This window comes from Delphinapterus leucas, chromosome X (genome assembly GCF_059928025.1).
Source record: "Delphinapterus leucas isolate spDelLeu-1000000601 "Yukka" chromosome X, BTC_Dleu_Yukka2, whole genome shotgun sequence".
Taxonomy (NCBI): domain Eukaryota; kingdom Metazoa; phylum Chordata; class Mammalia; order Artiodactyla; family Monodontidae; genus Delphinapterus; species Delphinapterus leucas.
Genome location: NC_143150.1, coordinates 64,378,350 through 64,450,438, shown reverse-complemented (window position 1 = coordinate 64,450,438; position 72,089 = coordinate 64,378,350). Strand labels below are relative to the sequence as shown.

The 72,089-nt window shown below is 36.2% G+C and overlaps 1 protein-coding gene across 1 annotated transcript; it reads right to left on the bottom strand.

The window, feature by feature from the left end:
- Window positions 1-24,380: 24,380 nt before the first annotated feature.
- Window positions 24,381-55,055, bottom strand: LOC111178266 (charged multivesicular body protein 1B2-like). The gene is given in 9 exon segments (XM_089904329.1): window positions 24,381-24,818; window positions 25,230-25,244; window positions 25,246-25,303; window positions 28,222-28,265; window positions 31,507-31,614; window positions 31,701-31,769; window positions 32,153-32,299; window positions 38,750-39,051; window positions 54,902-55,055. Coding segments are annotated over 9 exon segments (804 nt in total). The 5' UTR covers window positions 54,918-55,055; the 3' UTR covers window positions 24,381-24,773.
- Window positions 55,056-72,089: the final 17,034 nt, after the last annotated feature.

Sequence of the window (72,089 nt, the reverse complement as noted above, 5' to 3'; positions counted from 1 at the left end):
ACAAAACAGACCATGCATTTCACTGTCTTTGTACCTTCTATCAGTCTGTGATTTGCCTTCCTGTTCCACATTTTGCAACCTTTACCTTCTCTTCAAGTTGCCTCTTGTAAATTACTATCTCTTTTAAACCTTCTTTGATTATCAGTGGCATATATGTTGCCACCCTAGAAGTGCCCTCTCTTGCTTCTGAATTCTCACATCAATTTATCTTAATGTTTCTTGTCACTTTGAACTTTCTATTTTGTATTCTAATTATCTGTGTACATGTTGTATTCCTTCTACTAGATTGTGAGCCCCATAATCATAATAGAAAATATTAATACTTATCAATGCTTATTGAATACTTATAGGTCAGGATTACTGAGAGGTAATATAGGACCTAGTATGTAGTAAAGGCTGAATAAGTGTTAGCTATCGTTAATTTTATTGTTGTTGCTCATTTTTAAACAAATTCTCCCAAATTTTTCCACTGCTCTTTCAAAAATATTCACCTTCAGAAGTCATAAACAATCCAGCTGTGCTTTCATCATTCAAAACTTTTGTTTCTTTTCTTTTATGGAATTGTCTTCTTTTGAAAATTCTGACAGGCAGGCAACAATCAGAGAGCCACTCTGTTTGAATCCTGGATTTGCCACTTTATAGTTATATGACCTGAGGCAAGTCAACCCCTTTTTGCTTCAGTTTCTTCATCTATAAAATGAAGATAATAATAGTACCTATTTCAGAGGGTCATTATGAGTACATAAGTTAATATAAATAAGTGCTTATAACAATATTTGCAACATAGTAAATACTATATAACTATTTAATTGTTGTTATTATTTTTATTTTTGGAGAAATACTATGAAGCAGGCACTTTGACTTACATTGTCTCATTTAATTCTCAGAAAAACACTATGAGGTAATAATTATTTTTTCTGTTTTGCAGAAGGGGAGGTCTAAGCTCAAGAAAGTTAAATATTTTTCAAAGGCTTCACAGGTAGTGAAAGAGCAGGATTCAAACCCTGGTGTGGTTGCTGCACCCTAGAAAGTTAAGGAAGCATTGTTATCGATGTTCTGAAGAATTAAGAACATTTGTAAATGTAGAAAAAGGAGGCAATTATCAAAAGGTATGATTTGAAGGAAGCCCTGCCACGAAATTCCTCCACTTTAATACTACAAGGTCTTTAAAACAACTGTTATTACTTTATTCTATGGGTTAGGCATTGCCCTCTCTAGACTCTTGGAAGGAATAGCACCTCAGTTTATCACATTCATTAATACTGATAGAAATGCTTAAAATCAGGAATCCCCAAAGGGGAACCATTTTCTTCAGGCCAGTTTTGATATAGTGCACCCCACTCAGAGAACCTGATTTAACCTGGTTCTCCATCTCACTTTGGAAGCAGCAAGTTTGGGGCAGCAGGCCCTAGATTCAAATCCCAGCTTTTTCACGTCTTAGCTGTATGACCTTGGGCAAATCACTGAGCCTGTTTCCTTATCTGTCAAATGGGGATAACTATTTCTACTTTAGAAAGTTATGGGCATTAAGTGACTTGATGCACATAAAGGCTTAGTGCAGGTCTTGGCACATGGCAAGTGCTTAAATAACGTTAGCTATTTTAGTCTAGCTTCTGTTGGCTCCAGTGCAGGGCAAGCCCCTAGCATCCTGCCCCTACAAAAGGAGTTTTATCAGCTATTTAAGTATGGTTAAAAAATAATAATAGTCATAAGCATAACCCTAACATTTATATGCCTTTAAGTTTTCAACAAAGTGTAAATATCTTGGGGGCCTACACAATTGAGATAGACAAATATATTATCATCCTCACTTTACATATAAAGAAAGTGAGGCCCTTCGCAAAAGGTTTGGTGACTTACCCAAGGTCACATATTTAGTGAGCAACAGAGAAGATGAGACCAAAGTCTCCTGGCTAGTGCTTCTTCCTCTCACTCAAATTAGCTCTAGAGGACCTGGACTTTAGAATGAAACTCAAAGTTTAGTTCCTTTGCTTGCTGGTTTTGCCTCTCATGTACTTTTCGATCTTGTGCCAGTGGCTTTTCCTTTTCTTAACAAAATCATTTTGTCTTTTGTATTTCAAGGAAAAATGTGAGACCTAATTTTGCCAGTAACTTTCTTTTTTATGTTCAATATAATGTGCAATCACAAATATGGTTTAACTGATTGTTATCCATTTCTTGATCAGTTTCAAGTCCTTGTGAGATAGCAAGCACACCATGCATACAAAAGTATCTCTCGGCAGTGTGGAAACAGGAAGACTATCCAGGAAGAAAATGGCCCATGACTTTCAGTAGATAAAATTGAGTAGCAGAAAATGACTAAGAAATAAAGGTTTTCCTTTGTCTTGGTGATTTTCTTTTTCTCTTTCAACAGTTTTCATTTTCTTTCCTTTGTTCTTTTTACTCTCCAAACATCAGAGGAAGAAGAAAATCAGCCCAAACCTTGAGTTTCCTGACTTTTGTCATTTAAAGCGCAATTTAAAATTCCTTAAATATTATCTAGACTTTATAAAGGGTGTTCAATTTTCCTACTAATAGCATCTGGGTCTTGTAACATGGCTTTCTTTTTTGGCATGTGGAATCATATTGCAATGAGACAGAGGTCATAGCACAATGTTTTTCTTCCTTTCTTTTAAAAGAAAATTTTTGGAGGTGAGGTCAAGTGGTGGTGATAAGTAATTCACATAGGAAATAACCAGCCAAAGAGATAATTTTCAAATGATCGATTATCCAAAGGGAGGGGTAGAGAGAACAAATGCTATACTAAGGTCATTTTCTTTCCCTCACTAGTAATGCATCAATGGAATTCAAGCAAGCAGATGTTGACCTTCACAAGTCCCTGCTAGAGGGGCTTCATGACTGTCTGTCTACTTCACTATGCCTCACTTTAACCTACTACTCAACATTAATCAAACATTTGGAAGCATCTGATAGCAGTGCTGCATAATCCAGGTCTGTGATTTACTGTCTGATTCTTTCAGCCCCTGTTTGCCTATTGTTTGGCTTTCATGTGAAGTAGCAGAGGTCAATCACCCTAGGCTCTCTGAGTAGTCCTTCCAGCTCCCATTTGTTGTTGTCAGTCCATCCTGATGACTCTCTTCACAGACCTGCAAGAAGTGTTCCCACACACCAACACTGAAATGATAATTGATTTGCAGGAGCCCATTCTTCAGTTCCATTTAGGAGGTAACCTACCAAGTTTGCTGCTCACTGTCAAAAGGAATTCAATTAACACACCATAAGTGTGACAGTCTTCAAAGTTCAATATTGTTACTAGCTGTCTTGAAGTTTCTGGACCATCCAGTTCTTGGCTACCCAGGGAGGCCCAAGAATAATGGAAGAACTCTTCCAAGTTGTTTCTTTTTCTCCTTCTTTCTCTTTTTCTGTTTCCTTTTTTTACCAGCCTAATGGAAAATGGTTCAATTTATGCAACTGAGAGCTATACATTAATATGATCAAAGGGGGGAAAGGGTAAATTCCTATTTAAAGCAAAAGCAAACTCTGAAAACAGTTTAATGAACACCACATTATTACTGAATTGTGGACTAAACAGTGTGTGTCTGAACATTGATCAACATATTTCATGCTTTCTGTTTGCTGCCAAAAACATTTCATAAATCTGTAGCTTTTCCTGATTCCCATGGTGCTCTACAAAGAACTAAGGTGATATACATTTGTAATGTGTCCAATTGGATTTTCAAATAATATCGTATTTGGAAAATATTCCCAAGTTAAATATTATACTCTATCTATCCCTGTCTGAGATTTTTAATGCTTCCTTATTGGATGTTGTTCAAACAATAGTCTGTGCCTTCTACGTAAGGGTGAATGTAATAATGACTCTTAAAAGGAAAAAAAAAAGATTAAACAAATAAGTTGTGACTCACTGAGTTTCCTGAAGCAGACACACCATAGCTTGATAGTTTGTGTCTGACAGCATCTGGTATCACACTTACACTAGAGAGTAGTAAGATGTATTGTGAATTAGCTTCAGGAGAAAACTATATTTGCTTCATTTTCTTGAGATATTTAGCAAAGCCTTCATCTGAATTACTTTGTCAACAAAATTTGAGTTTAAAGAAAAAGATACCAACATCATTTTATATCAGTTTTAGGATTTGTTTTTCGTAGGTCACAAGTCAAAAGAAATTTCTTAAAATTACATGCCATTACACCCACTTTTAAACAATAGAATTAGAAGCAGAAGCCATAGGTTTTTCTCCCAGCCCTGTCAGTTTCCAGCTGTATGGCCCTGAGGTAAGGAAATGTGAGCTGTTGCTACAGCCAGCTGGTTCACTTGAGAAAAGAAGATGGACTATTTTTTTCTTTCAGGTAAAAAATATTTTTAATTTACTTCTCTCCTTTTTCTTTTCTTACTGTACAATTTGAGAGTAAGTTGCAAAAATCATGACTCTTCGCCCCTATTTCAGTGTGTATTTCCAAAGAACAAATACAATATCTTATAGAAAATAGTACAATTATCAAATTCAGGACAGTTAACATAGATGTACCCTATGTACAATCCATATTCAAATGTTGCTAATTATAGGAAGAGTGATTTTTAAAATGAACTTAATAGAAGGAAGGAGTAACATGATTAGATTGGGGGAGGAGGTAATATTGTTGTAAGGATTGTGTGAATCTAAGAAGTCTCAGTTTGTCTCAATTTACCCTCATTTAAAATGCTCCTCATAGTATCATGTCTTGGACATCTGTTTCTCTTTCCCTTTTCCTTTTTCTTCCTTTCCCTTCCCCATAAGCTCAAGTGAGATTCTGTAGCACAGAAATGAGCAACTGCTGGTGAAGTGAAGATATCAGATAAAGCTGAAACCGTGCACCTCAGATTGGGACTTGAACCCATGTGGCCAGGACTCAAACCTGGTTGAAATCCACAGTCCACCAACTGATATCACACACTTGGTTTCAGGACTTAATGAAGCTCAGATTCTTGATGTCTCATCACAGAAAGAATTCAGTGAGAGACAAAGTAATAGGTAAGAAGTGGATTTATTTAGAGAGAAACACATTCCACAGACAGAGTGTGGGCCATCTCAGAAGGTGAGAAAAGGCACAAGGGTATGGGGTTGTCAGTTTTTATAGGAGTGGGCAATTTCATAGGCTAATGAGTGGGAGGAGTATTCCAGCTATTTTAGGAAAGGGTGGGGATTTCCAGGAATTGGGTCACTGCCCACTTTTTGATCCTTATGGTTGGTCTTGGAACTGTCATGGTGCCTGTGGGTGTGTCATTTAGCTTGCTGATGTGAGCATATACTGAGGCTCAAGGTCTAGTGGAAAAAGTTGATCTGTCCACCATCTTGGATCCATTTGGTTCTAATCAGTTTATGTCATGTCCTGGGGCTATGTCATTCTTTCAAAGGTTGTGCCCTGACTCCTTCCCTCCTGTTTCAAAGCCATTATTGCTGAAACCTTAATTTTATTTATTATTCGCTTTTATTTTTAAAATGTTTATTTTTAATTGTAGATACAATCACATATCACTAAATTTACCATCTTGTGGTTAGCACTCTGGACTTTGAAAAATAATTTTAAAGTTAACCACATTGGTATTAAGACTTCACTGAAACAGAACAATTTAAGACAATATGGAAAAAATGAAGAATGAAGATTCTTTCTTGGATCAGCTACAAAGACTGAATGCTTCAACTCCAAAGTACACCATTGCCTTTTAAACCACTTTCATGTTTTTATCCATTGTTTGAGGAGATGCACAATTGAAATCCTATCCTTAGATAGGGTAGGTAGGAGCCCAAATAATGCCAGCAGATTCCCCTGTGTTTGCACAATGCATTAACTAGAGCCAAAAGAGGATGCCTCAGACATACTATAAATGTAACCGACAAGAGGGGAAAATGGGTAGGAAAAATATCTAAGCATTAATTATACCTCCTAAAATCCTCAAAGTCTTCAAGAGTCAATAATATCTGGATTCTACCCCAAAGGCTAGGAGAGATGGGATTATGGTGGGGAGGGACTGCCAATCAGACACATCTTCAGGGCCTAGTCATCTTGGGAGGGTCTCAGAAAGATCTCTAGGAATGACTACAAGACAAAAAGGAGACATAAAATCATAGCCTGGATGCATGTGTCTTTATGAGAGTAGTCATCTCTATTACCTCCTGCAATGTAGTGGTTAAATATGTGGATGGTGGAGCCAAGATGGTACAAATCCCAGCTCCACACTTTAGCTGTTTATTGTTGAGCAAATTACTTAATATCTCTGTGCTTCAGTTTCCTTGCCTACAAAATGGGAATAATAGCATATCTTTATCTCATAAGGTCATTATGAAAATTAAATAAGCTAATATTTGGAAAATGATCAGTGCCTATTATAGAAAGGACTATGAGAGTGTCTCTTAGTTAAATAACTTGGTGTTCTTAGAAACAGATTCTTTAAAGTAAATGTTGATGTGACAGTTATTAGAAATATGATAAAAATATATTGAAGGATGCCAAATAAAAGCAAGCGTATGAGGCATGTAAAGAAGTTAGTAAAAGGTGGCATCTGTTTTGTGTGTTAGCTCATTCACCAATCAATGGTGTGGGCCCTACCTCATGCTCAGGCTTGCCTTTGCCTCTGACTGGATGACAATCAAAACAAAACCAGGATAAAATGATCACAAAACAAAGATCCTGGGGAGCGACTAGGATGGAAAGAATAGATGAACAGAAAATTCAACAGCCAAGGAGCGTCAGGATTAGATGCCATCAGGAAGTTCAAGAGCACCAGGCAGGTTTCTTGATCATTTCCTACTTCTGCCCCAGAGAGCCAGCCATTCTCAAACCTGTTCAGTCCCTTTGCCCTTGCTCTCTTGCTACTTGAAACACCCTCCCTTTCCTCCAGCACCCATTCTGCGAGGTCCATTTTCTTCACAAAGCCCTCTCAGCTTCTCAGGTTCTTCAAAGCCACAACTGCAATATAATGAAGTGTCAAAAATACTGAAGGGAGACAGAAAGTTTACACCTTTGCCTCTGCCATTTTCAAGCTGCCTGATCTCTGGAGAGTTACCTAATGTCTCTGAGATTCGGTTTCTTCAGTTAAATAGGAATAAATAAATACCTACTTGATCAGGATCTTATGGGAATTAAATGAGATAACGTATATACAACACAGTATAATTACACAGTAAATGACAGTTCTATATTTTTATTGTAATTTATCCCTTCTCTGAAATCATGCTATTTGTACTCTTAAGGATGAACATTTTGTACTTTGTATTTTAATTATTTGTTAAATCACTTATCTCCCTATGAGCCCCTGCTGACAATGATCACTTATGTATGAGTCAAAATTTTCTATTTGCAATTGATAGAAATTCAACTAAAACTGGTTTTAGCAATGAAAGAAATTTATTTGTAACTGAAAACTCTAGGAATACTCAGGGACTCAAAAATGTCACAAGGAGTTGGTCTCTATTTTTCTTTCTCTGTATGTATATCTGGGTAGCAGAGGGGTATGGGGTGGGTAGCCCTTAGCAGATCTATTCCTACATCTAACCAGCTACAAGTCCAGTGGAAAGAAATGGTCTCTTTCCAATAGTTCCAGCAAATGTTCTGGAGTTAAGTCTTAGACAAACCTACCCTTCCTAAACCAAATATCTATAGTTTAGAGAGCAGTGATTTTGATTTCCCAGATCTGGGTCATGTGGCAACCTTACTTGCTACAGAGTGATGAGTGATGTCAGCGATACTGGGCTCACACAGACTGAGAGTGAGAAAGTGATGTTTCTCCAGAGGAAAATCAATATGTGTGACTATAAAAAGAAGGAATGCATGATTATAAAGAAAAATAATACTGACACATTGTAAACCATGCCCTCTCTCATAAATGTGGAAGGCATCATAGCCAATATCCTTGGTCTCCTGCAATCAGTCTCATCCTAAGTGGCCTTCAAGTCCATATACACACTGAAGACTACATACTGCATAACTATAAAGGGAAATATCTTAAAGCATCTATCTTGGATATCAGATCACATTCGATTCCCTCAACTTCCACTTCTAGTCCAAATAGAGTAACAGGGGCCAGATTTACTCTCCTGCCTGAAACAACCAAGAAAGATAGACAAACTATATAAAATAACAGTTTTTAAGATACTGGATATCAGGCAAAAAAAGGGCAGTGATATCTGAGAGATGAAAAACAAATGAGATAAGCCCTATGATTGCCCCAGGTTATTATTTTGAGAGACTTTCCAGGCCACAGAACAAGGAGAGGGAACAGAAGCAGAGAAAATTCCCTGTGTTAAGGAAATGGAGCTGAAAGTCCAGGGAGATCAAGTTGGCTAGAGTTCACAAAACAAAGTACCAGAGAGGAAAGAGCTACAGAGAAAGAACCCTGAAGAGTTGCAAAGGATATTTAGCAGAGTACTCATCAGTGAATGCATGTAAGTAAACTACTGGAGAAATAATTATCTGGTAGGATTACAAAGAAGAGTGCTCACACAGGGCTAGAATTAGTGCATATTACTACCAGTGATATTGGAAAACCTATAATTTATAGGCAAATAGGCACTCAGAAGGCATTTGCCTCAGTGGTGAGGAATAATGTCTTGAGTCTATATTCCAAACTAAATGCTATTCTTGTCCTGCCTAAAAAATCTTACAATGAAGACCTGGAATGACCAAAACTCTTCTTAATGGTAGCCCAGAGTAGAGTTTAAGAATATTTATAAGAATACAAAAATATCCAGCATTGAAAAAGGTAATATTCACATTTGATATCCAATCAAAAACAACCAGGCATGAGAAGAAGCAAGAAAATGCGTGCCATAAATGAGAAACATTAATCAAACAAAAGTGATTCAGAACTGACATACATGTTAGAATTAGCAGAAAAGGATGTTAAAATAGTTATTGTAACTATATTTCATATGTTTAAAAAGCTGAGTAGAGACATGAATGATATAAAAAAAGATCCAAGTTAAACTTCTAAAGAAGAAAACTACAATGCTTGAGATTTAAAATTCACTGGCTGTGATTAGCAGCAAATTGCAAAATTTCACATCTCAGAAGAAAAAGTTAGTGGACTTGAAGACAATGCAATACAAACTCTTCAAAATGAAACAAACAGAAATTAGAATTTGAAAACGTGAAAAGAACATCAGTAAGCTCTGGAACAACTTCAAGAGAGTCCCAATATATGTGTATTTGAAGTACCCAAAACAGTGGAGGCAGAAAAATATTTGAAGAAATAATGGCTGAAAAGTTTCTAACTGTTGTTAATATCATACAAGCTTTGTTGTGAGGGAAAACAGAAAAATTGCTGTTTTCACAATGTTTGCTTGTACGTGTCAGTAAGAAAAGTGGCCATTTTGATCCCATGCAGTAGTAGAAGCAAATCAATTTTAACAACCAACTCTCTGAAGACAAATAAAATGAAAAAGTCCTGATTTGTCTTGGTGTATGTTTCCCATCATGGTCAATTTCAAGCTACTTGCTCACAAATTTCCTAAAAACGTGACAATAAGCTCTCATGAGCCTGTCCCAGCCAGCTTCAGCATACCACTGATTCTGTGCTATCAAAATGCGGGTATATAGTTATCTTATTCCTACCAAGTGGTTCTCTTTTGCAAAAAACATATTTAGAACTGTTGTTTGGAATTTAAACTCTGAAAAATTATAGGGCACACATATGATCTAGGGGCTATAAATGAAATTGCTCTAACTTTGAAATGGGATTTTTAGTGGCTCTCCACACCCCCTTCTTCCTTATTGAATAATTTAGCCTTTCTTTTGGCCTTAATAAACTAAGCACCTGCTGCCTGAATCAATAGAAATCTGATAGGACATTAAAATTTCACCATGGATATTGAGTATGCCTGCAGAAGATGAGAGGCCAGACCTTTTCGGATGTCCAGAGTGACTCTATTTGTTAAATTCTTGAAAGAAAGTTAGTGTAACTCTCATAGATTTTATCAACTTCCAGGTCATAGCAATTCGCCTCAGCCTTTTCTAACAGACTGGAACTAATGTGTAACACTGTTGGAGGGCAAATTAAGGTTTCTCATGATGATTTTTAAAGGAAATATTTATATAGACTGACTTTTTAATTAATTAATTGTTTACTTATATCTTTTAGTGTGTGTGGCAGGGAAGGAGAGTGGAGATGCTGCTGGATTAGATGTTTTGCTATTTTCAAATTATTGTTGGATAGGTTCTAGGTGCTTTCACACATGCAATCTCATGTATGAAATGGGATAGTGATAATAAATAGAAAATTGTGGGATTTCAGGCACCATACCTTAAAATTCAGGGAGATAAATTCTCATAACTGTTACTATTTTTTTTGGGGGGGGCACACTTTTATTTCTTCAGAACAAATGATTACATTCAAAACATACACATATAACACTTTAAAGAACTTATAAACCCTTCCGTGTCCTTCAGATCTGGAGTTCTCCCTCATAAGAATGTCACATTTCACAGAATTATATTTAAAAACACAGCCTGTACTCTCTGAAGGATGGCCAGGTACAAGGGCGCATTTGATCCTTACATCAACTGTTACCTTTAAGTGACCACACATAATCCTGCATTTTCAGCCAATTCCTCTGGCCTATCTGGCATAAGACCAGCCTTAACCTTAGGACTTGACACACCACCCTCCCTTCAAACCACCTGTAACTTCCAAACAGTGAAATTTTTAAACTATAATCTAACCTGACAAGAAACAAAAACGATCATGTCTCATCTGTAAGCTAGGTAAGAGAAGGGAGATAAGTCCTGATCTGAGTATGCAAGTTTTCTTTTTAGTGTGTTAGGGAGTTGAGACCATATCACGCCATACATATTTTTAATAGATCTTTATCGGAGTATAATTGCTTCACAATACTGTGTTAGTTTCTGTTGTACACCAAAGTGAATCAGCTATATGCATACATATGTCCCCATATCCCCTCCCTCTTGAGCCTCCCTCCCACCATCCCTATCCCACCCTCTAGATGGTCACAAAGCACCGAGCTGATCTCCCTGTGCTATGCAGATGCTTCCCACTAGCTATCTATTTTACATTTAGTAGTGTATATATGTCAATGCCACTCTCTCACTTCGTCCCAGCTTACCCTTCCCCTCCCTGTGTCCACAAGTCCATTCTCTATGTCTACAACTTTATTCCTGCCTTGCAACTTGGTTCATCAGTACCATGTTTTGTTTTGTTTAGATTCCATGTATATGCATTAGAATACAGTATTTGTTTTTCTCTTTCTGACTTACTTCACTTTGTATGACAGACTCTTTGTCCATCCACCTCACTACAAATAACCCAATTTCGTTTCTTTCTATGGCTGAGTAATATTCCATTGTATATGTGTGCCACATCTTCTTTATCCATTCATCTGTTGATGGACACTTAGGTTGCTTCCATGTCTTGGCTGTTGTAAATAGTGCTGCAATGAACATTTTGGTACATATCTCTTTTTGAACTATGGTTTTCTCAGGGTATATTCCTAGTAGTAGGATTGCTGGGTCATATGGTAGTTCTATTTGTAGTTTTGTAAGGAACCTCCATAGTGTTTTCCATGGTGGTTGTATCAATTTACATTCCCACCAACAGCAGAGGAGGGTTCCCTTTTCACCACACCCTTTCCAGCATTTATTGTTTCTAGATTTTTTTGATGATGGCCATTCTGACCGGTGTGAGGGTGTGAGGTGATACCTCATTGTAGTTTTGATATGCATTTCTCTAATAATTAGTGATGTTGAGCATATTTTCATGTGCCTCTTGGCCATCTGTGTGTCTTCCTTGGTGAAATGTCTATTTAGGTCTTCTGCCCGTTTTTTAATTGGATTGATTTTTTGACATTGAGCTCCATGAGCTGTTTGTATATTTTGGAGATTAATCCTTTGTCTTCTGTTTCCTTTGTAAATATTTTCTCCCATTCTGAGGGTTGTATTTTTGTCTTGTTTATGGTTTCCTTTGCTGTGCAAAATCTTTTAAGTTTAATTAAGTCCCATTTGTTTATTTTTGTTTTTATGGGTATGTTCACCTTCAGTTGACACATGAAGAAACTGAGGCACAGAGGTTAGATAACACTTTGTCAATGTGTTAAGCATGTTACATGGATCACCTCCCTTAGTCTTCTCAATGACCTTTTGTAGACCTTTATGGTAGGTAATACAATTATTCACATTTTACAGTACAGATAAAGACATTGAAGCACAAAGAGCTTCAGTGATTTGCCCATGGTCACCTTGTAGCAAGTGCCAGTCTGGTTTCAGAGCCTTGTGCTTAAAAATTATGTCATATATTGATTGTCTCTCTCATAAGAGTACAAATGGAGTCTTCCCTTTGGGAATAGGAGATAAGGATTGAAGAAGAAACACCCAGTATTAGGGAAGGGGTGGGTGGGTTATAAACCTACTTTGGGCAAGCCAACTCTTGGTAAAATTGTGAATACAGTTTTTCTTTGTTGCTTCCTGACATCTCCCTCCACAATAGGCCCCCAGCACCAATCAAGACTCATTTTCATAGGCCCTACTCTCTAAAGCTCAAGGAGGTGGTAAAACAGTTTCTACAACATGGGGGTCTCAATCCTCATTGGCTAGGTGGGACTCTTTATTTATTTTTAAATTCATTTATTATTTATTTATTTATTGGCTGCATTGGGTCTTTGTTGCTACATGTGGGCTTTCTCTAGTTGAGGAGAGAGGGGGCTACTTTTCGTTGCAGTGCACAGGCTTCTCATTGTGGTGGCTTCTCTTGTTGCGGAGCATGGGCTCTAGGCACGTGGGCTTCAGTAGTTGTGGCACACGGGCTTAGTTGCTCTGCAGCATGTGGGATCTTCCCAGACCAGGGTTCGAACCCGTGTCGCCTGCATTGGCTGGCGGATTCTTAACAACTGTCCCACCAGGGAACTCCTAGGTGGGACTCTTTAAACATTACATTAAATTGGTGAAATTTAGTTTCAATTTTTAAGCTTTCCAGGTGATTCTAATGTGTAGTCAGTGTTCAGAACAAATGTTGAGTCTTGGCTGCACATTGAAATCATCGAAAGCTTTTAAAAATTACCCAAGTGTCCAACCTCCAGGAATTCTGAAGTAACTGGTCTGGAGTTTGACCTTGACTCTGGGATTTCTATAAGCTCCCAAATGATACTAATGTAGATCCATGATTGAAAATCACAGATCTAGAGTTAGAAGACCTGAGATATACTACAGACTCCATCATTTAGTAGTTTGGGCTAATAACTTAATCTCACTGACATAGTTTCTTCATCTTAAAAATAGAGGAAAAAATAATACTTTCTGGATTTATTCTGAGAATTAAATGAGATATGCCTTGTAATGTGTCACTATCTGGCACGTTTATGACTATAAAAAGAAAAACAGCTATAATAATAAGCTACTATGCAGGATAAAATCTATCTGACAAACTAAATCCTACTAAGGAAATGGTTCTCAAACTTTAGCATGCAACAGAATCACCTGTAGGCTTGTTAAAACACAGATTGCCTCTCCCCACCCATTCTTTAGGTCTAGGGTGGGACCAATAATTTGTTTTTGTAACAAGTTCCCAGGAGATGCTGCTGCTGCTGGTTTGAGTATTGCACTTTTAGAACCACTGTTTGAGCTTTAACAGTTTAAGTTTCCCCTTCAAAAGAGTATTGATGCTTTAATACACCCCAAGGATATTATTATGGTGGAACTTAAGATACTTCAGTTGACAGTAGGGACATATTCTGGGGCAGGAGACATCCTTGTAGGAAGCTGACTATTCCATTTCATTTTTAAAATTTTAACTTATTTTATTTTTACTTTGGGGTATAGTTTTACAGTGTTGTGTTACTTTCTGCTGTACAGTGAAGTGAATCAGCTATATATATACATATATCCCCTCTTTTTTGGATTTCCTTCCCATTTAGGTCACCACAGAGCATTGAGTAGAGTTCCCTGTGCTATACAGCACATTATCATTAGTTATATATTTTATACATATTAGTGTATGTATGTCAATCCCAATATCCCAATTCATCCCACGCCCCCTTTCCCCCCTTGGTGTCCATATGTTTGTTCTCTACGTCTGTGTCTATTTCTGCCTTGCAAACAGGTTCATCTGTACCATTTTTCTAGATTCCATAATTTTAAGGTGAGTCCTTGTCAGCTTCTCTGCTGTTTTCCAAAGCAATGGACAGATCAGAGGCTTCTCTCAATGGGATTTTTGTAACAGAGTAGAGGAAGCTTTGGAAATTGTTTTTTCTTTCTAGCACTATTTAATGAGAGCTGCCCTTTCCATCCCTTCACATTCCCCTTTAATTTGGAAACCGTGCTGTTAAAATGACACACATTTATAGAAGGATTAAATTCATGTCTGAAAGTATGTTAAGGCTTGTAAAACACATCAAGATGGTTGGGATATGACTATTTCCCACGGAAAAGTGTCAGAGAAATTATGTTTTCCAGTATGACTGGGGAGATTATGACAAATAGACCAAAGATGGCAAATTTGTGCCCCAGTCTTGACGGCTACTGAGGTCCTCATTTCTGTGAGAGATGACACACTCTGAGATCAATGGGGAATTTGGCAAAGCTTGTCTTCAGCATACTCTTCCCACCTCTCCTTCTAGTGACTAACAAGTCCTGGCTTCCTAATTCTCCAACACTCTATTTCTGAGCAGTGGGCATTATCCATGTTAAACCTCACCCAAGTCAATGTCTCTTTTTGACTTAATTTCTATTTCTCTAATATCTGGCTATGCTGAATTTAGATACAGATATTCAATATGAGTATGTGAATGGCTGATACTGCTTAATGGGATATTTATTTCAAGGAATTTGTATGAAAAGAAGCAGCTCAAAGGAATGCATCAAATAGTGGAAAGCGAGGCATTGTGACTGATGGCAGAGTTTTGTTTGTTTGATTTGTTTTTCTTAAAGTTTTTTTTTTGATGTGGACCATTTTTAAAGTCTTCATTGAATTTGTTACAATATTGCTTCTGTTTTATATTTTGGTTTTTTGGCTGCAAGGTATGTGGGATTTTAGCTCACCAACCAGGGATCGAACTCACATCCCCTGCATTGGAAGGCGACATCTTAACCACTGGACTGCCAGGGACGTCCCTGTTTTGTTTTCAATATGTGTGTGACATGGTGGGGGTGGGGGACTTTGAAACTTTTCTCACATATTCTCTCCATCCTTGGGAGCAGGTAAGATAATTTGCTTGCTAGGTGGTATTTGGGCAATAGGGGCCAATATTCTCTAAAGAGAAAAGAAAGTGGGGGAGAATCCTAGAACCTTAGGACCACAGGTTGGTGGGTTTGACATGGAGAGATCACTCAATATCTTTGCCTCCAGATACTCTTCTATGAAACAAAGTTAATAATATCCTGCCCTGCTTTCTTCTTTTAGGGTTGTGAAAACGAATCTTTCATGGTACATGTGAAAGCATCCTGTAAATTAGTAGGTGTTAGAGAAATTAAAGTTTTTGAATAATGATTATGATGCTGAAAAAAATAATAATAAATCCTTGCCATATGAGTTTTAAAAAATAAGATATCAACTAATTTGGAGGGGCCAGAAAACAATAGGTTGAATGTTAGTAAATTTGTCACTCTAGAAAAGTTATACTGAATTAATTTAAAAGTGCTTTTATTGATGCAAATTAATTAAAAAAAATTATCATTCCTCATATCCTAGAGCCAAGAAAGCCCACTGATTTGATGTGGATATAGCATATTTTCCAGGCATGTCCTTCTCTAGGTCTCAATGTCCCCATCTGTTCCATGAGGAGGAGGCCCAGACATTCATAGATAGCATGGTTTTCTGGGTATTCATAGGGAGGAAAGAAGCCCAAGATGAAGGCGGCTGCCACCGTAGCCTCCTCTCCTGTCCAGTAGGGGTAGCCCGAGGGCCAGAGAAGAAACAGTGACCCTTTGTAGAGGTCTGTACTCTGGAAGTAATCTACATGGAGAACCCTGAGCAGCTCACTACTGCCCCCTCCCAGTGAGCTGCTTTCAGTGGAAGATTCACAAGTTCTAAAGACACTCCAGGACAGTGAAACAGTGGTCCACACTGGCTCAAAGCTCCAGGCAGTAAGTATGAAATGATTGCTCAATCAATAGCAAATATTCCAAGGTCTTGAAATAATCCAGGATCACTTCTCTTTGAATCATCCACTGGGTAAAAGAAGCAGCTAATTTACAGGAGAGCCTCCCAGCCCTCGGCCACCATGTCCCAGTACTGAATTAAATGAGTAGAGACTGTTCATGCAGAAGCTTAACACAATGAAACTGTGTGTTCAACCTCAAAGGCCCTAACAGCCTGCCATCCTCAGAAAAGTAGTGACTCCTAGCTGGTCAGACTCAGCTTCCATGATTATCCAGCACAACTTGTTCTAGGTGAAAAAGCAAAGGGCTGCAAAGAAGAGACGATCATCTCTGCATAAGGTGGGCATCAAGAGTAGTTCCATTGTTGCACTGGGGCTTAATTTAGGGAATGAGGTTGGTCAAGTGGGTAACAGAGGACCTGTTTCTAAAATTTTTATCTCCACATAATCAAGAATAGGGATGCTTCAGACAGGGATAGCCTTATAAATAGATGCATTATAACCTCCCACTGAAAAATATCTTCTTGTAAGCCTTGCAATCATGCCCCAGATTCTACTGGCAGCGCTTGTGTTAAGCAGTGCTTGTGTTAAGCATTGCCCTCTTCCTAAGGCCTTAAAATGGAAAGCAGTGATTAAGAGCCAAGTTTCCAATTGGGACTCAGCTATTTACTAACTCTTCATCCTAGGTAAGTTGCTTAATTTCTCTAAAGTTCAGTTTCCTCATCTTAAAAATGGGTAAAGAATGGTATCTACCTCTAAGGGTTGTTATGATTATAGAGATAATATTATTAAGTGCTTGGCACATGGAAAATGTTTTTTAAAATGGTAGATGTTATTATTACCTAAAATCCAAATTCTCTTGTAGGAGAGTTCCCAAAGTCTCCATGAGTGAGTTTGGCTGATGCCTCCTTTTCAGAGACAGTTTGGTAGAGTGTAAACACAATGGGCTTTGGATTCAGATGTGGGATTAAATCTGGGCTCTCTCACCCTAGCTCTGAGACTCCGACTAAGTTACTTTACCTGTCTGAGCTTCAGGCCCAGTCTGTTGTAAAATGGGGATTAACATCTCACTTTATGGGACTGTTGTGAGAATTATGAGATATTTGTGACATGCCTGGTACATAGTAAGTGCTCAACATGTTAATTCCTTCTTAGGAAAGCAATGGTCTCTGACACATGATGAGAGGGAGGGTGCTGAAAGTAGGGTGATGAGTGTTAAAAGGAAAGCCAGGAAACGAGACAAATTTATGCCTTCTGGGCTTGACCTGAGATTTGAGTACTCCACTATCAAGATAATGGAAAAGGTGTAAGGACCTAGTGACATAAAAATGTTAGTACACCATAATAAAAAATAAGTGACATGGTATAAGCATATATGGGCTTAAGGGTCAATGTACAGGACAGGGCATTTAAGGTGTTTCCCATTCTCACTGTATCCTTCTGAGGGTTTCCTTATCCTTTGGTGACCATCCCATTTAGCAGCATATAAAGGGCTTGTCAATTGGCATGAAAACTTTGCCCAGTAGGGGGCCTAGAGAGATGGTAACTGGCTGAGTCCATCAGATCCTCTCTTGAATTTGGTAGTGAGAAAGGAGGATTAGGGACATGGAAAACAGGAAAAGATTGGTTATGGCAATTATGGGTGCTGATTGAAGCCATAGAAACAGGCAGAGTAAGCTGATAATGGTGATCACCAAATGCTGTAACGTTAGGGGCAGGAGAAACATAATAGTTTCTGAGGGGAACTTTTAGTAGAGGTATTGATAATCCATCTCTCTTATTAGACTGCTAGAGCTACTGTTGTATCTTGAATATGTAAAGTTCCAGTTACCTGTGAGGCCTGGTTGTATGGTTATCAAAATGGTGTACTGACCTCTGTATTTCTCTACATATGTTTATAATAAATCCTCTTTAGCAGACATGATCTAAGCTTATCTACGTTCCTTGCAAACTAAAAGAACTTAAATATTTTGGTGTGAATTTCAGCCCTGCCACTTACTAATTTCTTCACCTGTAAAATGGAAGTGATAATTAAAAGAGTTAGGAGCATTTAGAATAGTGCTTGGCATATAGCAAATATTCAAAAAGTGTTAATTAAATTACTATCATCATTACTTCGGACAAGACCTGAATTTTTGTTATCTGTAAAATGGGATTATATTCACTTTATGAGGTTGTTGAGGGGAATAAATGAAGTAACAGGTAAAACAGTAATAGTTATATACCCGGTACTTAATATATGTTGGTTATCATTTCCCTCCCCTCAAAAAAAACCCTCAAAATATTTTGAATCATCGAGCATCCATCTGGGCAGTATAAGTAAAGACAAGTTTGGGCCTTGTGCATAGTAAGTGCTGAAAAAATAGTTATTTAATGTGAAAATTTCCTACTTCAATGAGTGTTGCTATTTTGAACCTCTTTCTCACTCTCTAATCTCACACACATCAGAAGAATTGGGGTGTCTCAGATATAGTTCTACTTGGAGATTTATAGCAACAGGAAGGTTTTTCCATAGGGTCGACCTTCTTGGTCAGTTAAAAGGAAGCAGGAGGTTGGGCTTCCCTGGTGGCGCAGTGGTTGAGAGTCCACCTGCCGATGCAGGGGACAAGGGTTCGTGCCCCGGTCCGGGAAGATCCCACATGCTGCGGAGCGTCTGGGCCCGTGAGCCATGGCCACTGAGCCTGCACGTCCGGAGCCTGTGCTCCGCAATGGGAGAGGCCACAACAATGAGAGGCCCGCGTACCGCAAAAAAAAAAAAAAAAAAAGGAAGCAAGAGGGAGTAGATATGGGGATATATGTATATGTATAGCTGATTCACTTTGTTATAAAGCAGAAACTAACACACAATTGTAAAGCAATTATACTCCAATAAAAATATTAAAAAAAAAAGAAGCAAGACAATTTCAAGTCCTTTACAAGTGGAATGGTGTTGCTATATTCACCCGAGCTAAGTAATGCCTCTTCTTTATGAAGCTTACAATGGGTGTAACATGAATGGGAATAATGAATTTAGCTTTCGATTTTCTTTCTTCTGTAAATAGGCAATTCCACCTGGAGGGCCTCAAAAAGGCATAATGAGCTGGGAAATCCCTATAGATTTTGGTAATTGGAAATCTTTCTTTTCTTCTCATTACCTGGAAAAGTATCTTCCATCATCTTTCATTTAACCCCAGAATGGCTCTTAGACTTTGTTTGATTGAATCTAAATAAGAAATTATCAAGATTCCATATAATTGTTACTTCAAACCCAAATCCCTTTATAGAAGTAACATAAAATCACTGTGCGATGTTTTCCAAAAGTTTTAATCTTTTTCCTGCCAATGATTTCATGTCATTTTGATAAAGCAAAAGCTAAACATGTCAAGCTCTGGCATGATCAAGTTTGAGTAAGATTTCTAAGAAATGGACACAGCATCATTTTATGAACCTTCACTTGGAACATGGGACCCAACTTTATTTTAATGACCAAGCAAGACATTGAATGAAGACATTTTTTCCTTCCCTAGGTTAGAGAACAAACATTAAACAGAATAAGTTATTTTACTAGGCATAAATTTTCCTTTAACATTCTATTTGGACTTTTCTAACTGAAGGCTGGAAGGCTTTTACCTGTCTGGCAGATGAAATAACTCATGAGTTAGTGGTTAATATATAAATTATTAAGCACCACAGGCACAACAGTCATTTATTTGTAGTGAGGTACTTTCAAGAACTTTGTACCTGCTAGTACAGTAGAGAAGTAGTATACTGACAAGAATATAGACAGTATCATCAGTAGGTAGTAGGCTGGATAGATTTTATTCTTGTAATTTTAGTCAAATGACTTTGACCAATATATATTTTTGCTTGGGAGCATTTCCCAGTGTGGAAGATGAAAAGCTTGATTATGAATACAACTTAGTTAACTTTGCAACAAATTGATTCCATTTGTTAACTTATGGAAAAACGGCTATGATTTCCAAACTGAAATAAAATCATAATTTTCTGATAGCTCAAACTGGAGAAGAAAGAAATAGGAGAAGAAAGAACCAATCTTCACCTAGAACACCTATTTGTCTCAGGATGAACTACCCTCTAGTCAAGAATTTGATTAGTTGCTTTCACTGTCTCAGCAATAAAATCAGAAAATTATATATTGGGAATAGAATGTGGATGAGGTATAACAAGACTTCTCTTGTAATTCCAGTTAGAATCCAGTATAGTACAGTGCCATGAGCACTGAATTTGAAGTCAGACATATCAGTAATAAAATCCAAACTCTGTTTCTCAGTTGCTGTATGACTCTTCACCATCTACTTCAACTATCAGCCTATTTCCTGTTCTCTAAAAATTGGGATAACAATCATCCAACTGCTCACAGGATTTTGAGGATTAAATAAACCACAATATATCAAAGTACCCAGAACCATTTCTAACACATAGTAGATGCCCAACAAATGTGGTAGATCTGAACCTCTCTGGTCTCCTCTTCTGTAAAATGAGTTATGGGGTGGATTAGATGTTCTCTAGCTCTCCTGAGACAAAAGACTCTAAGACTCATAACATCTTAACACTGCATTTAGCAATCTTTTGGGTGAATAGTAGAAAACAGAAAAGAATGGAGGTAATGTACTGTACTACAGCAACTCACTTCAGTTTATGCAACCAATGTACTCCAAAAAGATTTGTAGAAAGGGAATATAAGGCCCAGATGGCGGTAAGAGAATTATCTAAGTTAGAAGTCAGTATCAGAGCTAGAGCTAGAAATCCAAATCAATCACTGTAGATCAGATCTGGGGCTTTTTCCTCTACAGTCTACACTAGAGCCAATTTAAGACTCTCTTGGAACAGTTATTTACTAACTTGAGCAAATCCACCGAAAACTAGGCTAGGTTTGTCTTTGGCAACCTATCAATCATTTTCTTATTTTCTTTATAGATAACTAGTACCCTTAAGACTCTCTTCAGATAGTCCATCCAGATGTCCTTTCCCATAACTTTCTAAATTGTAAAGCAAACTCATCTCTCATCATAATTTACCTGTTCTATCTCCTATTTGTTTCTTTGTAGCAATGACTGGTAATAAATTAGCAGTTAAAATAATCCAGCCCACAATGCTTACTTAAGAAAGTGGAAAATTTTAGGCATTGAGGCATATAGGAGCAGGGATATAATTTTTGTCAGGGGTCCTTTTTAAGATTGCTTTAAATAATAGCCACATCATCTAAAGGGTGAAGGTGCAGCAAAATGTTTCTGAGCTTTTAACCTTATACATTTTACCAAATGATATAATCAAATACTTAGAAAAAAATCTGGAGAAAAGTAGATTGATAGGGAACTAAAACTGAAGGTAAATGAAAGGTGCTGTGATGTCTACTTTTCATGATAGTATAGTTTGATGTGTTACTTTTCAATGATTGAATCACTTATCAAAGTAGAAATATAACTTGTACTAACAAGGTAAGAAAGAGTTCACAGTTTGTGGGGCTGTTGGTCTAAGAACAAATTGTAAGAAAGAAAAATTTATTATAAGATAATAAATGAATCCAAAAGCAAAACTTTGTGTCTATCAGAGAACAATAGTTTTAAAAGACAAATCTGATTCGGTTGTTAAATAAAACTATGAGCAGTTATCTTTAGATCAGAGTCATTTATATTTCTAGATGTAAGTAAGCCATATTTGCAATTTAACAATTTGCATTAAAGTCAAAAAAGAAAAAAAAAGCTACAATTCCCACCAATGGAAAATAAGAAAACTCTATTTCACAGATATTTTAGTCTGTAATAATCTCTTCTATGCTTCTCTGGGATGTTCCAAATGTAAATAAACTTACCCTTTAAGTAGAAAAGACAAAGCATCAATGATAAACAAAATGGAAGATTACCACATTGAAGTCACATCATATAGTCAAATTATGAATTACCAAGAAAGTTAAATAGGTTTAACCCAAACATAGCAAAAAAGTAATTTCTCATTTCATTAACCAGTGAAAATAATCTTCATTTATACATGCTCTCTTTTACAATAGGAAACATCACATATGAATAGTGAGTACTTAGCAAAAAAACGAATTGATGGAAAAAGGATTAATCTCCAAAATATATAAACAGCTCATCCAGCTCAATATTAAAAAAACAAAAAACCCAATCCAAAACTGGGCAGAAGACCTAAATAGACATTTCTCCAAAGAAGACATACAGATGGCCAAGAAGCACATGAAAAGCTGCTCAACATCACTAATTATTAGAGAAATGCAAATCAAAACTACAGTGAGGTATCACTTCACACCAGTTAAAATGGGCATCTTCAGAAAATCTACAAACAACAAATGCTGGAGAGGGTGTGGAGAAAAGGGAACCCTCTTGCACTGTTGGTGGGAATGTAAATTGATACAGCCACTATGGAGAACAGTATGGAGGTTCCTTAAAAAATTAAAAATATAATTACCATATGACCCAGTAATCCCACTACTGGGCATATACCCAGAGGAAACCATAATTCAAAAAGACACATGCACCCCAATGTTCATTGAAGCACTATTTACAATAGCCAGGTCATGGAAGCAACCTAAATGCCCATCAACAGACGAATGGATAAGGAAGATGTGGTACATATATACAATGGAATATTACTCAGCCATAAAAAGGAACAAAATTGGGTCATTTGTAGAGACATGGATGGATCTAGAGACTGTCATACAGAGTGAAGTAAGTCAGAAAGAGAAAAACAAATATCATACATTAATGCATATATGTGGAACCTAGAAAAATGGTACAGATGAACCGGTTTGCAGGGCAGAAATAGAGACAGAGATGTAGAGAACAAACGTATGGACACCAAGGGGGGAAAGCGGCGGGGGGATGGGGGTGGCAGTGTGATGAATTGGGAGATTGGTATTGACATATATACACTAATATGTATAAAATGGATAACTAATAAGAACCTGCTGTATAAAAAAATAAATTAAATTTAATTTAAAAATTAAAAGAAAAAGAGCCTCCATAATTGCACTTTGAACGAAGAATGCCTAAACAGACGTGCTCTTAATAGAATTTCATGAAATATTGGCATTCTTTCATGGATCAATCATACATTAAGTAAGGAAAAACACTTTACCTACTTAACCTAGATTAGTAGTACACTTTCTAAAATCTAACTTGGTCACTTCTCCACATTTGAGACTGCTACATCAGAAAAGTGCAGGCACATGTTAATTTGTTCATCTTAGTTGGGTAAAATATAGATATTCCTGGGGAGATGGCAAGTAGTACAGCTGGTCATCAAATACTTTCCCCCAAGAATCCTGGCCTTCAAGAGTCTAGTCTTCTTTACAATCTTATGAGTTTTCTGCCCACCGTGTATGTTATGCTCCTGACCTCCATTAGGCTGGAAGTTATTTGCATAGCTGGGCAAAACATTTTATTCCAATTTATTTATTTTCCACTTTATTTCTTCCAGTTATGAGAGTTGTTTAAGATAAAAGATGAACACATTTAACCAGGACTTATAGTACAGTTGACCCCTGAACAACACAGGTTTGAATTGTGTGGGTCCACTTATACACAGATTTTTTTCAATAAACACTACAGTACTACACAACCTGTGTTTTGTTGAATCTGCGAATGTGGAACCACAGATACAGAGGGCCAGCTATAAAGTTATACGCAGATTTTCAACTGCAAAGGGGGCTTGAAACCCATAACCTCTACGTTGTTCAAGGATCAACAATAGTTGTAACTTGAGTCGGTTCAATTTTGTTGTTATTTTTTGTTGGTTGGTTTAAAAACACTGGCCAAGATTTTTGAAAACCAATCAACAATTCTGTGAGAAATGTAAATGATGTTAAGGCCATGCAAATTAATCTCCTTTTAAAATACAACCTAACAAGGGTTGAATGCAAATTGGGTAATCATTAAAAATGTGTTTCACTTTCATTTAAATGTATGAAATGTTGAATTTCTTGGTGAGTCTTAACAGTGGTATTTACCAAAGAGAAAAATATTTAATGAGCAAACCTTAATTTCTTTGATTTAATTTTGCAGATTTTTATCAATGAAACATTTTTTTATTTAAGGAATTCAATTAATAGTCATTAAATTACTAGGTAAAGATTCTCATAGTAATCTAAATTTAAAAGTTGATGAATACAGATTAAAAGTCAACTGAATTTCTGCTTGAATAGCAAAAACAAACATAAAACACAAAAAGTAGCACTGTCCATTGTATGACGCTAAATGAGGTGTTTTTGGTTATGTAAACATATTAAGTAAACATATTTTCCCTGTTTTTATTTTTATGCATCACATGTGAATGTAGACAGAGATTTAAAACTACCTTGAGTTAAAAAGAAACCAAAACTTTTATTCTATACTTTATTCTGTATAAAGTACTTTATTCTGTAGTACTTTGGTCCTAGATTTTTTAATGTAATTTTTGAGAAAGATATTTCATATACAACAAGTTAATGCTAGCTCAGTCTAAGACACCTACAAAAACCCGTCTCTTGCACTTTTCAACATAATATACAAAACTGTAAAATCTGTCAAGGTGGAAACTCTCTGGAATTAAAGTGCTGGAAAGTACAGCAAGGTAAAAGAAAGCATTATATACAAATAGTGTTAAGCATTCTGTAATGTATGGCATTCTTATTGTAATTGGAGTGAAACTTATCTATACATACACACAAAATATTTCAGAAGCCAGTGAAGTAAACAAAAGCGCCAGTTCTTTAAATTACACTTGATCACGCAGACGAGCAAGTCTCTGTGATAGTTCATCCTGGAGAAAGCAAAAATTAAAAGTCACAGGGCTGTGACAAATATAAATCACTAATATTTTAAATAGCTCATATTCAAATAAGATTTAAAATCTTGTCTCAAAAATTCACACAAAAATATTAAGAATTTACTTTTTTTAAACATTTCAAAATAAATGGAGAACTTAATAGAGCAGAAGGCTATGAAGGGGAACAAATTCAATTGTTAAATGAAATATGCATGCAATGTCCATCATTAAGGAGTTAAAGGCTAATTACATCTTGCTTATTTACGATGATGTCATATTATAGTAGAAAAATACTCTTTATAATAGATAAAAGGAGAATATATTTGCTTATATATACATATAAATACACATATATTTAATTCATTCATCAAGTTCATACAAATCAAGATAAAATCCAACTTCTACCTGTTCCATGGAAGTTAACACCTGTGCCAAAAGAACCTGTTTGACCTTGTGGTAGTTCCATACTGAGATCAAGGCTACAATTTTAAAATAATTAACATAAATGAATGTTAATATAAGCATTTTTCTCCTTATCTAATTATAACAAGCTTATAATTGTTATTATAAATTACAAAAACATGCTTATTGCAAATTTGAATATTCTACCTAGCATTTTACCTTAATTTAAATAAACATAATACTGGTTCAATTTTATAGATGCAAATAGAACTTAAAAATATTCTGGGGACTTTCCTGGTGGTGCAGTGGTTAAGAATCCGCCTGCCAGTACAGGGGACATGGGTTCGATCCCTGGTCCTGGAATATCCCACATGCAGTGGAGCAACTAAGCCCCTGTGCCACAACTACTGAGCCTGCGCTGTAGAGCCCACACACCCAGAGCCGGTGCTCTGCAACAAGAGAAGCCACTGCAATGAGAAGCCCTCGCATCACAACGAAGAGTAGCCCCCCCACGCCGCAACTAGAGAAAGCCCGTGCACAGCACAAAGACCCAATGCAGCCAAAAATAAATAAATTAATTAATTCAAAAATACAAATTCTGGGCTTCCCTGGTGGTGCAGTGGTTGAGAGTCTGCCTGCTGATGCAGGGGGCACGGGTTCGTGTCCCGGTCCGGGAAGATCCCACATGCCACAGAGCGGCTGGGCCCATGAGCCATGGCCGCTGAGCCTGTGCGTCCAGAGCCTGTACTCCGCAACAGGAGAGGCCACAACAGTGAGAGGCCCGCGTACAGCAAAAAAAAAAAAATAATAATACATATTCTGAATGTCCATCTTAGGATAAATGAATTACTAATTTTAAAGAGTTTTTGATGAGCCCTAGTGGCAACCCATGTGTATGATAATCTTATGATAGAAAAGTGAATAAAATATAGGATAATGATCTGGTCATCTGAACAAAAAGAAAGACCAAAACAATGGTTATCCAATGTACTGAATTTACTGGAGATTACTATATGTCTTCTACTGTAAAGAAAATTAATGTGCCAAAAAAAGATAAAACAGGCTAGACATATGTAGCCTCAGGATCAATATCCACATCTAACATTTGAGCTAACTACAAGTTCAGTGTTTAGATCCTGAGCTACCCTTGCTAGAAATCATTACTTGCATCTACCCATATAACTGAAGTTTAGAAAAGTTAAGTACACTTGCCCAAGATCACTCTAGTGACAGATAGGATTCAAATCCAGGTTTGTCTCCTTCCAAGGCCACGATTTTAATCTCCATTATAAATACTCCTGAGGATACAAACTACTCTTTCTGCCTGTCTCTAGACGAGTGTATGCCAACTCCAGTTTGAAAACACTACAGTGAATACAGTAACTTCGTCATTAGGAGATTCTAGAGACAGATTGTTATTTAAAAGGTAAAGATATAGTATACTAAAATTTTGCTATACTTAAACATCTATAAGGATGGGTATTTCGACATCAATGGTTCTACCTATTTCTACTGCTCCAGTCACCACCCATTATTGACAGAAGTAATCACTCGATTTTGGCTCCCTACACTCAAGGAACATTTGTCATTGTATGGAGGCATTTTTGGCTGTCACGCCTGGGGGGGAGGGGTGATATTACTTGTGGGTAGATGCCAGGGACACTACTAAACATCCTACATACATAGGACAGCCCCTAGGATTATTAGCCCAAAATGTCAACAGTGTCAAGTTTGAGAAATCCTATTCTAAATTTTATAAAAAAGTTGTCTACTGAACTTGATTTCCACTGAGAGTCAGTAAGGCTGTGATACGGCAATATTCGTTTTGAAAGACCTCCCTTGCTCTATTTTCAAGCCCAATCTTCTTATTTCGTCTTTGGTACAAAGAGAAACAAGTTCTTAGCCTCATATTAATAAAATGGAGTCTTTTTACACATGCCTTAGTCTCTCCTATAATACTTAAAAATCATCCTTCTTACTAACTCCTTGTTGGATATGGGCTATATTAGATACTAACAAAGCAAAATAGTGTACCACCTACCCTCTGGCCCTGTTCTCAAATATTGCAAACCTGTTTTTTTATTAACCTAGGTTTTAACCCACTAATGAGAGATACAACAGTGAACTAAAGAGCTGGTAACTAATTAAGTTCTTTCTAATTAAGCATTAGTTTCAACACTAGAATAATATTAATCAACTCTATTTTCCAGGTGTCTTTAAGAACCTTATTTCAACCTATTACTCTACATTTGAAGATAAAGCATAAAACTTTAGTATCACCCAGTTTTAATCTTTATCTTTGAAAAAATATTTTAAATTCTTTACTATAATGTTCTCTTGAACTGAGTAAAATACCAGAGAATACTGATATAACATGACTTCTGTAGCACTGATAATATTACAGTCAAGTCATTCCCCTCAAACATGAAGAGCCTAAAATAAATAGCCTAACAGATACCCTATTTCTAATAGCTGGGCCAGAAAGGGTGTTAATTATTTACTTTTTTAAACAACAAATAACCATGTACAACAATGAAATGCTGCCATCTTTTGAACTCCTTGGATGTTTTGCACATATTGCTCAGTTTGCAGGACTCAAACTTGGCTTAAGACTTAATGGCCTGATCATAGTAGAATTCTTTTGGAAGATCCTATTAAAAACAATTAAACATTTGAGATATGCTGAACACAGACGGTACAGAGGAAACTTTTTAAACACTCCTGCCTCCCTCAGTCACCTTCCTTCATTTCTTATCACACACTAACCGAATCTATCTCCAGAGATTTTTAAGAAAATACTAAGATGATTGGAACAAAGTCATATTTTTATGAGCATGACAAAGAGCTGGATGTTCTAAAGGTCCTTGAAGCACTAAATTCTAGGGTCAAAAACCTAACTCTGACCATTGGTGATATTTTTATCCACATTACATAATTGTAGGACTTGTAGATATTAAATCAAGATTATTTCAAAAGCATCTGAATAATTTCTTACCCAGCTTCATCTGCCATTTCTTGAAGCAGCATATCCACCTGGTTCTAGAATAAAAAAAATAAGAATTTGTATTTGAATGGTATTTGCTTTTTGGGTAGTTTTTGTTTCTGACCTAGCTTTAAAAAGGGGGAACTGATCTACAGTTTTTAAAAGAAAGTTTTTAAAAAAATTTTTACCACCAGAGGGAGCTGAATTATCTCATAAAATGATTTATTTATGAATGTTAAATTATAAAGCCTTAAACTATGAGGTTATGTGAAAAATATTCACAGTGATATTCACATATAATTTGAATCTGAGTAATGTAGCTCTCTAATGGAGTGAACCAACTTTGCTCGTATTTAAAATGTAACAGACTTAAATTTTAGATTAATCATAACTGTCCTTTCTGCTAGTTGATGCAAATTTGATATTAAGGATTACTTTTTTTTTTTAAGGATTACTTTTTAAAGTATCTAGAGATGAATAAAATATAAGTATTTAGATATTTACAACAGTACAGGAGTTCTCAGGGAATAGAGTCCAATTAATTAAAAAAAACTTGTTTTTAACTTATTTAAAATATTTTGAACATACAGGTAGGAGCTCTAAGACATAGTTACAGCTCTACCACAAGGTGCCAAATTTTAAGCAAACCTCTAATAATGTTGTTGGGCCTTAGTCTCTCTTGTCTTTCATTCACCTGCAAAATATAAAGAAGTTCAGAAAATAATAGATCAAATACTTCTGTGCATTTAGATTGTGTTGTTTTTACTTCATATCTAAAATACCATTATTTGTGTTCTTAAAATTTACTTAAATGGCATTATACTAAGTATACTATTCTGCAACTTGTTTTTTTTAATTCAACCTTATAAGATCTAATTATATTGAGATCTAGAGCTCTAGTTCATTAACTTTCACTCCTGTATAGTACTGTAATATAAAATACTCTCAACTGTATTTATCCATTTTATTTCTGGACATTTAGACATTTTCCCCTAATTTCTCCTGATTATAGACAATAGTGCAATGAACATTCTTATGTAGAAGTATGTTTATACACATGTAGGTCTTTTGTGTATAAATTTAAAAATAGAAGTACTAGGTTATAGGTCACATGCATTTTCATATACTCTGATTTATTCAACAAATATTAACTGAGCACCTACTTTATGCCAGATATCATTTTAAGTGTTAGGGATACATCAGTAAACAAAAATAATTAAAAATATCCCTGCCTTCATTAAGCTTACATTCTAGTGTGTGCACATGAAAGGGAGGGGCAAATAAAAACTTTTTAAATTATGTGGTTTATTAGAAGGTGATATGTACAATGCAGAAAAATAAAGCAGGGATGGTAGATAGGGAGTACAGCACTCAGTGGATGTGCCACTGGTGTACTTCTAAGTAGGATGATCTTAAAAGACCTCACTGAGAAAATGACATTTGAACAAAGAACTGAAGGAGGTGGGGGAGTGGGCAATGAGGATGAGTGCAAGACAGATGAAGAAGATTCAGGCAGAGGAACCTGCAAGTGAATGGCTTTGAGGAAGAAATGTACATGGTGTGTTTGAGAAATAACAAGGAAGCCAATATCTTAGTAGAGTGATGAGCAATAATAGGAGATAAGGTCAGAGAAGCAGGATGAGGCAGATCCTAGAGGGCACTATAGGCCACCATAAAGAATTTGGCTTTTATTTTGAGAGACATGCAGAGCCACTGAAGGGTTCTGAGCAGAAGAATGACATGATCTGACTTGTTTTATCAGGATTGCTCTGGCTGCTATGTTAAGAATGGACTGTAGATATTACCGCATTGCTTTTCCAAAGTGAATATGCTAATTTAAATTCTAATTACTCATTAGCAAGGTATGAGAATTTGGGCATCTAAGCATGCCCATTTCTGTTGTAAATTTTGGTTGACTCTTTATGAAAAATGTTTTGTATATACTTGAATATCCCCAGCACCTAGCACAATACCTGAAACAGGAGAAGGTGCTTAGCAAATGTTAGGTGAATGAATCTCAAGATTTTTCAGAGCTAAAAGGCATTTAGATATCATCAAATCCAACCCTACATTTTACAGCTATGAATACTGAGGCCCAAGGTAGTGAGTATCTTAAGGTCCCAAACTTAATTAGTGACAGAGTAGGGATTAGAAATCCAAGTGTCCTGACTTCAAGTCATTTTTCCAGTCCCCTTGTGTTTTCCTAATCTTGACCATAAAATCACCTAAGGTGCCTGAATAAGAATCAGAAACTCTAGGACAGTGCTTCTCAAAATCAGGGCATAAATATCACCTGTAAATCTTATTAAAATGATTCCAATTCAATGTATCTGTGGATAGGGTCTGAATTTCTGCATTGCTAATAAGCTCCCAGATGATACAGATGTTCCTGATTTTTGCACCACACTTTGGGGAAGCAAGGCTCTGGAGGAGGTATAAACGTAATGACTATATATATGCTCTCTATAAGACATATACATGAATACTTTCTTCTTAACTCTAAAACACGAATATAAGCTTGTTCTCTTATTATTTACCTCTTAGTGAAAGGCATCACCTTCAGTAAAATTCTGATGGATGGCTATTGATTTTTCTCCTAACCTGTTTTGTAAATTATCCATATTATCATCTTATGTAGTGATAACAAGTTTTTTATTTGATGAACTATGTGATAGGTGCTGGGATCAAAAAGAAGATTGGTAATGATATAAATCTTCTATTTTAATATTCAAGTTTCACAAAATCTTTATTTCTGGCTCACATGACATCCAAACTAGTTTCAAATTTAATTTTCTCTGTAGCACATCTCTAAGCTGCAGATGTAACAACATCCTAGAAAACATCCTAGTTTTCTGAAAAATAATTCATCTTATAATTTACTATTTGTTCATCTGTGATCTATGCCTAATAACATACCTAAAGAGTAGGCAGGAAGCAGAATATCTGCAATGAGATGACTTAACTGGGGTTAGGATAATACCTAATACCCACTGGCCTCAGTGAGTCCCTAGTTCAATGCTTTTATCAATAAGGACCACTGGCAGCAGGGCAGAACCAAGTTCCATACTCTCTAGACATGTGACCTATAATAATTCTTAGAACTTCAAAACAAGATAGGAAATGTCATCTTCTAACATGTCCTTAGGAATCCAGGGTCAGAGCATAACTTCCTACTTGCATTTTGGGGATACACCATGTTTACTTCACATTCTAGAGATGATTTAGGTTCAGAAAGCCATTATATTTTGAACTTGGGTAATTTTTAAAAGTTAGTGTAAGTAGAGAAACTATTCTTACTTGTGGTGTTGTTAGGGTTGTAGTACTACTCATTGTGTCTTCCATTTGTTGCGCTTGAACATCCAGTGTTTCAAACTGCTGTTCAAATTTGTCCATCAGGGCAGAAATCTGCAAAAAGAAATATGGTCATAAGAAAAAAACTTACTCTGAAAAGATATTATCTGAACATCAATATATTTATTTATCTTTTTTACCTTTTCAAGGTTCATACTCCTCAATGTAGCATCCATAGACTTAACTACATCTGCCATGGACTTGGTTACCTATTGGGAGTATAAAAAAAAAGACTGAGAATCCTATAATATAAACAACCTCAAAATTTATGTAGTTTCTTATATTACTTGTAGATCATCTTATAAAATTTATCTATCGTTTCCTTAACAGTAAAAGTACACTATGTATTTCTGGTCTAGGCATCGACTATCTTTTATCTTTGACTATTCATTGGAAGACAACTAATTAGACCTTAGCTGAAAAGCCACTGCCAAAATCGGTTTCCTCAGTAAGCATTTTGACTATCTTTCTCCTGCCCAGGAAGGCGAGTACCTTTGTAACACTTTGCAGTAGATTTAGATTTCTGACAATTCTTAATACCTCCAATAACTTAAATCAAGAGTTCCTATTATTTACAGATATTAAGGCTTACCTTGCCCATTGTAACTGCAGTTTGAACTCTGGCTGCCACAGCATCAACCCTAGCACTCATTCTCAAGAAATTAATTGTTTGATTCTTCTGGCGGATTGCATTTTCAGCATGTATTCTTGCAACTTCTGTATTGCCTTTCTGAATGGCCTGTTTTAAACACAGCAAAAGTAAACAGTGAAGACAAACACCAAAAGTAAATATAGGGAGCAAAAGTAGATATTTTAGAAAGAGGAAAACAATGCCCAACTAACATATTTTTAATATTCAAGAGCTTTTACAATTAGTATTTTTAGGAAATAAAAGGAGAATTTATAGTCCTTTAATTTTTTATTTATGACTAAAAGATATATACTCATTAACATTTTAAGAAATTAGAATATAGAGTTTAAAATTTTTCCCATAATCACTCAGCCATTACCACTATTAATATTTCAGTATAAAGTATTCCAAGTACATAAACCTATTTATTGAAATATTACAATATAAATTACAAGAGTATATGCATCAGAGCATACTGTTTTCTCACCTAATTAAAATTTTTTAAGTCAATAAATATATAACTACATCATCACTCTAAAGACTGTGTTGAAAGAAAAAAAAAAGGTTGTGTTGTATGCATGTACCATTAATCAGGGCTTTCCTCGTGTGTGGTAAAAACACTACTGATAGTACATAAAATTATTTTAGATGTTACACAGACATAAGTATCTTCATTTTAATCATGCATTTATTTAAATGTATATATGAAATGGATATGACTAGCACAGATCCATGCTTTCTGCTATACTGTAATAGCTATGGCCAGGTATGAAGTTAAAAGTCAATTTAAAGAAAAATGTTAAATAGCTCAGATGGTACCCCAGTATAGCAAAATCGATAGTGTACATAAGTGACTGAAATTAGAGCACATGGAACAGTTAAGATCCCTGCTTGCTGGGTATTTAGTTTGCTTCCAATTCTTCAATAATATAAACACCAATGTGATAAATACATTAGTATATGCAACCTCAAACACTTTCCAAGTTTTTTTCCTAGTTAACATCCATAACTACATATAGCTACAATTTTTTTTCTTGTGATGAGAACTTTTAAGATCTCTTAGCAACTTTCAAATATATAATAAAGTATTATTAACTGTAGTCACCACGCTGTACATTATATTCCCAGGACTTATAACTGATAGTTTGTACCTTTCAGCCATCTTCACCCATTTCACACACACCCACCCCCCACCTCCTTCCTCTGGCAACCACATATCTATTCTCTTTATCCATGAGTATTTTTTTTAAGATTCCACATAAGTTAGATCACATGGCATCTGCCTTTCTCTCTCTGACTTATTTCACTTAGCATAATATGCTCAAGGTCCATCCATGTTGTTGCAAATGGCAGGATTTCCTTGTTTATGGGTGAATAATATTCGACTTTATATATATATATATGTGTGTGTATATATATATATATATATATATATATATATATATATTCCAAATTTTCTTTTTCCATTCATCCATTGATGGACACTTAGGTTGTTTTCATGTCTTTCTTAAAAAATTAATTTATTTATTTTTGGCTGCATTGGGTCTTCATCACGGTGTGCAGGCTCCTCATTGCGGTGGCTTGTCTTGTTGCAGAGCACGGGCTCTAGGTGCGCAGGCTTCAGCAGTTGTGGCATGTGGGCTCAGTAGTTGTGGCTCACGGGTTCTACAGCACAGGCTCGGTACTTGTGGCACATTGGCATAGTTGCTCTGTAGCATGTGGGATCCTTCCTGGACCAGGGCTTGAATCCGTGCCCCCTGCATTGGCCGGTGGATTCTTAAGCACTGCACCACCAGGGAAGCCCCGCATGTCTTGGCTATTGTAAATAATGCTGCAATGAACATGGGGGTGTATATATCTTTCTGAGTTAGTGTTTTTGTTTCCTTCAGATAAATACCCAGAAGTGGAATTGCTGGACCATATGGTAGGTTCTAATTTTCACTTTTCAAGGAACATCCATACTGTTTTCCATAGTGGCTGCACCAATTTATATTCCCACCAATAGTGCACAAGGGTTCCCTTTGCTCCACAACCTCTCCAACACTTTTTGCTTTTTGTCTTTTGTGTGTGTGTGTGTGTGTGTGTGTGTGTGTATGTGTGTGTGTGTGGTACGCAGGCCTCTCACTGTTGTGGCCTCTCCCATTGCAGAGCACAGGCTCCGGACGCGCAGGCCCAGCAGCCATGGCTCACAGGCCTAGCCGCTCTGTGGCATGTGGGATCTTCCTGGACCGGGGCATGAACCCGTGTCCCCTGCATTGGCAGGCGGACTCTCAACCACTGCGCCACCAGGGAAGCCACTTTTTGTCTTTTTGATGACAGTCATTTGATAACAGGTGTGAAGTGATGTCTTATTGTGCTTTGATTTGCATTTCCCTGATGATGCGTGATATTGAGAACATTTTCATGTACCTGTTGGCAAATTGGTATGTCTTTTTATGAAAAATGTATATTCAGATCCTCTACACATTTTTAAATCAGATTGTTTGGTATTTTGCTTTTGACTTGTATAAATTCTTTACATATTTCAGATGTAAACGCCTTATCAGCTGTATGGTTTTCAAATATTTTCTCCCACTTTTAACTTAGGATAGAGTTAGTTGCCTTTTAAATTTTTTCATGGCTTCCTTTGCTGCGCAGAAGCTTTTTTGTTTGATGAAGTCCCACTTCTTTATTTTTGCTTTTGTTGCCTCTGCTTTTGGTGTCGATTCCAAAAAATCACTGCCAAGACCAGTATCAAGGAGTTTACCATCTACGTTTTCTTCTAGAGTTTTATGACTTCACGTTTAAAGTTCAAGTCTTTAATCCATTTTGAGATAACTGCTGTATATGTTGTAAGACAGTGGTCCAGTTTTATTCTTTTGCATGTGGCTGTCCAGCTTTCCCAACACTATTTACTGAAGAGACTGTCCTTTCCCCATTGTATATTCTTGGGTCCCTTGTTGCAAATAAATTACCATAAATGTGTGGGTTTATTTCTGATTTCTCTATTCTGTTTCATTGATCTACGTGTCTGTTTTTATGTCAATATCATGCTGTCTCATTTACCACAGCTTGGTAATATAGTTTGAAATCAGGAAGCATGATGTTTGAGCCTTGTTCTTTCTCAAGATGGCCTTGGATATTCAGAGTCTTTTGTGGTTCCATATAAATTTTAGGACTGTTTGTTCTATTTCTATGAAAACTGCCATTGGCATCTTCATAGGGATTGAACTGAATTTGTAGATTGCTTTGAGCAGTATGGACATTCTAACAATATTAATTGTTCCAACCCATGAGAATGGAATATCTTTCCATTTATTTGCATCTTCTTCAATTTCTTTCATCAATGTCTTATAGTTTTCAGTGTAGTCTTTCAGGTCCTTGGTTAAGTTTCCCTAGGTATTTTATTTTTAATGAAATTGTAAATAAGATTGTTTTCTTAACTTCTCTGATAGTTCATTATTAGTTATAGAAACACAACTGATTTTTGTATATTGATTTTGTATCCTGCAACTTTATTGCATCTATTCTAATTTTTTTTTGGTGGATTCTTCTATATATAATGCCATGGGTTTTTTATATGTAATACATGTTATCTGCTAATAGAGACAGTTTTACTTCTTCCTTTCTGATTTGGATGTCTTTTATTTCTTTTTCTTGCCTAATTGCTCTGGCTAGGACTTCCAGCAGTATGTGGAACAGAAGTGGTAAAAGTCGGCATCCTTATCTTCATCTTAGAGGAAAACCTTTTAGCTTTTTTTCCTTGGGTATGATGCTAACTGTGGGCTTGTCATCTATGGCTTTCATTATGGTGAGGTACATTCCCCCTACATCCACTTTGTTGAGAGCTGTTATCATGAATGAATGTTGAATTTTGTCACATGCCTTTTCTGCATCTATTGAGATGATTATATGATTTTTATCCTTCATTTTGTTAATGTGGTATATCACCCTGATTGACTTGTGGATGGTGAACCATCCCCACATCCCTGGAATAAATTCCATTTAATCATGGTGTATGACCCTTTTAATGCATTGTTGAATTTGGTTTGCTACTATTTTGTTGAGGATTTTTACATCTATGTTCATCAGGGCTATTGGCCTATAGTGTTCTTTTCTTGTAGTTTCCTTGTTTGGTTTTGGTATCAGGGTAATGCTGGCCTCATAGAGTGAGTTTGGATGTGTCCCCTCCTCTTTAATTTTTTGGATGAGTGAGTCTGAGGTTGATTGGTATTACAGTTGACCCTTGAACAACACGGGGCTAGGGGTGCCAAACCCCACTCAGTCAAAAATCCATGTATAACTTTACAGTTGGCCTTCTGTATCTACAGTTCTGCATCTGTGGATTCAACCGACCATAAATAGTGTAGTACTATAGTACATCTTGGTTGAAAAAAATATGTGCACAAGTGGACCTGTGAAGTTCAAACCTGTGTTGTTCAAAGGTGTACTTTAATTCTTTAAATGTCTGGTATAATTCACCGGTAAAACTATCTGGGCCTGGACTTTGTTTGTTGGGAATATGCATGTTTTAATACTGCTGTGCTTGCCTGAGATTTGAAAATTCAAAAATTATTTTTAGATTATTTCTAATTCCCTCAATATACAAAAATGTAAGACCAAAATCTTTTTTATGCTTTCTCTTTCCTTGAAATAGTTGGGCTTATACTTTTAGAAAAGGATGATGCTAATACATCAATTTTAAGTATTTTTTCTTCTAACTCAGCCTAACTATTTCTTTCTCCTTTTCTGAAAGTTTTCTTCCCATAAAGTTTTCTCTATTAAGAGCATAAAATACCCAAAGTGACTCAATTTACGGGTAGGATATACGCTATTACCAAAGATCAGAGTAAGTTAATAAAATATTAAAAATAGATATAAAAATACACGTGTGCAGAAAAGAGTTAACACAGCAAGCCTGAGTCTGCTGTCCTTCGAAACGTCTGTTTGCAAGTTTGGTGTGTAACTAGCATCTAGGAACTTGGATTTGGGGAAGGTTTCCATCTTTCCCAGAACAGTTAAGAATGGCTCACTGTGCCTAAACTCTTTATATAAACAATGTGGTTTATGCCAAACAATGGATTTCCTTCTGGGAGACTGGAATTTTGGTGTGTGCTAGGCAGAGGATCCCTGCGTGACTACCAATAAAAGCCTTGGACTCCTAGTCACAGGAGAACTTACTTGGTAGACAACATTTAACATATGTTGTCACAATTTGTTGCTGCAGGAATTAAGCTTGTCCTGTGTGTTTCCACTGAGAACTCTTGGAAGCTTAAGCCTGGATTCCTCCAGACATCACCCCATGTGTTTTCCCTTTGTATCCTTTAGTGTAATATGTCATAGCCATGAGTCCAACTATATGCTGAGTCCTGTGAATCCTAGAAAATACACAATGCACAAGTCACAATATACATTAATTCTATGTACTATGTATATACAAAACTTATATTCAATGGAATATTACTCAGCCATAAAAAGAAATGAAATTGAGTTATTTGTAGTGAGGGGGATGGACCTAGAGTCTGTCATACAGAATGAAGTCAGTCAGAAAGAGAAAATCAAATACCGTATGCTAACACATATATGTATGAAATCTTTAAAAAAAATGGTTCTAATGAACCTAGGGGCAGGACAAGAATAAAGACGCAGATGTAGAGAATGGACTTGAGGACATGGGAAGGGGAAGGGTAAGCTGCAACGAAGTGAGAGAGTAGCACTGACATATATACACCATCAAATGTAAAACAGCTAGTGGGAAGCAGCCGCATAGCACAGGGAGATCAGCTGGGTGTTCTGTGACCACCTAGAGGGGTGGGATAGGGAGGGTGGGAAGGAGACACAAGAGGGAGAGGATATGGGGATATATGTATACACATAGCTGATTCACTTTATTATACAGCAGAAACTGACACATGATTGTAAAGCAATTATACTCCAATAAAGATGTTAAAAAAATAAAAAACTTGGGCTTCCCTGGTGGCGCAGTGGTTGAGAGTCCACCTGCCGATGCAGGGGACACAGGTTCGTGCCCTGGTCTGGCAAGATCCCACATGCTGCAGAGCGGCTGGGCCCGTGAGCCATGGCCGCTGAGCCTGCGCGTCCGGAGCCTGTGCTCCACAACGGGAGAGGCCGCAACAGTGAGAGGCCCACGTACCGCAAAAAAAAAACAAAACAAAAAAAACAAAAAAACCCACAAAACTTTAGAGACTAAAGAAATTCAAATGAGCCAAAAAATGTGAAATATTATTCTGACATACAGGCTTTATACTTCTCAGTAACAGTGGTTCTGGCTACAAACCGAAGGACAGTCATTAGATCTAGGCAATAGAACAGTTAGGTAACAGTACAGTTATACTCTGTGTTATGAGCCATACTTGCACACATAAGTAGAAATAAACAAAAAGCCATTATTAATTATGTCAAATAATAAATAATTTACTTAATAGATATTTGGCTTAAAATGCTAAAGCCAGTCATCCTTCTTCAATGTAAAATAAACTAAAACAACCACTCTTCCATCATATAACTGTGCTCATTTCATGAGTTTAAAAAAAAGTAAAAAGATTAAAAATTACTTACCTTGGGGCTTCCCTGGTGGCGCAGTGGTTGAGAGTCCGCCTGCCGATGCAGGGGACACGGGTTCGTGCCCCGGTCCGGAAGATCCCACATGGGGCCCAGGAGCCATGGCCACTGAGCCCGCGTATCTGGAGCCTGTGCTCTGCAACGGGAGAGGCCACAACAGTGAGAGGTCCGCATACCACAAAAAAAAATAAAATTACTTACCTTTTTAATCTTGGCCTTTTCAGCATTTTCTTCTTTATCACATTTCTTGGCATTCCTATTAAGTTCCTTTGCAGCAAACTTCAAGTTAAATAGGTGTTCTGAAATTATATGTTAAGGTTTAAAAAAAAAAAGTCATTTCCCAACCTAACTGAAAACAAGATGTTAAAATTAGAAAACTTATAAGATTATGCTATTTACACCAAATATTCACAAAGTATTTGAGGAAACAGAACAATTTTTATCTCTTCCACATTTGTTTTCTGTTAAAATTAAGTTAATTATTTTAAGAAATAATTTTAGAAGAAAATAAGTAAGAAAAAGAAATAAATAAAACTTAATAATTTTAAGAAACTTAATTATTTCTATTAAAACAAACTGATGGTTATCAAGGGGAAAGGTGGGGGGAGGGATAAATTAGGAGTTTGGGATTAACATACACACTACTATATATAAAACAGATAATCAACAAGGACCTACTGTATAGCACAGGGAAATCTACTCAATACTCTGTAATAACCTATATGGGAAAAGAATCTGAAAAATAATATATGTATATGTTTAACTAAATCACTTGGCTGTATACCTGAAACTAACACAACATTGTAAATCAACCATACTCCAATATAAAATAAAAATTTTAAAAATTAAAGTAATGGCAAGAAAGATTAATTACAAAGGGAAAAAGAGCAACTTTATAGTAGAGAAACCTGGCAGATACCACCTTACCGAGGATGATATCACCAGTAATAAAACATTTCAACACCATTTACCTTCTGAAATGATGAACTGGGACGAGTACAGCATACTTATATGGTGGTGTTGTCAAAAACATAACCTCAATTTACTCCAGAGAAACCGTCAGGGAATCCTGTACTGAGAGAGACATTCTATGTAAGATATAACTGACCAGTGTTCTTGTCAAGCGTCAAGTTCATGTAAAGCAAAGAAAGACTGAAGAACTGTTATAGAATGGAGAAGACGAAGGAGCCATGCCAACTAAATGCAATGCGTGATTGGATTCTGAAACAGAAAAAGGACATTAGGGGAAAAACTGGTGAAATCCAAATAAGATCTGTAGTTTAGTTAATATTGTAGTGATGTGGATTTCCTTTGGTTTATGATTATGTTTATGTAAGGTGTTAACATTAGGAGAAGCTTGGTAAAGGGAATAAAAGAAATCTCTGTACATTTCTGCAATTTCTCTTTAAGTCTAAAACTATTTTAAGATTAAACATTTTTAATTAAAAACGACAAAAATATAATGGAAATAAAACCCAAATAAGCAATACCACAAATCTTTCATTTTCATGACACAAGCAAAAACAAATATGAAGTAATGCACATGAATCTGACAAAGCAATGTGGATTATTTCAAAACCAACTGCTTTATATCATGATTAAATCACTATTAAGAATGATTCTATGTGTTTTCTGCCCTTTAGAAAAAGGTAAAATCTATTTTTTTAAACCCTGATTCTATATTTCTTTGGGACATTTATAAAGGATGCAGGGTTCATTTTTTTGAAAGGCACACATACACTATATAGTTTAAAGAGCTGTTAGTTTGATTATATCACTATCAGAAAATAAGCATTATTCGATTATTTACCAAAGCTAAACCATAAATTAACCTTGTTCATCTCTCAAAGGCTTCATGGTTTTAATTTAACACCTTATATTTATGGATAATGAGAGGGAAGACTTGCTACCATGAGTATTTTTCATCAACAACAGATATAACTAGAATTGTTAAGAAAATAAGTATATGTGTATGAATTTCTGGGTAATTTTAATGTATCATATACATTACATTTTTAAGTAAGATTTATCAATTTCAGCTAGGTAACTGAGAAAATTATAGCTCCTTTTATAAACAGGGTTTTTTAACCTAAGCACTACTGATATTTTGGGCTAGATAATACTTTGTTGTGGGGGATGTCTTATGTATTCTACGAAGTTTATAAGCATTCCTGGCTTTATCCACTAGATGACACTAGCAACCCCTCTGTTTTACGAATTACAATAACCAAAAATTTCTCCAGACATTGTCAAATGCTACCTGGGGAGGGGGGCAAAATCGAACCCTGCAGAGAACCTGAATCACTGAGATAGATGGAAATAAAGAAAAAGGTAATGATTTTTTTATTTTTCAAATCATCTCCCAAATAGAATTGCTGTCTCTGTAGAAAAAGTCACTATTGTTAAAAGCTGAATTAAGAAGCCAACTATTTTAGATGAATTCATATATATATTCATTGTTGTTTTTAAAGAATGATTTCAGTTTCCCTTAAACCTGAAATTTACTACAAACTGCAGATACTGAGGACTGACTACCTACTATAGCCAACTCTAATTTAATATTAATGGTTAAGAATGATCATGATATAAAATATTAGCCAAAAATATTAATAGGAGATCCATTACTAAAGTCCATTTAATACCATAAAGCTTTTCCCCCTTCATCCTAAAAAGACATGAACCACTTCCATTAATATGGAGGCCTACACATTTATAATAACACCTTGAAATACTGGATAAACTACAACAAATGCCCTTTTAAATACAGAGCTTAGATTGTAAAAATGGAAGGAAAATCCTCAGGAGACAGAAACAAGGAGGAAGAAGTAAATATTAGTAGTAGGTAAGCACTGAAGCCCCTGAAGACAAAGCCCCCTATGGAGCTCATGAGATGAGACGCTGGAACTGAATTTTCTGAATAAACCTAGAACCTTGAAGGCTATAACATTAGCATAAGGGTGTCATAGAAAGAAGTCTTATCAGCTGGCAAAGGAAGATGAGATGACAAGGTTAACTGTCATTACGGGCCTTGGCTCACAGCTGGGGGTGGAGCAAACTAGATAAAAGAAAATTAGACAAAGCTGAGGAGAAAAATAGCAAACTGGAGAGGCCCACGTACAGCAAAAAAAAAAAAAAATTAGCAAACTGACTATAGATCTGAATTAAGATTAGAGTGTAAAAATAAGGTTAATATGAAAGAGAGGACAAGAAATAAAGAAAACAGAATAAAAAGGTCTAATATCTGCAATACCACAAAGATATAATAAAGACAATGTGCAAAATGTTACATTCAGAGATAATACTTGAGAGTCTTCCATAACTGATGAGAATAAAATCTTTAGACTCAAGAAACACAAATAAACAAAAAATCAAACAAAAAAACAATCGCAAGCAGAACATATAAAAATCAATCCAGAGAGGCAGAGTCAAGATGGTGGTGTGGGAGGATGTGGAGTTAGCTCCCCCAACAACTAGGGAGCCTGCCGGCCACTGGTGGTGTATTCTAATGCCCAAGGAGACAGGAGGAACCCCAGAGTGAACCAGTTTGCAGGATCTTGGTTCGCAAGCCTGGGGTTAGGCAGAAGCTACTGCGGTGGGAGCTCCAAGTCTGAACCACTGGACTAACAGAGAACCTCAGACCCCAGGGAATATTCATAGGAGTGAGGTCACACAGAGCTCCCCATCTCAGCACCAAGACCCATCTCAGGTCTACCCAGTAGCCTACAAACTCCAGTGTTGGGAGCCTCAGGCCAAACAACCAGTAAAACAGCAGCACAATTTCACTTAAAAAAAAATAAGATGGCAAAAAATATGCCACAGATGAAGGAGCAAGGTAAAAATCTACAAGACCAAATAAATGAAGAGGAAATGGGCAATCTACCTGAAAAAGAATTCAGAGTAATGATAGTAAAAATCATCCAGAATCTCAGTAACAGAATGGAAGTACAGATTGAGAAAATACAAGAAATGTTTAACAAAGATCTAGAAGAACTAAAGAACAAACATAGATGAACACCACAATAACTGAAATGAAAAATACACTAGAAGGAATCAATAACAGAATAACTGAGGCAGAAGGATGAATAAGTGAGCTGGAAGACAAAATGGTAGAAATAACTGCTGAGGAGCAGAATAAAGAAAAAGGAATGAAAAGAATTCAGAACAAGCTCAGACACCTCTGGGACAACACTAAACACAACAACATTTGAATTATAGGGGTCCCAGAAGACAAAGAGAAAAAGAAAAGGTCTGAGAAAATATTTGAGGAGATTATAGTTGAAAACGTTCCTAACATGGGAAAGGAAATAGTCACCCAAGTCCAGGAAGCACAGAGAGTCCCATACAGGATGAACCCAAGGAAAAACACACCAAGATGCATATTAATCATATTAACAAAAATTAAATTCAAAGAAAAAAATATTAAAAGCAGCAAGGGAAAACCAAAAAATAACATATAAAGGAATCCCCATAAGGTTATCAGCTGATTTTTCAATGGAAACTGCAGGCAAGAAGGGGTGGCAGGATATACTTAAAGTGATGAAAGAGAAAAACCTACAACCTAGATTACTCTACCCAGCAAGGATCTCATTCAGATTCAATAAAGAAGTCAAAAGCGTTTCAGACAAGCAAAAGCTAAGAGAATTCAGCACCACCAAACCAGCTTTACAACAAATGCTAAAGAAACTTCTTGAAGCAGGAAACACAAGAGAAGAAAAAGACTCACAAAAACAAACCCAAAACAATTAAGAAAGTGGTCATAGGAACATACATATCGATAATAACCTTGAATGTAAATGGATTAAATGCCCTAGCCAAAAGACACAGACTGGCTGAATGGATACAAAAACACGACCCATATATATGTTGTCTACAACAGACCCATTTCAGACCTAGGGACATATACAGACTGAAAGTGAAGGGATGGAAAAAGATATTCCATGCAAATGGAAATCAAAAGAAAGCTGGAGTAGCAATACTCATATCAGATAAAATAGACTTTAAAATAAAGACTGTTACAAAAGATAAGGAGGGACAGTACATAATGATCAAAGGAACAATCCAAGAAGAAGACAAAACAATTATAAATGTTTATGCACCCAACACAGGAGCACCTCAATACATAAGGCAAATGCTAACAACCATGAAAGGAGAAATCGACAGTGACACAATAACAGTAGAGGACTTTAACAATGGACAAATCATCCAAACAGAAAATAAATAAGGAAACTCAAGCTTTAAATGACACAATAGGCAAGATAGATCTTATTGATATTTATAGAACATTCCACCCCAAAGTGGCAGAATACACTTTCTTCTCAAGTGCACACGAAACATTCTCCATGATAGATCACATCTTGGGTCACAAATCAATCCTCAAAAAATTTAAGAAAATTGAAATCATATCAAGCATGTTTTTTGACCACAACGCTATAAGATTGGAAATCAATTACAGGAAAAAAATTGTAAAAAACAAATACAAGGAGGCTAAACAGTGCACTACTAAATAACCAAGAGGTCACTGAAGAAATCAAAGAAGAAATTTAAAAAATTCATAGAAAAAACTGACAATGAAAACACAATGACCCAAAACCTATGGGATGCAGTAAAAATATTTCTAGGAGGAAAGTTTATAGCAATTCAATCTCACCTCAAGAAACAAGAAAAATCTCAAATAAACAATCTAGCCCTACACTTAAAGCAACTAGAGAAAGAAGAACAAAGAAAACCCAAAAACAGTAGAAGGAAAGAAATCATAAAGAACAGAGCAGAAATAAATGAAATAATAATGAAGAAAACAATAGCAAAGATCAATGAAACTAAAAGCTGGTTCTTTGAGAAGATAAACAAAATTGATAAACCCTTAGCCAGACGGATCAAGAAAAAAAGGGAGGGGAGGCAAATCAATAAAATTAGAAATGAAAAAGGAGAAATCACAACTGACACTGCAGAAATACAAAGGATTATAAGAGACTACTACAAACAACTATATGCCAGTAAAATGGACAACCATGAAGAAATAGGCACATTCTTGGAAAGGTACAATTTTCCAAGACTGAACAAGGAAGAATTAGATAATATAAACAGACCTATCACAAGTAATAAAATTGAAACTGTAATTAAAAATCTTCCAACAAACAAAAGTCCAGGACCAGATGGCTTCACAGGTGAATTCTATCAAACATTTAGAGAAGAGCTAACACTGATCATTCTCAAACTCTTCCAAAAAACTGCAGAGGGAGAAACACTCCCAAATTCATTCTACAAAGCCCCCGTCACCCTGATACCAAAACCAGAAAAAGATACCACAAAAAAAGAAAATTATAGACCAATATCACTGATGAACATAGATGCAAAAATCCTCAACATAACACTAGCAAACAGAAACAAACAGCACATTAAAAGGATCAAAAACCATGATCAAGTGGGATTTAACCCAGGGATGCAAGGATTCTTCAATATATACAAATCAAACAATGTGATACACCACATTGATAAATTAAGGAACAAAAACCATAGGATCTTCTCAATAGATGCAAAACAGCTTTTGACAAAATTCAACACCCATTCATGATAGAAATTCTCCAGAAAATGGGCATAGAGGGAACATACCTCAACATAATAAAGGCCATATATGACAAACCCACAGCAAGCATCAAACACAATGGTGAAAAATTGAAAGCATTTCCACTAAGATCAGGAAAAAGACAAAGATGTCCACTCTCACCACTCTTATTCAACATAGTTTTGGAAGTCCTGGCACAGCAATCAGAGAAGAAAAAGAAATAAAAGGAATACAAATTGGAAAAGAAGAAGTACAACTGTCACTGTTTGCCGATGACATGATAATATGCATAGAAAATCCTAAAGATGTCACCAGAAAATTACTAGATCTAATCAATGCATTTGGTAAGATTGCAGGATACAAAATTAATGCACAGAAGTCTCTGGCATTCCTATATACCAACAATGAAAAAAACACATAGAGAAATTAAGGAAACACTCCCATTTACCACTGTAACAAAAAGAATAAAATACCTAGGAACAAACCTGCCTAAGGAGGTGAAAGACTGGTACTCAGAAAACTATAAAGCACTGATGAAAGTAATCAAAGATGACATAAACAGATGGAGACATATACCATGTTCTTGGATTGGAAGAATCAATATTTTGAAAATGACTATACTACACAAAGCAATCTACAGATTCAATGCAATACCTATCAAACTACTTATGGCATTCTTCACAGAATTAGAATAAAATATCTTACAATTCATATGGAAACACAAAAGAACCCGAATAGCCAAAGCAATCTTGAGAAAGAAAAACAGAGTCAGAAGAATCAGGCTCCCGGACTTCTGACTATACTACAAAGCTACAGTAATCAAGACAGTATGGTACTGGCACAAAAACAGAAATATAGATCAATGGAACAGGATAGAAAGCCCAGAGATTAACCCACACACATATGGTCACCTTATCTTTGATAAAGGAGGCAAGAATATACAAAGGAGAAAAGACAGCCTCTTCAATAAGTGGTGCTGGGAAAACAGGACAGCTACATGTAAAAGAATGAAATTAGAACACTCCCTAACACCATACATAAAAATAAACTCAAAATGGATTAAAGACCTAAATGTAAGGCCAGACACTATCAAACTCTTAGAGGAAACCATAGGCAGAACACTCTATGACATAAATCACAGCAAGATACTTTTTGACCCACCTCCTAGAGAAATGGAAATAAAAACAAAAATAAACAAATGGGACCTAATGAAAGTTAAGAGCTTTTGCACAGCAAAGGAAACCATAAACAAGACCAAAAGACAACCTTCAGAATGGGAGAAAATATTTACAAATGAAGCAACTGACAAAGGATTAATCTTCAAACTTTACAAGCAGCTCATGTAGCTCAATATCAAAAAAACAAGCAACCCAATCCCAAAATGGGCAGAAGACCTAAACAGACATTTCTCCAAAGAAGATATACAGATTGCCAACAAACACATGAAAGAATGCTCAACATCATTAATCATTAGAGAAATGCAAATCAAAACTACAATGAGATATCATCTCACACTGGTCAGAATGGCCATCATCAAAAAATCTACAAACAATAAATGCTGGAGAGGCTGTGGAGAAAAGGGAACCCTCTTGCACTGTTGGTGGGAATGTAAATTGATACAGCCACTATGGAGAACACTATGGAGGTTCCTTAAAAAACTACAAATAGAACTACCATACGACCCAGCAATCCCACTACTGGGCATATACCCTGAGAAAACCATAATTCAAAAAGAGTCATGTACCAAAATGTTCATTGCAGCTCTATTTACAATAGCCAGGACATGGAAGCAACCTAAGTGTCCATCAACAAATGAATAGATAAAGATGTGGCACATATATACAATGGAATATTACTTACCCATAAAAAGAAACGAAATTGAGTTATTTGTGGTGAGGTGGATGGACCTAGAGTCTGTCATACAGAGTGAAGTAAGTCAGAAAGAGAAAAACAAATACCATATGCTAACACATATATATATAGAATCTAAGAAAAAAAAATGTCATGAAGAACCTAGGGGTAAGATGGGAATAAAGACACAGACCTACTAGAGCATGGACTTGAGGATATGGGGAGGGGGAAGGGTAAGCTGTGACAAAGTGAGAGAGTGGCATGGACATATATACACTACCAAACGTAAAATAGATAGCTAGTGGGAAGCAGCCGCATAGCACAGGGAGATCAGCTAGGTGGTTTGTGACCACCTAGAGGGGTGGGATAGGGAGGGTGGGAGGGAGGGAGACGCAAGACGGAAGAGATGTGGGAACATATGTATATGTATAACTGATTCACTTTGTTATAAAGTGGAAACTAACACACCACTGTAAAGCAATTATACTCCGATAAAGATGTTAAAAAAAAATTTCACATGAAAACAAAAACAAAAGCTCGAGCAATCATCAACCTTAACAGTGAATAATTAGAATTCCTTTTAAAATCAGTACAGTCATCCCTCTGTATCCATGGATTTGCATCTGCAAATAGAGGCCCAACTAAGAGATGTGCATATCTGCAGATCTGGGTATCTGTGAGGGGAAGGGGGTGTTGGAACCAATCCCCTGCAGATACCCAGGGATGACTGTAACAAGAAAGTGATCATGATATATATATATATATGTATATATATATATATATATAACACACACATATTTTTTTAAATTAAGCATTGTTCTGGAGTCCTACCAAGCATGATAAGAAAATAAAAGGTATATAGATTACAATGGAAATCATCAAAAAATCATTACTTGAAAATACCCATAGTCTCCAACCCAGCAATCCCACTCCTAGGTATATGCCATAGAGAAACTGTCCCCAGCTGACACAGCAAATATGTACAAGTGATCATAGCAGTATTGTTTATAATGACAGAAAACCATGGAAACAACCTAAATGTTCATCACTAAATAGAATGGATAAACTGTATGATATTTCTACAATAAAGCAATTATACTCCAATAAAGATGTTTAAAAAAAAAAGGTACAGATGTTAAAAAAAAAAAACTACATAGAGGTGAAAGTGAAAATGACATAATGAATGAATCTGAAGAACCATCTTGAATAAAAAAGAAAACATTATACCACACACATAAAATTGGAAAATATGCAAGGCATTAATTATATCCTAAGAATGTACACGTATGTGGTCAAATATAAACAAATGCATGGAAATGATAAATATGAACTTTTAGACAGTGGTTGCCTTTGGTGGGGAAATAAGGGAGATGAGTTGGTAATGTTTTATTTCTTAAGCCCAGTGGCAGGTAACTGGTCTTTTATTCTTTTTTGTACTTGCTCTTGGGGAGGTGAGGATTAAAGTTACATGATTTTTGTAAAAAATTCATTTCAAATAAAAGGTTAGATTGAGAGTTTATAGTCCTGTTCCATGAGATGGTATCCTTGCAATTTAAAAAAGAGGGTTGCTTGAAAATTAAAAGAAAAAAACCCAAAAGCATGTATTAAATAATACTGGTATATGGACAACACTGTTAGGAATGTGTAGTAGTATTATAACTTGGATACACTGAACCTGTTTGTGCTTGATATAAATTTAATATAAAATAGCTCTTCTCCAAGGCTGTCTTCAAACATTCTGGTCCTAAATTTTAAGTATACTCTGTGGAAACACTAATTTGAAATTTACAGTGTCAGTAGCTACTTACTCTGTATTCCCATGTTACTTTATATATGATGTACTTTTCTGTATTTCATTATAATTCTTTGTTTACACGTCTACTTCTTTAACTAGACTATGGACACCCTGAGAATATGGATGAACCCTAATTATCCTTATACCATCAGCTTAGTGCAGTGATTAACGGAAGTACTCAATAGTTTTAAGTAAATGAATAGTAGAAAAAATGTTTTGCAATGGTACCTGATATACTGGGGAAAAAGCATCACTGATGTTGGGCAAGAGGACTCAATTACACATATAAGCTTACGAATAAGTTTACACTAATACAATGATGTTTATTTCTGTAGTATATTAGGATTCTACATGATTCCATTCAGGAAAAAAAAGGGCTCTGTGGCTAAGAGTGAGAAAACCAATGTCATAGCAGATCCCAGACTTTTTAAAAAATCCTTGGACTGGTATAATTAACAGAAAGAATAGCGCAGCACCAAAAATGTAGGAAGGAGAGTCTCACAATAAAGTACGGCTTTTAAAATTGAAGACATTTGGTTTCGGAAAATACTTTTTACATGGTCTCTTCTTATTTTTCCCATTTTGACTCATAAATATAGTGTAAAGCACATGATTCCATAGAGGTGGACTACATACTTTAGACTACCACCCCTGCCAAATATATTCATATGTGTCTATGTATCCCAGGCAACCTGTAAAACCAGTGTTTTTCTGATGATGTATCTTTTGTCCTAGGCCAGAAATCAAAACACTCCTCCGTCTAAAACCTTGCCTCTAACTCTCGGGTACCTTCTACAACCAGGGTAGGCGATTCTTAAATTCAGGTGCCTGCTATTCAAATAATCACCCGCTGTATACACTACAATAAGTGAATATCCTCTATTGCTAATGTGGAAAATAATGGCGTTGATTCAACCACTAAATTGAACTATGAACCAGAGTTGATATACTGTGAAATATTTTAGATATTTTAGTTAGCTGTAAATCCTTGGAGTATTTTTCTATTTGGAAAAAATAAAACTGGCAGAATAATCTCCTTCACTGACTAATCATAAATTCAATTTGGCAAAGTGGTTGCTATTAAGACAGTATTTATTTTTCTTTGCCAACTGAAAAGACAATGACTGAAATACTTTATTTTTGATGGATTGAAGGTTTAGAAAGGCTGAACAGTAATACATATTAACATGTATAGAATAATGCATAAGGCCCTAAACTAGATCTTGGGTAATCCCAGGCTCCAGCAACTTGTGCTTCAGTGATGATGGCCTCCACCAGTTACCTGACTCTGTGTCTTCACATACAGCTCCTTTGCCCAGTGTACCCTTCTTCCTCCCCTCCCTACCATCTTCCTCTTAACCACTATGAGGTTTATTATACACCACCATGCCTGCTTTTTTGCTAACATAAACACTGACTCTGAAAAATTGGTCTCAAAGATCTCCATTAATGGCAGTAGGTTTCCCTCCTCCTGCCAAAATCCATGCAAAAGGAAAACACTAACTCACTTAGCCCTTGGGATTGATAAATAAGAAAAATCAATGAATCATCTGAACAATTATTTCAAATTTTCAGAAAGTAGTATTCCCTACCTTCTAACTCTATAAAATTAAAATTTAGAACATTACGTCATACAGGTGTACCTCTTTCTTTTTTTTTTTTTGCAGAACACGGGCCTCTCACTGCTGTGGCCTCTCCCATTGCGGAGCACAGGCTCCGCACACGCAGGCTCAGCGGCCATGGCTCACGGGCCTAGCCGCTCTGTGGCATGTGGGATCTTCCCGGACCGGGGCATGAACCCGTGTCCCCTGCATCGGCAGGCAGACTCTCAACCACTGTGCCACCAGGGAAGCCCAGGTGTACCTCTTAATAGGAAATATATCTATGAATAGACTTGTCTTCGAGAAAATCTAAGCTAGGTCCTCCCTAAAGTGATTGTGTTGATTCATGGTTTTCCAAACTCTTTTTAAAGCAAAAATCTCAAATGGAATGTCAATATATAGAAAGAGTAGCTCTGCATAACCCTAGGACTTGATCAAATATAACTGAAATGTACTGTAAGTTCTGGAGGCACTATGGAAACGTGAACACACCAGAGACTTTGGAGCCGAGCTCAGATCCTTTACACTTACAAGCTCTGTAGCTTTCTTAGCTTTAATTGCCTGTTCTATAAAATGAGGACACTACCACCTGTCTTCCAGGGTTGTTTTGAGGTTTTGAGATAATATATAAAATCCCCAGCACAAAGTTTGGTACATAGTAGATGTTCAATAAATTGTCATTACCACCTCATGATTTAGATAAGTCACCTATCTTAACTGGGCAATACAGCTAGTCAGGGAATAAAAAAAATCCCAATGTGTCTTTAAAACATTCTATGTTGGGCTTCCCTGGTGGTGCAGTGGTTAAGAATCCGCCTGCCAATGCACGGGACACAGGTTTGAGCCCTGGTCTAGGAATATCCCATATGCTGCGGAGCAACTAAGGCAGTGCACCACAACTACTGAGACTGCACTCTAGAGCCCGCGAGCCACAACTACTGAGCCCACACATCACAGCTACTGAAGCCCATACGCCTAGAGCCCGTGCTCTGCAACAAGAGAAGCCACTGCAATGAGAAGCCCGCGCACCGCAACAAAGAGTAGCCCCCTCTCTCCACAACTAGGGAAAGCCCACATGCAGCAACGAAGACCCAACACAGCCAAAAATAAATAAATTTAAAAAGGAAAAAAAAACATTCTGTGTGATTTCATTTAATAGCAATCACACTGCTGACAGGCAAAGGGGAGAAATCACCTATGCCTTAATAGATTATTGCTTTCAAATTTAAATAACAATCATTAGGGTTCCACATATTTAATATGCATACAGAAGGAAAACTTGCTCTAAGATTTCAATCTGCTTCCTCAAGAAAAATGGTTATAGTCAGTTTACTAGCAGAAATTCATAGTAGAACTCTTACGTCCTGCCTACCTCTCTGAAGTGGGTGGAGCAACACCAAGGGAAAGTAAGTTATCCCAACATAGTAGGGCAGAAAGCTATTTGATTCCAAGTGCCAACAGTAGGATTTTACAATCCTTTACATAGAAGTAAAGGTTGAAAACAAAGGAGGTAAGAGGAAGGAATAAGAATGTTCTACTAGCACCTGCCTGCTCCAGAATAAAGCAGCGGTGCCATACCATAGATGGTTATTCATACATTTGATGAGAAAAAGTGGCATTATATACCCAACTTTCCTCTTTTTCAGCTCCCAGCATCTTCATCATCCCTTGTGTATGTCTGGGAGGTAGAGTTTGGGAACACAGAAACTCAGGGAGATCTTCAGAATTGAAAGAAACCTTAGAGATCGCTTGTCAACTTCCCTCATTGTACAGATGTGAAAACTGAAGCCTAGAGATGGGTAATTAACTGTGAATAGAAGAACAAGAAGGAATTCAAAGCCAGCTCAACTCTTATTTCTCTTTTTGCATTTTAACTTTCATAGTGAATTGCTCAGAACTGATCCTCAAATAGCATCAAATGATGAACGATAAGCATTCCTTACATAAAATACTTCTTATAAGACAACATTCTACTAGCAAGCCAGGACATACATTGTAAGACTACTGTCGGGTGATATTTAAAAAACAAAACTTGAACTATTATTAATATCTTGGTTAAAGTATCACAATACATTTGTCAACACTAGCAAAGCCTCAGAGACTCTGATCTGTAATTCTGCTTTAGGATGTAAAGCCATTCACAATGGAGAGCATTTTTAAGGTAGCTGGCAATTTTTGCCTATAACACAGTCTCATCTGTCTAGGTGACTACCAAAGGAGACAATGATACCAGTCCAGTTCACAACATCCCTTTCTTTACTCTTATGTCTACAGTACCTATTATCTACTTTGTTGCTTCTCAACCTTTTTCAGGTTAGAATCCCCTAGAGAAAGAGATGTCAGCGACAAATATTTTCCCCAGGAAAAGGCACATTGCCATACAGCATAAACTAACATGATATTGTGAAGCAAACATACTGTAATAAAAATTTTAAAAAATAAATAAATTTGGCTATTCCATCAAGTTGTTTAAAATGATATTGGATCTAATCCAACATAACTTCAGTGTATCTATCTGCCCAAGGACAGAAGTCACAATTACCATGCTAATTCAATTGTGTTAGCACATTTATTCTTCTTACATACTGTAACAATGAGATTTCTGCATTTCAAATAGGTGACAAATAAATGTTACTCAAGTTTCAGTTCAAGTTATTTATTTATGAAAGACAGGTCTGAGTCCATATGTCATTTTCTTCCTCTATACTCAAAGGAAAAGGTCTGGATTCTAAAAAAAGGACCAAGAGAACTAACCACTGCCAGATGGTATGAATGAAGTCCTCACTTCCTTTGATGGACTTCAGAGTAGTTATAGTTCATTTTTGTTATGTATTAAACTACTGATAATAGTACCATTAATTTTAATTATAGTCAGGCATACATACTTTTCAGTGAAAGAAAATTAGTAACTATCTTATTATTGGAAATCACATAGAGTAGGTTTTTAGGTGAGCAAAAGTAATTTGCATTATTAAAGTAGGAAATAAAAGCAGTTTTAGAGCTATTACCTCAAACCCTTCCAAAAGATCTGGCGAAAAAGATAGCAAATTGTACTCCACTTCTTAATACTTAACATGTTCAAAACTTCGTAATTTAGTAAGCCCTTACATTTCATTTTACCTTCACAAGAGCTTTATAAGGCTGACAGGTCAGTTAGTATGTTTACAGATGAGTAAACATTGCATAACAGAGGCTATATGAGTTGTTCTAACTCACATGTTTCTTAAAAGGCAGAACTGGGATTGGAAATTGATCTTCTGACTCATAATCCAGTGCTCTTTTATGATGGTGCTTTAATAAAAATCATCTAACACAACTACACTTCTATAAATTATATCCTTTAAACTGGGCCTTTTAGTCATCTACTCTGTTCATGAAATGACCTATTTCTGCACCTCCACAAAGGTTCACATTTTATTCTTGGTTTATCTTGGCCAGTTCAGCACCAAATATGTTACCAATATTCTCAGTACAGTTTACATAATTTAATCCTCTCACCAAATGTCTTTCTATATTTCAGACTTACAAATTAATGAATGAAAATAGTTTCAATATGAGCTATCAGAGAATTTCTATGACCCAATTTTGTTATTTTGCCAAGTTTCATTCAATAGCAAGATATCAAACTACTCTATTTCTGTAATGCCAATTTCTGGAAGAAGGACAGCGACATGAAAATCCTGTGATGGTATTTCACTTGCAAAAAACCACCTCATCCTTCTTCAATTCAGAGCTTCACACAGCTTGGTTCCTAATCTTGAACACATTGCTTAAGTGGTAACACAGGTGCAACTGATGGATTTTTGTGGCTTTAGGAAACTATGAGTTTCCTCACGTGCTAAATCAGATTATTAACAAGCAAGCAATCAACTTAGTTCGGAGGGCTGGTATTAAGAACTCATTACCAGTCACCTCCATCCAGAAAAAGGAAGAAGTTCCACAAAAACTATTTGCCCTCGTTACCCATTCAAAACCTATACCTCTGCCCCAAACCTCTGGCAAACTGTCGCCTGCTTCCACACCACTCTCCTTCGATTTTTCAGAAGTGGATAAATTCCCTGAAAGAACAGGTGACAGTAGCCTTCAACAAGGGAGGGTTCGTGTTCAGTAATCTTCTCAAAGCAGCCCCACGTCCCCTGATTCAGGATGCTTGTGCTACCAGGAAAACAACAACAAACAAAACAAAATAAGCTGCCAAAGCCTACCAATCGGAGTCAGAACCCTCATCCCTCCTCAACTAGACCTAAAAGGTCACCACCAGGCACCTTCCAGGGCCCCAGGCCCTCCTCTCTCCCACCTCTTTAAGCCCTAGCAGCAGCTTTTAAGAAAGGAAAGGATACTCTCCATATTCGACATGTTCCCACGACTTTTCTTGGGAGGCGACAGCCAGGGGCAGCGGCAAGGATTTGACTGCAGTGCGCTCGGAGCGCGACTCTAGCCCTGAGCTGCTGCCGGCCTGGCTCCTAGGTCCGCAATCCCACTTCCTGTTTCTGCGCGAAGAAGGCGGGGGTGGGGTGCGCGTGGGGGGATGGAGCCATCCGCGTCCGAGGGGCGGGGCTGGGGCAAAGCCAAAATGGCTGCTGCTCTGAGAGGCGGATAGGGTGTGTGGCAGTCGCTTCCGTGCGTTGGGGGTTAGAGCGCAAGAGGTTAAGCCCCTCCCCTTCGTGTCCTTAGCTGCACCCAAGCCTAACCAGCGCCTAACGGTTTTCGTCACCCAGCTTACTTTTCTAGTTCTTTCTTTTGTCCTACTCCAAACTCTCTTTAACCTTCTGCCCCACCTCTTCCCTCAGATTTCACACTATCCTTGACCCCTCACTTTTGTTCTCAGAGCTTGTCTTACGGATGAAGGAAAAAGGTATAGGGCTTTTAAAGTACTTTAAAAAAAGTTATAATCGTATGAAATAAGGGATTAGCGGGGTTGGTAGTTTTGAGTTGTGAGGTTCAATTAAAGTGTTAAAAAGGATATGATCCTAAAGTTTTTGGTTAGATGGGGAGGACGAAAAAAGTTAAGCCTAGGTTTAAGAGGTGAAGTTGCTGTGAAATATATATTCGTAATAAATAGTTTATTATTATTTTATAATAGATGGTGTAAAATATGAAAATTACTACCAAATCTTTAATGGACGGGAGGTTAATAGAAATGCTAAATAGCGGTTAGCATTTATATGTGAGTTATTAATATATCCAAAGGTAATTAATTAGACGCTGAATCTCTAGATTTATGGGAAGGAAGGGGATCTTTGGCGTTGGTGTCGCTGCATTTCAATTCAAAACTCTTAGACATTCCAAGAAAGAGCTCAGAGATACTACTTTGGGGGGAAAAATAGCTAGAATAATTATACCCTTATGGAGGAATTTTATAAGCTTGGCGTTTAAATTTTTCTTATCGTTAATATTTAAATTTGTGGGGAAAAGAATGAGTAAATAATTGGCTAAGCCTCTTTTTACCTTTAGGATCATTTCCTGTTGAAAACTAAAATGGTTCAAAAAGCTAGTGTTTTACTCTTTTGTGTTGACTATTGGTAGGCTTCAGACTTATCGAATTATAAAACCCTTAATGCTGGAAAAACCTTTTTGAGTATAGTTCTGGGGAAGAACAATCTGTAAACCACATCCATAGATAAAACTGTATAAAGATTTTTATTTATATCTCTCCATATGTATATATTTGGGATGCAAGATTTACTTTTATGGAGACAGACAAAAGTTGACAGATTTCATTATTGTTTCATCACTTTCCATACTAGGTAAACAACTAACTGTATTTCACAGTTTGAGAATTCTTTTTTTGGTAAAAAGGTAAAAAAAAATGTTTTAAAAAGTTCGTCCCTAGGTTTTTAATATGTGTTAACACAGCTCTTTCAATAAATCCACATGTTGACAGAACAATCCACTAAAGCTTAAGCATTTCCAAGTTTTATGTATTTTAGTTATATTCTTTTTTAAAAGAATAAGCCTTTTTTAAAAAGTGTTTTTAAAGTGTTTTTGCAAATTGTAGAACTTCTTAGCTTGGGATCAGGTTTTTAGTAAAGTTAAAATCTGAAGAGATTTGTCCAGTTAGGAATTTGTTATTGCTGTCCATCTAAAGTAAAAAAAAAAAAAATACATAGCCTATATCTTTGATTTACTAACCACTTAGAAGATTAAGAAGTTGTTTTTATTTTTATGAGTTCTAAACTAATTTTTACTCCAAAAATTGCCCTCATATTATTCCTTGGACATCTTATTTCTTAAAGTTAGATTTAATAATTCTTTCGATCTTAGGCACAGTAATAGAACTATTGAATGTATATGCATATTCAGTTGTAACTGCTGCTGTTGAAAGCAAAGAATTGAAATCTGTTAAAATCATAAACTTGTTTTATGGCAGAGCAAATATATTACAGAGAAAGGAAATACATCAAATTTTAATTGTTTTTATTAAACATTGAATGCCTATAAAACAATATTTGTAAAACATGAGTACAGAATAAACAAAAGCAATACAACAACCTCCTGTGACTTATCACCCATTATGAGAAAATAAAATTATCATTCCCTATAAATTCCCTTATGTACTCCTTTCCTAATCACATTCCTTTCCTTCCCTCTTTCGAGGCAACTACTGTCTCAAATTTATATATATTTTCTCTGTTTTTTTAATACTTTTACCAATAGTATTTGCATCCCTAAACAATATGTTCTTTAGTGTTGCATGTTTCTGAACTTTGTGTAAATGAAATCATAACTTTTTCTTTCTTCTTTGACTTGCTTTTGTAACTCATCATAATGTTCCTTATTTGTGTTGCTACATATAACCATAGTTCATTCATTTTCACTGAAATAGGGTATTCTACTGTATGAATATATCATAATTTATTCATCTATTCTCCTGATGGTGGTTATTTGGGTTGTTTCCACATTAATATAGCCTCTAAGAATATATTGGTGTTGTATTAACACATACTCTGATTAAACACTAAGATCAATAACTTATTTTAGTCTCCTAAACATGTTAGTATGAAATATGGAAATGTTTAGTTTATCATAGTGATGATTAAGGTTAGTGTTTTTAAAGCCAGATGTAGTCTTTAAAATATAATTTTACTCTCTCACCCTAGGCACAATTATTCATTCATTGTTCATTGCATTTAGTCATATTTCCTGTTGTTTTGAGTTATCTTAGATATTGGCTTTGTTTCTTCCACTCTACCAGGTTTAGTAATACCACCTACCCTGTCTAACCTAGATAGGCAACTACCTTTTTCTTCTTTCACTCTTAGAACAGGGCTATATAGTGATAAAGATGATAGGTATAGGACCTCCCAAACTGTTCTTTGTGGACTTAGTTAACTCTAAATAAGAAGGTTTAACTGAAACAAAATAAGTCACATATTGATAAACTCAGATATGGTAAAATTCACCTATTGAAACTTAGGTGTGTTTTAAGAGATCCTGAATTTTTACTGGGATAATTGAGATGTAAAGAACCAATATAGTGTCTTAACTCAGCAGCTATTGAATGTGTTAAACTTCAGCATGAATAAAGCTAATGTGGTAATTATAATTCTCCCAGGAAATTGAGTTATTTTCATGATTCTTCATTCTTAGTTCTCTAAAAATTTTGCAATCCATTGTATTACAAAGAACAAGCTTTCCTTTTTAAAGTTAAAAACATTTATAAAACAATTACAGTTAAAATCTAAATTACGTAATTTTTAAAATTTAATTTAGGTTGTTTTGTGACAACACAACAATGTTTTTGTTATATTTTAGCAAACAATTTCAAGATGATTAGAAAATTAAATGGTACATGACAGTTAAACTTTCCTTGAAGTAGAAAGAAAGGAATACATCAGAAAAGAGAATGGTGCATTATATAGTACCTCTCAAACTTTAGTGTTCTTGTTAAAAATACAGATGGTTGGGCCTCATCTCTATAGATTCTGATAGAATAAGTTTGTAGCAGGGCTCAGAAGTCTATATTTTGTGTCTGTTTGTGTACTGGAAATGAAAATTCTAATATAGAGAAATATAAATCTTATTCTGCCTAAAATAACTCAATTTGGATGGAACTTCATGGTTTACAAAGTGCTTCTTATACATCATTTCGTTTGATACTTAAAGTAACCTGAGGCAAACTGGCAGGCATTATTATCCTTTTTACCAATTAAAAAAAAAAGAAAAACAAAGCTCAGAGAGATTATATGATTTGCCTAAGCAATTGTTTGTTTGTTTGTTTTTTCTGTACGCGGGCCTCTCACCGCTGCGGCCTTTCCCGCCGCGGAGCGCAGGTTCCGGACACGCAGGCTCCGGACGCGTAGGCTCAGCCGCTCCGTAGCACGTGGGATTTCCCCGGACCGGGGCACGAACCCGCGTCTCCCGCATCAGCAGGCGGACCCCCAACCACTGCGCCACCAGGGAAGCCCCAGCCTAAGCAAATTTTGAGCAAATGGAGTCTGTATTCAATTCAGGACCCTTTGATTCCTACTCCAGTACTTTTGAATGTACGTAGCAGATTGGCAAGGAAGAATCATGAATAAGACCACTTCTTGCTTTCTATAGCTCAAGTACCCATTTAGCATAAGAGTAAAATGAAGAATTATTCCAGCTGGCTGGCAGTCTTTCTAATTTCTATAAGCAGAGTATTCAGTTTCTTGGAAATCCTAGCAAGGTATAGACGAGGCTCTTTCCTGTTCTTAATGGAAAAACTATCTTCCTAGGCAGACAAAGAACACCTTGCTGGTTTCATTGTTCTCCTGTGTTTTATTTGATTTTCAAAATTTCATGGTCTAGCACTCTTTAAGTGGCAGGTGAAAGAGATTAGAGCTATAGACGAGGTAAAGCTCTTTTAGCTGAGGCAAATAGAAGACGAGGTGGGAATAGAAGTTTAAAGACAAGAGGAATTGGTTTGAGTGGCTGCCATAGGTGACCTGAAAAATTATCCATTTTATAATTAGGAAGTGAGAGATGAGCAAAAGGAGACAAGATGAGAATCTGAATGTAAGGTTTAAGTGAACAGAAAAATAATGAAAAAATAGTCTTGGGTAATTAGGAAAAATCCCTCCACATATTTACCATTTCTATATGTGATAATTTCTATTATTTCATTGTTATTTTAATAAGAAATGGTAATATTTGGTGATTGCAATGTATAGTTATCAGAAAGAACATTTCTATAGAAACTTTTATTGTAACAGAGCACTCAACACTAAAATTTCTCTTTGCCAGGAAATCTTTTTAAACTTGAATAATCAGTGAGTTGATTCTTAAAGGGTGATATTGTGAGAAAGAACAAAGCATTTGCTGTCATTAGAGATCTTTCCACTTAAGATGATTCCAAAATAGTTTTGAGAGTTGAATGATTCAGAAATTCTTTAATATAGGTGTAAGTGTTCACAGAGAAGTTAACTTTTTATTTTTCTTTTTTAATTGAAGTATAGTTGATTTATATTAGTTTCAGAAATATAACATAAGTGATTCAACATTTTATATATTATACTCCATTAATGTTACTATAAAATATTGGCTATATTCCCTGTTCTATACATTACACTCTTGTAGCTTATTTATTTCATACACAGTAGTTTGTACCTCTTAATCCCCTTCCTCCATCCCTCTACCCAGTGTTAACCACTACTTTGTTCTGTGTATCTGTGAGTCTTTTTATGTTTTGAAGATTCCACTGCATATATATATATATATCTTCTTCATCCATTTGTTGATGGACACTTAGGTTGCTTCCATATCATGGCTATTGTAAATAATGCTGCTGTGAACATTGGTGTACATATACCTTTTTGAATTACTGTTTTCCTTTTCTTCAAATATTTACTCTGGAGTGGAATTGCTGGATCATATGGTAGTTCTATTTTTAGTTGTTTGAGGAGCATCCATACTGTTTTCCATAGTGGCTATAAGCAATTTACATTCCCATCAACAGTATACTAATGTTCTCTTTTCTCCACATCCTCTCAAACGTTTGTTATTTGTTGTCTTTTTGATGACAGTCATTCTGACAGGTGTGAGGTGATATTTCATTGTTTTTTTTTGATTTGCATTTCCCTGATGATTAGAGTTGTTGAATATCTTTTCTTGTGCCTATTGGACATCTGTATGAGTTTTTTTGGGAAAAATGTCTATTTAGTTCTTCTGCCTATTTTTAATTATTTTTTGATGTTGAGTTGTATGAGCTGTTTATATATTTTGGATATAAATCCTTTATCAGACATATCAATTGCAAATATTTTCTCCCATTCAGTAAGCTGTCATTTTATTTTCTTGATGGCTTCCTTTGCTGTGCAATAGCTTTTAAGTTTAATTAGGTCCCATTTGTTTATTTTTGCTTTTGTGTCCCTTTCCTTAGGTGACAGATCCAAAAAACTATTCCCAAGAATTATGTCAAAGAGTGTACTGCCTATGTTTTCTTCTAGGACTTTTATGGTTTCTGGTCTTATGTTTAGGTCTTAAATCCATTTTGAGTTTATTTTTATATGGTTTGAGAAAATTTTCTAATTTCATTGTTTTACATATAGCTGTCCACTTCTCCCATCACCACTTATTGAAGAGACTGTCTTTTCTCCATTGTATATTCTTGCCTCCTTTGTTGTAAATAATTGACCAAAAGTGCCTGGGTTTATTTCTGGGCTGTCTATTTTGTTCCATTGATCTATGTGTTTGCTTTTGTGCCAGTACCATGCTGTTTTGACTACTGTAGATTTGTTGTATAGAATGAATTCAGGGGCGTAATACTTCCAGTTTTGTGCTTTTTTCTCAAGATTGCTTTGGCTATTCAGGGTCCTTTGTGTTTCTATATGAATTTTAGGATTATCTGTTCTAATTCTGTGAAAAAATGTCATGGGTATTTTGAAAGGACTTGCCTTAAATCTGTAAATTGCTTTGGGTAGTATGGACCTTTTAATAATAATAATTCTTCCAGTCCATGAACACAGGATATCTTTCCATTTCTTTGTATCATCTTCAAGTTCCTTCAATGTCTTATAGTGTTTAGAGTGTAGGTCTTTCACCTCCTTGGTTAAGTTTATTCCTAGGTTTTTTTTTTCTTTTTGATGCAATGTTAAATGGGATTGTTTTCTTGCTTCCTCTTTCTGATAGTTCATTATTAGTGTATACAAAAACAACAGATTTCTGTATAATAATCTTGTATCTTGCAACTTTACTGAATTCACTTATTAGTTCTAGTAGTTTCTTGGTGGAGATTTTAGGGTTTTCTATATATAGCATTATGTCATCTGCAAATAGTGACAGTTTTACTTATTCCCTTCCATTTTGGATGCCTTTCATTTCTTTTTCTTTTCTGATTGCTATGACTAGGACTTCCAGTACTATGTTAACTAGAAGGGGAGAGAGTGGGCCTCCTTGTCTTGTTCCTGATTTTAGAAGAAAAGCTTAGAAACTCATTTTTAATAAAGCTTTTCCTTATCTCTATTATTTTACCATCCAGGAGCTGTTTGAAAAAAACTCTTAAAAGAAGAGAAAGCAAAAATAAGAGACTTTTATCAGAAGAGCAGGTGAATGCAAGGTAAAAAGCAAACAAAAAAATACTAGCTCTCTTAAAAGACTATCCTCTACTCCTGTACCCCATTTTACTGGCCACAGAACCTATACACTTAGCTCCAGATACCACTTTTATTTAGTATTACTTTCTTACTACTTTTCATCCCAGATCAATTTTGGAATTCAAGTCAAAATTCTGTCAAAGTCCTTCCCCTGGTTTTAGAAATTTATCTAGTGATTGTTTAAAACAGAGTTAGCATGCTTTGTACATTTTTCAAGTCCTCTATATTTTAGTACTTATATTCTTTGATTTTTGAATTTTATTTTCTTCAAAATCAGCTATAGTGTGGTCCACTGTTCTTACCTCTAGATCAAGGTTTCTCAACCAGCACTATAAACATTTTGGTCTGGTCAATTATTTGGTTTTAGGAGCTGTCCTACATGTTGTAGGATGTTTAGTAGTATCCCTGGCCTCTACCCCTTAGATACCAGTAAGCCCCTGCCCCTCAACCTGTGACAACCAAAAATGTCTCCAGAGATTGCCAAATATCCTCTAGAGGATAAAAATCACCTCCAGTTAAGAACCACTGCTCTAGCTCTAGAATGATCTAGCACTGCCTTTATATTAAACTGATAGACACACAATGACAGCAACAAAAACATCTTTAAGCTTACTCTTTTTCAGGAATAACCATAGCAAGATCAAAGCAACATAACATCTCTAAGTTTCAAACCATTTTACTATAATTAGTAAAATTTATACCCAGGAAAGGATTTTTAAATCATTGCAAAATTTTTCACTTTGGAGGCAGCGGCAAGAGCAAGGCATTTGGAATCATTCAGAGCTGGGTTTGACTTTCTGGATCTTATACTGAATAGCTGCTTATCTTGGACAAGTTATTTAACCTCTTTATGTGTCAGTTTCCTCAGTTGCAAAAACAGGGATAATAGTATTTATTTCCTAGGTTTATTGTGAGATTATCTTGAATGTTGGAATAGTTAGAATAGAGGCTCTCAGACAGTTAGACATAGTAACTAAGTAATGTCCTCTCTAGCCAAAAAACAAACAAAAACCAGAAAACAAAAACAAAACAAAACAACCCCCCCTCAACAAAGAGTAAACGTCATCAAGGAAAGTATCTGAAACAAAAGAGAAAACCGTACTGATTGATTTAAAAGCATGCCTTTGGTGCTTGGAAAAATTTAGGCATTTATGTTAACCATTCCTTGAGAAAGAATTAATGTCAAGAGAAGGGCTAGAGAAAGACAGTTACAAGTGCCAGAGGGGCTTTGATCAGAATATACTTTTTAGTATTCTTCTGTATAGAAACAATGGGTAAATGTTGATTGAGTCAGTGTGTACAATCATAGAGTGTATGGGTAGAGTAAATATGAATTTGCTTCTAGAATCTTGAGCAACTAAGAAGAGCTGATCTTTCTATGACTCATCCAACTCAATGTTAGAAGGAAATAGTCATTGTTTTTTATTTTTAGTAAGTTAAATAACAGTAAACATGCTTCTAATATTAAATGATTCTTTTTATAGTTTTAGAAATTTTATTTTTATGAGAAATTTTTTAAATTAAAAAATATAAAGAATAATATAGTAAACACCTGTGTTTCCACCTCCTCCAAGAATGTACAGCAGTCAAGATTTTGTCACAATTCTTTCAAGTCCTTTTTAAAATAAAATAAACAATATGGATGAAGTTGAATTCTCCCTTTACCACACTTACTAATCTTATACTTTATACTCCCTCTTGAAGACAACTATTTTATGAGGTATTGTGTATCCTTTTACGTGCATAAATATACATTCATGTATAATATACAATATTTTGTATATGTTTTTAAAATTTACATAAATATTACATACAGTATATGTCCAGGTTCCATACTTTTTTTTTTTGCGGTACACGGGCCTCTCACTGTTGTGGCCTCTCCCGTTGTGGAGCACAGGCTCCGGACGCGCAGGCTCAGCGGCCATGGCTCCCGGGCCCAGCCTCTCCGTGGCATGTGGGATCTTCCCGGGCCGGGGCACGAACCCGTGACCCCTACATCGGCAGGCGGACTCTCAACCACTGCGCCACCAGGGAAGCCCCCAGGTTCCATACTTTTTACTCAGCATTGTTTTTGAGATCTATCTGTGTTGATGTATCTACATTTGTATATATAATAACCCATCATATTAATATGCCACATTTTATCTATTCCCCTCTTGATGGACATTAATAGACTGCTTTCATTTTTCTTTCAATTATAGGCAATGCTGCTGTGACTCACTGTGTCTCACTGTACACATTTGCAAGAGTTCTCTAAGGTATATACTGGAAGTGGAATTACTGGGACATAGGATAGAAATAGCTATTTTAAAATAAAAGAAGTACTATTTTATATGTTAAAAGGTTTTATATACTGAGAAATGAAGATTCAAAAAGGAGTTAAATTTGCATGCATTTTGTGGAAGAGCTGGCTTTTATTTGGGAACTGGTGCCTTAGAAGCCAGACATGCCTGCTTATTTCAAGAACAGTTCAATGAAATAGATTGCCTCCTGTGTGCTCAGCACTGCACAGCTGACATTATCAGTAGCAGAATACTGAGCTGGATGGACTCTGAGTCTGATCTAGAATGGCTTTTATTATGCTCTTATTCAGTCAGAAGGAAAGACTATCTACAGGACAAGATGAATGTATCAGGCAAAAGTCTACAAAGGATAAATATATCAGGTTAAGTGCCTATTTGATTTGCATAGCTCTGGTCTAGAAGGTTTGTCATATACTTCCATCCTCTCTGAACCTCACGGTTTTAAAGACAATTGTTAGTCAGTTGTAGCTGAGATATACTAAAACTTAACACTTCCATGTATATAGTACTTTCCTAAAATGGGTATTGGGTAAGGCATGTGAAGATATAGAGGGAAATATACTTATGTATCACTTGATCCATGATAAAACTAGAATAAAAGAGGCAACCAGTTAAAAGACAAATTCTGATAAGAATGTAAAGAAAAATAAGAATTTATTTTTAAGTCAGGTCCTAAGCTGAAGCTTAATCAGAACTAGGCAATTATCCAGACAGAAAAAGTAATAACCTTCTATTTCTGTTTTTCAGATTTAATTCTTTGTCAAAAAGAAATCATCCAATATTTCACATCTATCTAACTGAAGTTCACTATTTGGAGGTAAGAGATAAAGTTTAAAGAGACAAAAATTTATAAATTAGAGGAAAAAAGAGGGGTTATATAACTTGGTAAAGACCATTTATCAGTTTGGTGTGAATTATGCCTTTCATTCTTTATTTCAGCCTTCAGATAACCCATCATTTAAGGTGCACTTATGAACAGGGTAGAAAGGATCATCTTGAAAATTCCCTTTGATAATTATATTAATAAATAAAGGATGATTTGCATAAATAGTTGTTCAGCTTTGGATAAAAGTAAAAAGATTATAGATATACATTTGACAAGCCTGTGCTCCAATATATTATTCTTTTACATTTCTTTTGTTTGTTTGTTTAAAGTTGTATTACTCTATTAGTGTTCCTCTCTCCTTTGTTATTAACCTTTCTCTAATTTTGTTTTTTTGTTTTATTTTTTTTTACTAATTCTCATATTCATCCTCAGTACAACTCTTTTGGATAATTTAAAATTTATGCTTGACCAAGGAATCTCAAGCTCATCCTAGATTTCTATACTTTAGATCCAAAGAGGTGTACTGGAATTCATAGGATGCATTGCAGTTAAGATGAAGATTTAGTTAATAGTCTTATGCCAGGTGCATGAGTGTATAAGTGTCCTAGAAGCCCAGCAACTTCTAAAAAGATGCCCCTTAAAAATTTGGTATCAAATATTCAGAGTGATACAATCACTGTGGTAATCACACTGGTAAACAACTTTGGTTACTTACATAAATTGTTATTATCTTCTTTTATGTATGCCTTACCTCGTCTATTAATTTATAATCTTCTTTAGGACCAGGTTATTTTATTCCTTATATGATTTTGACCCCTGGAACCAACTGATTTACTTGCATATATTTGAAACTTAGTACACTTTTAATGTTGATGAAGTTTTATTATTACTTTTAAAAATAGAATTATTCGTTTCATTCAGAGAGCTGTCTTCATATCCAGTTACATTTTCTTTCTTTCTTTATTATTATTTTTTAGACAGCAGGTTCTTATTAGTCATCAATTTTATACATATCAGTGTATACATGTCAGTCCCAATCGCCCAATTCAGCACACCACCATCCCCACCCCACCCCCTGCGGTTTTCCCCGCTTGGTGTCCATAAGTTTGTTCTCTATATCTGTGTCTCAAATTCTGCCCTGCAAACCGGATCGTCTGTACCATTTTTCTAGGTTCCACATACATGGGTTAATATATGATATTTGTTTTTCTCTTTCTGACTTACTTCACTCTGTATGACAGTCTCTAGATCCATCCATATCTCAAAAAATGACTCAATTTCATTCCTCTTTATGACTGAGTAATATTCCATTGAATATATGTACCAGATCTTCTTTATCCATTCGTCTGTCGGTGGGCATTTAGGTTGTTTCCATGACCTGGCTATTGTAAATAGTGCTGCAATGAACAGTGGGGGGCATGTATCTTTTTGAATTATGGTTTTCTCTGGGTATATGCCCAGTAGTGGGGTTGCTGGGTCATATGGTAATTATATTTTTAGTTTTTTAAGGAACCTCCATACTGTTCTCCATAGTGGCTGTATCAATTTACATTCCCACCAACAGTGCAAGAGGGTTCCCTTTCCTCCACACCCTCTCCAGCATTTGTTGTTTGTAGATTTTCTGATGATGCCCATTCTAACTGGTGTGAGGTGATACCTCATTGTAGTTTTGACTTGCATTTCTCTAATAATTAGTGATATTGAGCAGCTTTTCATGTGCTTCTTGTCCATCTGTATATCTTCTTTGGAGAAATGTCTGTTTAGGGCTTCTGCCCATTTTTGGACTGGGTTCTTTGTTTCTTTAATATTGAGCTGCATGAGCTGTTTATATATTTTGGAGATTAATACTTTGTCTGTTGATTTTTTTGCAAATATTTCTCCCACTCTGATGGTTGTCTTTTTGTCTTGTTTATGGTTTCCTTTGCTGTGCAAAAGCTTTCAAGTTTCATTATGTCCCATTTGTTTATTTTTGTTTTTATTTCCAGTACACTAGGAGGTGGATCAAAAAAGATCTTGCTGTGATTTATGTCAAAGAGTGTTCTTCATATGTTTTCCTCTAAGAGTTTTATAGTGTCTGGCCTTACATTTAGGACTCAAATCCATTTTGAGTTTATTTTTGTGTATGATGTTAGGGAGTGTTCTAATTTCATTCTTTTACATGTAGCTGTCCAGTTTTCCCAGCACCACTTATTAAAGAGACTTTCTTTTCTCCATTGTATATCTTTGCCTCCTTTAGCATACATTAGTTGACCATAGGTGCGTGGGTTTATCTCTGGGCTTTCTACCTTGTTCCATTGATCTATGTTTCTGTTTTTGTGCCAGTACCATATTGGCATGATTACTGTAGCTTTGTAGTGTAGTCTGAAGTCAGGGAGTCTGATTCTTCCAGCTCAGTTTATTTCCCTCAAGACTGCTTTGGCCATTTGGTGTCTTTTGTGTCTCCATACAAATTTTTAAATTATTTGTCCTAGTTCCGTAAAAAATGTGATTGGTAATTTGATAGGAATTGCATTGAATCTGTACATTGCTTGGGTAGTATAGTCATTTTCACAGTATTGATTATTCCAATCCAAGAACATGGTATATCTCTCTATCTCTTGGTATCATCTTTAATTTCTTTCATCAGTGTCTTATAGTTTTCTGCATACAGGTCTTTTGTCTCCCTAGCTAGGTTTATTCCTAGGTATTTTATTCTTTTTGCTGCAATGGTAAATGGGAGTATTTCCTTAATTTCTCATTCAGATTTTTCATCATTAGTGTATAGGAATGCAAGAGATTTCTGTGTATTAATTTTGTATCCTGCAACTTTACCAAATGCATTGATTAGCTCTAGTAGTTTTCTGGTGGCATTTTTAGGATTCTCTATGTATAGTATCATGTCATCTGCAAACAGTAACAGTTTTACTTCTTTTCCAATTTGTATTCTTTTTATTTCTTTTTCTTCTCTGATTGGCATGGCTAGGACTTCCAAGGCTATCTTGAATAATAGTGGTGAGAGTGGACATCCTTGTCTTGTTCCTGATCTTAGAGGAAATGCTTTCAGTTTTCACCATTGAGAATGATGTTTGCTGTGGGTTTGTTGTATATGGCCTTTATTATGTTGAGGTAGGTTCCCTCTATGCCCACTTTCTGGAGAGTTTTTATCATAAATGGGTGTTGAATTTTGTCAAAAGCTTTTCCTGCATCTATTGAGATGGTCATATGGTTTTTATTCTTCAATTTTTTTAATATGGTGTATCAAATTGATTGATTTGCATATATTAAAGAATCCTTGCATCCCTGGGATAAATCCCACTTGATCATGGTGTATGATCCTTTTAATATGTTGTTGGATTCTGTTTTTGCTAGTATTTTGTTGAGGATTTTTGCATCTATATTCATCAATGTTATTGGTCTGTAATTTCCTTTTTTTGTAGTATCGTTGTCTTGTTTTGGTATTAGGGTGATGGTGGCCTCGTAGAATGAGTTTGGGAGTGTTCCTTGCTCTGCAATTTTTTGGAAGAGTTTGAGAAGGGTGGGTGTTAGCTCTTCTCTAAATGTTTGATAGAATTCACCTTTGAAGCCTTCTGGTCCTGGATTTTTGTTTGTTGGAAGATGTTTAATCACAGTTTCAATTTCATTACTTGTGATTGGTCTGTTCATATTTTTCATTTCTTCCTGGTTCAGCCTTGGAAGGTTATATCTTTATAAGAATTTGTCCATTTCTTCCAGGTTGTCCATTTTATTGGCACAGAGTTGCTTGCAGTAGTCTCTTAGGATGCTTTGTATTTCTGCAGTGTCTGTTGTAACTTCTCCTTTTTCATTTCTAATTTTATTGATTTGAGTCCTCTCTGTCTTTTTCTTGATGAGTCTGGCTAATGGTTTATCAATTTTGTTTATCTTCTCAAAGAACCAGCTTTTAGTTTTACTGATCTTTGCTATTGTTTTCTTTGTTTCTGTTTCATTTATTCCTGCTCTTATCTTTATGATTTCTTTCCTTCTGCTAAATTTGGGTTTTGTTTGTTCTTCTTTCTCTAGTTCATTTAGCTGTAAGGTTAGATTTTTTACTTGAGATATTTCTTGTTTCTTGAGGTAGGCTTGTATAGCTATAAACTTCCCTCTTAGAACTTCTTTTGCTGCATCCCATAGGATTTGGATCATCGTGTTTTCATTGTCATTTGTCTCTAGGTATTTTTTGATTTCCTCTTTGATTTCCTCAGCGATCTCTTGGTTGTTTAGTAATGTATTGGTTAGCCTCCACGTGTTTGTATTTTTTACGTTTTTTCCCCTGTAATTCATTTCTAATCTCATAGCGTTGTGGTAAGAAAAGATGCTTGATATGATTTCAATTTTCTTAAATTTACTGAGGCTTGATTTGTGACCAAAGATGTGATCTATCCTGGAGAAAGTTCCATGTGCATTTGAGAAGAAAATGTAATCTGCTGTTCCTGGATGGAATGTCCTATAAATGTCAATTAAATCTATCTGGTCTATTGTGTCATTTAAAGCTTCTGTTCCTTATTTATTTTCATTTTGGATGATCTGTCCATTGGTGTAAGTGAGGTGCTAAAGTCCCCCACTATTATTGTGTTACTGTCGATTTCCCCTTTTAGAGCTGTTAGCAGTTGCCTTATGTATTGAGGTGTTCCTATGTTGGGTGCATATATATTTATAATTGTTATATCTTCTTCTTGGATTGATCCCTTGATCATTATGTAGTGTCCTTCCTTGCCTCTTGTAACATTCTTTATTTTAAAGTCTATTTCATCTGATACGAGTATAGCTACTCCAGCTGTCTTTTGATTTCCATTTGCATGGAATATCTTTTTCCATCCCCTCACTTTCAGTCTGTATGTGTCCCTAGGTCTGAAGTGGGTCTCTTGTAGACAGCATATATATGGGCCTTGTTTTTGTATCCATTCAGCAAGCCTGTGTCTTTTGGTTGGAGCATTTAATCCATTCACGTTTAAGGTAATTATCGATATGTATGTTCCTATGACCATTTTCTTAATTTTTTGGGTTAGTTTTTGTAGGTCCTTTTCTTCTCTTGTGTTTCCCACTTAGAGAAGTTCCTTTAGCATTTGTTGTAGAGCTGGTTTGGTGGTGCTGAGTTCTCTTAGCTTTTGCTTGTCTGTAAAGCTTTTGATTTCTCCATCGAATCTGAATGAGATCCTTGCTGTGTAGAGTAATTTTGGTTGTAGGTTCTTCCCTTTCATCACTTTAAGTATATCATGCCACTCCCTTCTGGCTTGTAGAGTTTCTGCTGAAAAATCAGCTGTTAACCTTATGGGAGTTCCCTTGTATATTATTTGTCATTTTTCCCTTGTTGCTTTCAGTAATTTTTCTTTGTCTTTAATTTTTGCCAATGTGATTACTATGTGTCTCGGCGTGTTTCACCTTAGGTGTATCCTGTATGGGACTCGCTGCACTTCCTGGACTTGGGTGGCTATTTCCTTTCCCATGTTAGGGAAGTTTTCGACTATAATCTCTTCAAATATTTTCTCTGGTCCTTTCTCTCTCGCTTCTCCTTCTGGGACCCCTATAATGCGAATGTTGTTGTGTTTAATGTTGTCCCAGAGGTCTTTTAGACTGTCTTCATTTCTTTTCATTCTTTTTTCTTTATTCTGTTCCACAGCGGTGAATTCCACCATTCTGTCTTCCAGGTCACTTATCTGTTCTTCTGCCTCAGTTATTCTGCTATTGATTCCCTCTAGTGTAGTTTTCCTTTCAGTTATTGTATTGTTCATCTCTGTTTGTTTGTTCTTTAATTCTTCTAGGTCTTTGTTAAACATTTCTTGCATCTTCTCGATCTTTGCCTCCATTCATTTTCTGAGGTCCTGGATCACCTTCACTATCATTATTATGAATTCTTTTTCTGGAAGGTTGCCTATCTCCACTTCATTTAGTTGTTTTTCTGGGGTTTTATCTTGTTCCTTCATCTGGGACATAGCCCTCTGCCTTTTCATCTTGTCTATCTTTCTGTGAATGTGGTTTGTTCCACAGGCTGCAGGATTGTAGTTCTTCTTGCTTCTGCTGTCTGCCCTCTGGTGGATGAGGCTATCTAAGAGGCCTGTGTAAGTTTCTTGATGGGAGGAACTGGTGGTGGGTAGAGCTGACTGTTGCTCTGGTTGGCAGAGCTCAGTAAAACTTTAATCTGCTTGACTGTTAATGGGTGTGGCTGGGTTCCCTCCCTGTTGGTTGTTTGGCCTGAGGCAACCCGACAATGGAGCCTACCTAGGCTCTTTGGTGGGGATAATGACAGACTCTTGGAGGGCTCACGCCAAGGAGAACTTCCCAGAACTTCTGCTGCCAGTGTCTTTTTCCCCATGGTGAGCCACAGCCACCCCCCGCCTCTGCAGGAGATCCTCCAACACTAGCAGGTAGGTCTGGTTTAGTCCCCCCTGGGGTCACTGCTCCTTCCCCTGTGTTCCAATGCACACACTACTTTGTGTGTGCCCTCAAGGAGTAGAGTCTCTGTTTCCCCCAGTCCTGTAGAAGTCCTGCAATCAACTCCCACTAGGCTTCAAAGTCTGTTTCTCTAGGAATTCCTCCTCCCGTTGTTGGACCCCCAGGTTGGGAAGCCTGACATGGGGCTCAGAACCTTCACTCCAGTGGGTGGACTTCTGTGGTATTGGTGTTCTCCAGTCTGTGAGTCACACACCCAGCAGTTAAGGAATTTGATTTTACTGTGATTGCACCCCTCCTACTGTGGCTTCTCCTTTGTCTTTGGATGTGGGGTATCTTTTTTGGTGGGTTCCAGTGTCTTCCTGTCGATGATTGTCCAGCAGCTATTTGTGATTCTGGTGTTCTCACAAGAGGGAGTGAGAGCATGTCCTTCTACTCCGCCATCTTGGTTCCTCTG